The sequence below is a fragment of the Lampetra planeri genome, chromosome 3 (genome assembly GCF_965212315.1).
Source record: "Lampetra planeri chromosome 3, kcLamPlan1.2.h2, whole genome shotgun sequence".
Lineage (NCBI taxonomy): Eukaryota > Metazoa > Chordata > Hyperoartia > Petromyzontiformes > Petromyzontidae > Lampetra > Lampetra planeri.
In genome coordinates this window covers 28,410,898-28,468,788 of record NC_136109.1, presented here as the reverse complement: position 1 = coordinate 28,468,788, position 57,891 = coordinate 28,410,898, and the positions used below count along the sequence as shown (strand labels likewise).

The 57,891-nt window shown below is 56.2% G+C and overlaps 3 protein-coding genes and 1 non-coding gene across 5 annotated transcripts in view; 2 read left to right on the top strand and 2 right to left on the bottom strand.

Annotated features, from left to right (window-relative positions):
- Window positions 1–4,809: 4,809 nt before the first annotated feature.
- LOC144717203 (activating signal cointegrator 1-like) lies at window positions 4,810–24,961 on the top strand. 2 transcript variants are annotated; one of them, XM_078592566.1, is made up of 13 exons: window positions 4,810–5,042; window positions 6,679–6,842; window positions 11,243–11,391; window positions 13,980–14,213; window positions 15,521–15,599; window positions 16,321–16,423; window positions 16,665–16,877; window positions 18,812–18,941; window positions 19,659–19,873; window positions 20,695–20,816; window positions 21,752–21,849; window positions 22,980–23,076; window positions 24,218–24,961. In XM_078592566.1, the coding sequence occupies exons 1-13, from the start codon at window positions 4,963–4,965 to the stop codon at window positions 24,286–24,288; spliced, it is 1,755 nt and encodes a 584-aa protein (XP_078448692.1). In that variant the 5' UTR covers window positions 4,810–4,962; the 3' UTR covers window positions 24,289–24,961. The 2 variants fall into 2 exon arrangements, with proteins under 2 accessions (XP_078448692.1, XP_078448691.1); XM_078592565.1 differs by having other exon boundaries at window positions 4,811–5,042; window positions 6,679–6,854.
- Window positions 12,260–12,331, top strand: TRNAQ-UUG (transfer RNA glutamine (anticodon UUG)). The gene has a single exon. It is a non-coding gene; the product is annotated as a tRNA-Gln (tRNA).
- Window positions 24,962–42,779: 17,818 nt separating the features above from the next.
- On the bottom strand, window positions 42,780–49,904 carry LOC144717201 (uncharacterized). The gene is made up of 8 exons (XM_078592563.1): window positions 49,092–49,904; window positions 47,211–47,870; window positions 46,371–46,576; window positions 45,748–46,076; window positions 44,457–44,773; window positions 43,356–43,557; window positions 43,026–43,082; window positions 42,780–42,853 (listed from the first exon to the last, which is right to left on the bottom strand). Exons 1-7 carry the CDS (start codon window positions 49,824–49,826, stop codon window positions 43,027–43,029), a joined length of 2,505 nt encoding a protein of 834 aa, XP_078448689.1. The 5' UTR covers window positions 49,827–49,904; the 3' UTR covers window positions 42,780–42,853; window position 43,026.
- Window positions 49,905–50,231: 327 nt separating this feature from the next.
- LOC144717202 (uncharacterized) overlaps window positions 50,232–57,891 on the bottom strand; it is a 14,118-nt gene continuing 6,458 nt past the window's right edge. The window contains 5 exon segments of the mRNA XM_078592564.1: window positions 50,232–50,816; window positions 50,818–51,117; window positions 51,120–51,701; window positions 51,703–52,027; window positions 53,798–53,885. Coding sequence (XP_078448690.1) covers window positions 50,331–50,816; window positions 50,818–51,117; window positions 51,120–51,701; window positions 51,703–52,027; window positions 53,798–53,885 — 1,781 coding nt within the window. The 3' untranslated portion in view covers window positions 50,232–50,330.

Here is a 57,891-nt window from a genome sequence, read left to right as displayed (position 1 = left end):
CCTGGCAGCACTGTGTCGTCCTGGCATGCATGTGAAGCGGTGCAGAAAACCCAGCGTCATCTTCACGCCGCCTGTTTTTCTTGAGACTTTTTTTTATTTCACGCCGCGTAAAATATTCAAAGAGTCGGGCAGACCTTGCTCCAACCACCAGCTTCAGACTCGGGGGGTGGGGAGTCCCTCCCGGTCCCCCCCCCGGTCCCCGCCCCCCTCGGTTGCCCCCCCCCCCCCCCCCCCCAGAGATACGCACAGTCGTCGCCGTGCAACCTCGGGCTCGGTTTACGGCCGGTTCTAGAGCCAACTTCTTGTTCCCCCCCCTCCCAGTCTACTGCTGGTCTTAAATTGCTGATTCTTTATACGTTGGGGTCACCAGCACACTCAGGCTTGGTGGTACAAACGAACTCGATCCCGTGCCGAGCACTCGGGCAACTTTATTAGTTGAACTCTTGGTGCCGGCCTCGGGCTCCGGCTTTACCACGTGACCCCTCAGCCACTGTTTCCTTGAGGGGGAAGGGGGCAGAGCCCCCCCCCCCCCTCCCCACAGAATTGTAAAAGTTTCCGAGTGCCCGGCGCAGGTTGGAACGAGTTCATTTGCACCAAGTTGGAGTGGTGTTGGTGACCGCCGTATGAGAACCGGGTTTTAACGCGAGTACTAAAACCCAGTTGTTGCACTATGTTAGCAGTAGAGGCGTTGCAGGAGGATACTTTACTGTGGGCTGTCATTCACATTGCATTAATAAAGTTGAATTTTTTTAAAAAGAGAAATGCAAAAATGTCTAAGTTGAACACTTTAGAATGGTTGTATTCAGTAATTGCAGTACATCTGGCACGTCCGTTACATGTGTTAAAGGGGCGTGGCATTTAGAAGTTGCTTAACCAGTTAATTTTAACAACCCTAGTTTCTGGATAGTGAAGTTTTGTGCTGTGCATTTTGTGTCCGTAATATTTTTTTTAGTTTGTCATTTTAATAACATTTTGACCAAATACGTCGTGTAGATAAAAATGGGCAAATTGTCCCCGGCTGAAATGTCTTTGCTCACGGTGTAAAAAAAAAAAGGCTAAATTGACATGAGAATTATGATGTTCGGGTCGCATGAACGAGAAGTAACATTTAGAAAAAGCAGGAATAAAATAACAATTTAAACTGGCTGAACAAAAGGTACGTTACCAAGTTTATCTTTGATAAGTCCACGATACAAGAAACACGTTGAATGTATTTAAACATAACATTCTTCACACATCTTCCTTTACAAAAAGTGGCTGGCAACTTCAAGACAATGGGGGAAAGAAAACAATGGGATGGAAACGTCTCTGTGGGTCTCCACGCAGGGCAGCGTGGCGGCTGTTTGTGTTTGGTGGTGTGGGAGAGACTCATTGACATGGGAAGGGAGTTGGGGGGGGTGTAAGTGACTGCTGTTGAATCCCTGTATACAACGAACATCGTATGGAACTTGACTGCATGTTTAAGTTACATATGCTTATTGGCGGATCATTGTGTGTGTCGGTTGTGACGTACAAAGACAAAACCAAGGCTTTTCACCATCACTGTAGTTTTAAAAATGTAAATGATTTATTTTGGGTTTTCTTTCTTTCTCCTATTTTGGTTGGTTAATAGTCAGAGCACTCGGCCATCAAGCAAATCAGGGGGTGCGACATATTTCTGATTGTAGCCAAGAGACGGTAAGTTTGTTTTCTTGGTTTTATAATCGTTTGGAAACGTGTGTATATTGCGCTGCTATACTAAGATGTTGCATTATACTGTAGAATTGTTCCATTACATTAAAATCAATTAAAAAAAAAAGATGTTTACAATAAAACTACCTGTTCGTCCACATTGTACTTTAATCCGCACACCGTGTCATGTTCACACTTTATGCAGCGTGTCAACAGAATTCAGTTTTTGGTGTTAATTTACAACTTGAGTCAACTTGTACAAAACCAAGGGCTGTATGCAGTAACCATGATATTCAGTCCATTGTCAATCTGCTGCTTAATCAAGGTCTCATTCCATGTCGGTCGTTTGACCATGCCCTCGCCATACTGATTGGTGCTGCTTTGCTTTGGGGGGGGGGGGCAGGGCGGAACGAGTTCAGATGTTTCCTACTGACGTGAAGCCGAGGCTCGGGATCCAACCCAGGACGTGCTGGGTTCATTGCGCGGTGCTCCCAACAGCTGTTCGACCACTCCCCCTGGGTTTTACTTGTAGTGTATGCATGTTGAAACTTCTTTCGCATCGTACGTAGCCAACCGTGCTCATCGGAGGTGATATGAAGAGCAACAGGGTTTTAGTTCCTGTCAATGAGGGGGCAGACCTTAACAGTTTTGGCCGACTGTTTTCAAGGATCCTGTATATTGATGTGTACAGGGAGAACCTTAACTGCCTGAACATCTGGATGTGGACAGTTGGGTGGTGATGGTGTGTTAAAAACGACTCAATCCTGCCAGTCCCGTGAGCACCTTGGAAACACATTCGAAGGTAACGTGCATTTTTTCAATAAACTTTAAAAGAAAATTCAATCATACCAGAAAAGCCTTTCATCCATAAACCTGCACATACATTTTTTTTTATTAATCCAAACTAAATGTTGCTCTATATCACCACTGGTGAACATTGGTTATCGCACTGCCCTATGAATCCAGGGACCTGAGTGTGTCAACTAACATCAGTGGCGAGTGAGACCTGAACTGGCGTCCCATCGCCAACCCAGCATTGACCGGCGAAGGGAAGTATGGTCAAGCAACCAGTATGACTGACGTGGCTTGGGGAGGCTTTCATCCACCTGGGTGACTTGACAAAGGAAGAGAGTAATACATTTAGTACCAGCAGTTAAGTCGTATGACGTTCAAGCTATTTAAATCGGAAATCCAACATTTTCAGACAGAGGCCATGTCCCTAAATTAAATTGTCTAAACAACTGTCAAAGAACACGCTTCACTTTAATTGAAATTGCAGAATCTACAAACTGCAACTGAAGGCACGTTTTTTTTTAAATTAGAAGTGTCCTATTTCAACAAATAAAATTGTAAAAATGTTTGTCGGATGGATCGTTCTCTTCCCTCGTCAACCTACTGTGCAAGTTATGTTTTAAAACGTAACAAGATCGTGGGGGTAATACGTTTTCAGAAAAAAGGCGTGAGAACATGAACCCAGGACTGATTGTTGCCTCCACCACCCAGGGCAGTAACACATTCCTGCGGAGGAAGCTTGTAGTAACGTTGGGTTGCTCTTGTCAATGGCCAGGGTCAACGGCGGCGTGGTGTATTCCGCAAATATGCCCGACTGTGAGGGCGGGCACAAGCCGGCGTGAGTAGACGTTGAGTTTTATAAGGGCACCACGGGGTGCCAGCCCCTCCCCACCCAGCCCCTCCCTGCACGACGGACGGACGGACACAATAATCACCTGTGGGCTGGTGTAACCAGGAGGTTTCTACCAGTATTAAAGTTATCTTAGGCCCCAGGGCTTCAATGACAACTGCTCCCCCATGTTACTGCTACCGCCGCTGTCACTCGCTCGTGTCACGCGTATGACAATGACCGTCTTGCACTGCTCTCCGTTGAGAATGAGATTGTGCGGAAAAGCACCATTTGAAGATGTCATTGCAAATTTTGCAATGAAAAAAATCTCGAAAAGTTCATCTCCGGTGTTATTTTCTCTCACGTTATGGGAAAAAAGATTAAAATTGACATGACTGATTAGCACGTCGGCTTTCGCGACCAATATTCTGTTCTGTTTACGTGACAACCATTACTAGTTGACTGTCGGGTGGTGGCCGGTTTTAACGACACATTTATATATTTTCGCGATCTAACCCAAAAACCTCTTATGGTTGACATGACTGCTTCTTTTGTATATACAATGTGCATATCCTTGTTATATAAATATATTCAAGAATATGTTGGCGAAACATTTTTTTCGTAGGCTCCTTGGCAGTGCCAACTGTGGCCTGTTGGATAATACGGCCCTGGTGGGTGAGTGGTTGGATGAGTTGGTCTTGGACACAGTGCCCGATTGGATAACACGGCCCTGCCGCCGCCACCACCATCGCACCGCGCCCACGCGTTCTGCGCTCCGCCAGATCCCGCAGCTGCTCACAGCAGACGCTGAAGCGACCTCCGACAAACTCCCAATGATTTGGATACGTGACAAGATCATATTACAGGGACATGGTGGTAGGAAGAGGGCGACTCAAGATCAACTGGATGACAAATGAGATCACCTGGGACTGATGTCCCGGTAAAGCACGTGACGAAAGGCTGCGAAGGACGGGCAAGAAAGTGGTGGAGCAAGGAGGTAACCGAGACACCCAATGGTGCCCCTATGATCTATGGTGTTGACATTATTTAGCAGTGGTGCAACACACACATGAAGCCTTACATTTTTAAAATAAAGGCAACGGGCAATGGTCCTTAACAGCATATACTCTACTGGTATATTTTATTTTAAGGCAGTGTTATTGACGAATGTGTTGCGTTTGTTGCGGCTTCGGGAAAGACAAGTACACAATAATTTCCATCAGAGTAACATGGCTCACGAAAGCAACGCAACAATTGGTGCAATGGCTGTTTTTTGGGGTCATTTGTTTACGCGATACCGGTGGCACGCTTTTGTCTGCACGCGAGGTGCAGTAAATGCAATTGTCAACATTGGACCAAGCTGAATTCCCGAAAGCCCACGAGTACCGTAATGTACCCGAAGCTGCCGTGCAACAAATACGCTCAAGCGCGTTACCACGTGCGCGAGCCGGCCGGCGTGCCCACGTGTTCCGGTCTGGAGGCCCCTCCCCCCCCACCACGGGGTGTGGGGTCAAAAGTCACCACTCAACCACTTCCGGGGTCGCAGCTGAGGCCTCCTAAAGGCGTCGCCTGACTCGAGCGGCCGTTTCGCATTCGTTGTTGTTGTTTGTGTTGTTGTTTTTGTTGTTGTTTGTTCCGTCACAGTTGTAAACTCGCGCGCATTGGTCGCGATGGACGCCGCGTTGATGCAGTTCTGCCAGGAGCAGCTGCTGAATGAGTTCGGCATTGAGACCGGCACGGAAGACCTGAGGTGAATGGCCCCTTTAAACCACCACCAGCAGCAGCAGCAGCCGCGATATATCCACTGCTGGATGAAGGCCTCCGAAAGCCGGGCCTTGTCACCGTCTCGCGGCCTTGCCACCGAGCATTCCGTCCCTAGCTGCTGCACGCACGAGCCGATTTCACCGCTCCGTCTCTCGGGCGTGTTCCCTCGGGGTGCACCTAGCCTGGCACAAGCACCCACGATGACATCAACGTCTGCCTCGAGCATCCGTCATCGTCATTTCTAGGGACGTGTCCTCGGGTCGTCTTCAATGGAGACTCGTGCAATTGTAATCCCATTAACGGAACCCTTGTAACTGTGGCCTTTGTGACACTTTTAACAAATTTAATACTGGTAGGAACCTCCTGGTTACACCAGCCCACAGGGGATTATTGTGTCCGGCCGTCCGTCGTGCATCCTAAAAATGGGAGGGGTGGGGCTGGGTGGGGAGGGGCTGGGTGGGGAGGGGTTGGTCACCCCGTGGTGCCCTTATAAAACTAAACTTTTAACCTACTCACGCCGGCTTGTGCCCGCCCTCACAGTCGGGCATATTTGCGGAATACACCACGCCGCCGTTGACTCTGGCCATTGACCGAGCAACCCAACGTTCCTAACAGCTCCCTCCGCAGGAATGTGTTATTTGAACATCCCCCCCCCCCCCCCCCCATGAACACAAACACATCTCTATAGTCATCATCAGCCGCGATCTATCCACTGCTAGATGAAGGCCTCCTCAAGCCGGTCTTGCTACCTCTTGCGGTGCCGCGACGTGAACGATCCAGCTCGGCGCACGACGCTTCATTTCATCGCTCCATCTCCCTATGCGGAGGCGACGGGGGGAGATGTTAACAACCTCGCCTGGTATACAGGAGGTCGTGGGTTCGATCCCGACCCTGACGCCTGCTGCTGTATATTTTGAGTCTGCCTCTCTCTCATCGTCACCACGGTGGCTATGAGATGTTAACTCCCTCGTCTGGTATGCAGGAGGTCGTGGGTCTGATCCTGACGCCTGCTGTATATTTGGAGTTGCATGTCTCTCTCCCCGTTGTCGCGTGGATTTTTCTCCGGTGCCTCTGGTTTTTCCCTCCAAATTTTGAAACTGCTTTACATTTCGTTGAGCTATCATTTGTGGCCAGGTCGCTTCTGAAAACGAGTTCGAGAGCTCAGTGGGCCTTACCTGGTAAAATTAAATTAGTAAATAGTAAAATAAAGTGGTGTGCAACGCTAGAGTTGGCAAATAGCCTTGTTAACTCTCAATCCGAATATCCCATACCCGGATAATCAAGAGTCAGCACCTGTAATTACAACGGGCCTGATGGCACAGTGCTAGAGGGAACGGCTCGCAAATCGAAAGTTTGCGATTCAAATATTAGTTGGGGGTTAACTCAACTCATCATCCTGTTCGGGTCAATCAAATTAGCACCGCTTTGTGGCAATGTCCTATGGAGAGACCCCCACCACAGGAATGTGTAATTTCCACTACTGGCTCAGGACTGCATGAAGGAGATTGAGCACCGCGTCAATAAGGAAAAATCGCTTTGATTCTTGAGCTGCGATTACATTTTGAGGAGCCGTTTACAGCCGTCCACGCCGTGAGCCTCCGCTGCGGGTTGGTGGCGTCCAGGTACATTCTCTCGATCGAGAGGGACGAGGAGCTGGAGGAGTACCTGCAGGACCTCCTGTGTGGCGACGCCGAGAAGAAGCGGCGCTTCATCCGCGCCGTGCTTGCCCGCAGGCGCCCAAGCAGGCCCGACCCCAGCGGCGTCGCCACCGTCGCCACCGTCTACCGTAAGAGTGACGGTACGTGCGGCGCTGTTCAACTGAACTAAAACTCTTTTTTATTTTACCAGGGTAAGGCCCACTGAGCTGTGTAGCTCTTTTTCAGAAGCGACCTGGCTGTCACATGATAGCTCAACGAAGTGGCTTATCATCACGTGGACGGTATTGCAGCCAAATACCCTAAACGCGTGGTCTGCCCACATGGCAAAGGCACGCTGAATGCTTTTATAAATCATCTCAACTTGCTAAACCTATCCATTCACTTCTCCATGGAAGTGGAAGCTGACATAACTCTACCATTTCTGGATATTCTGCTCGGATGGGGTCGAAATGGAAAAATAACACAGTGTTTACCCAAAGAAAACTTATACTGATGCCTATCTGAATGCAGAGTCACACCATCACCCCGCACAGAAATCCTCTCTCATCAAGACGCTCATTCATCGAGCTAAGAAAGTGTCAGATGGTGACAGTCTGAGAAGTGAAATTCATCACGTTAAAGAAGCGCTGCAAATGAACGGTTACAATGATGCACAAATCAACAGGGCATTGAATGCCAAAAACAAATCAAATAACAAGAGCATTGAAACTGCCCAAGTAATTAAAACGATCAAATAACTGTACATTGCGGGAGTAACTGATAAACTAGCCAGATGTTTGGAAAAACAAAACATCCGAGTTAGATTTGGCACGGTACATAAAATCAGAAATTAATATCTGGTACAAAAGATGTATTTCCGAAGCTATCAACAGAAGGGTGTACAGGATGAACTGCACTTGTGGTAAATGTTATGTTGGGCAAACAGGACAAATGATCAGCACGAGACTAAAAGAACATCAGAGAAATATTAAATTATCTCAAATACATCTGTCAGCAGTAGCAGAACACGCGTGCCAACAAGGACACTCAATTGATTTTGATAATGTTGAAGTTCTGTGCAATACGAGCTACTATTAGCCAAGACTAATTAGAGAATATCGAAATTGAAAGAAATAAAAATTATTTTAACCGTTCGGATAGCTACCGTCTTAGTGCTGCGTGGAAGCGAATCATCAAATAAAACATTCAAATGCATGCCTATATAGAGCAGCATACTTCAATGAGGATTACCGTTGGTACAGCTATTTTAATACACAATAGACAGGAAGGACAAGTTCAAGGGGCTCCATAATACACATGCATCATGTACGTTGTTGACTCAGTAATCCCCCCCCCCCACTTGGCGTAAGAGCGCAGAAGCGTGGTCACCACATCTATGCCTCTATATAAGGAATGAACATTAAGACTTCTCCACAAATCTGGGTAGTTATTCATTACTGGTGAAACGTCGTACTCAGATTGTAAATGTTGTGGCTTGGCTCTCCAACACACCGGTTAGTGCTGTACTAGTGACGAATTGGCCACGTTCTGTTTACGTGACAACCCTTACTAGTTGGCTGTGTCGGGTGGTGGCGGGTTTTCACGACACTTTTATATATTTACGCGATCTAACCCAAAAAAACCTCTTATGGATAAACACGTGATGTTGATTCTAAATGTGGAGGGGAAAACCGGAGGACCCGGAGAAAAATCCACACGACCACAGGAAGAACACGCAAACTCCAAATATACAGGCGCCTGGGTTGGGATCCAACCTACGACCTTTTTACCGGGTGAGGGAGTTAAAATCTCGCCACCATGGCGCCCCAAGTCTCAAGTAAATTTTTTTGAACCAGGTGAGGAGTTCTCAAGAGACCACAATATGCAAGAGTGGCTGACCTCGGGTCTGCTGTTAGGGTGCAATAATTACAGAATATAGCTCCAATTGAGTAATTTATGGGTCATTTTTGAAAGTGCCAAATGTGGACCTTGCAAATGACACCAGGGGATGTTTGACATCCACTGTGAAGGGGACTGCATGTATCAGCATCATTATTATTAATATAACACCTGCAATAATAGGTGTCTTGGGACAGATGCTGAGGGAGTACTGCTGAGATCCTTTGTTCATGTCTGAGCTTCAAACCTCAAACCAGGTTCTCAAGTGTAGTGAGTTGATGGACTCGTTTGCAGTACACAAAAAAAGATCACATTGAATTCAGGTATCCACTTAATTTGATTAAATTCCAGTTCTGAGACTTAAAACAATTATTTGATTGACGACATTCGCAGTCGGGCATGTAAAAGGTAAACTTGTATGGATTAAGTCGGCCAATTAAAGGTACATCAGAAATATTTGGATTTAAAGCTTTTGTGACTGCAGGGATTCATATTCTTGGTTTTTTCGGTAAAGTCACGTAGAAGGGAAACAATAAAATAATAAAAATATTGTGTTATATTTTTATTATTTTATTGGTTTATATTTTTATTATTTTAATATTTTATATTTTTATTATTTTATTGTTTCCCTTCTACGTGACTTTGCCGAAAGAACCAAGAATATACATCAGAAATAGTTATTTGATGTCACCTTCCAGGGGCATCCTCTGACACAGGGTGATGTACTGCTAGCTACAGATTTCCGAAAGGAAATGTCTTTTGTCACGTAACAACAAAAGCGAAGAACGTGAACATGTTGTTTGTAGGCAGCCGTTAACTCGATGTGGGGGGGGGAGACACGGCCACAAGTTGTCGGAGGTGACATGTCGGCGTGGCGGGCGCTCCGTCCACGCGTTTCTGCGTTCCACGCATTTCTGCGTTCCACGTGTGTGGTGATGGAGCGCTGAGCCCAGCTTGAATGGCACTCCGCCAGCTTTGCGAAGAGGTTGCGCCATGTGTCCTTGTTGGTGGTCTTCGTTGTGCCGCGTGCCTCTTGAGTAAAACCAGGCTTTCTCAAACTCTATTCCTTGCGACCCGCTGCAGCCCAGCTATCCATGTTCCAGGTTTTTTTTTTCTCGATTGAAATGCAAATGAAGTTGTTACGTGCGCCGCACATGGCTCCACGCCAGAAGATTGGCGAACGCGTCCTCGTGTGATGGAGAGAGTGCCGATTCTAGGTAAGGTACAATACGAGATACATTCGGCAATGACACTGCCTTAAATGGAAAAAATTAAAATAAGTGACATTTTTGGCAATGGCACCTCTTTATAGCACACATTCAATTTCTTAATTGGTCTGGGTTTGGCTTTTTAACACTGTTATTTTAATGTGGTACGTTCCTCCTTTTAATCTCATGCATTCCAGATAACAGTTGCAGTTGTTTTTTTATATTGTTAAGCACTTTGGGATGACTCACAATGTGTGCCATGTAAGAGTGCTTGGTTTATTAATTCAGGCAGCAGATACCCAGCCTAATAGTAAATTACCAGACACCCTTGTCGTGAGCAGTGTGGGTGGAGCAAATACGTAAAATCATGCCCCAAAGCCATGCCTGATAGATATCCCGTATTTAACCACGCCAGAACTCATTGAGATGCTTGAGTCCCGGGCAAAGGAGACTTGTTTTGGTTTTTTATAATTATGTTCGAGTTGAGTTATGTGAGTTATGAAATGCCAGTTGGCTGGCAGTTTAAGAGTATAGAAATGTGGACATAATTCAGAACACGATGTCCTGCCCTTGAAAATGACGTTGCAATAAGGTCTTCAACGTCCATTATACAAGCCAGCGACGAGCTGCATAATTGAATTAGCAGAACAGTGAAACTGAATGAAATGAAGATGAAAAATTCCGGGTGGATGTCTGCTCAAATGAGCATGGGGGGTGATGAGCATCTCCGTCGGCAGCTTTGAGCCAGTGGTGGAAATTCCACATTCCATTGGTGGGTACCTCTTATCTCCACGGGAAACCACTGTTGACGAAGTGGCACTGAAAAGTGAGAAATAGTGGTAATAGGCGTGGTGGAGATGTTTTTTCAATGCAGTGATTCAATTGGAGATTATTTAGAAACGGGATACAAATTAAAAAAACAGCTCTTATCTTGTAAATGCATACCTAACGCTGTGTGTTGTTACAGCCTTTCCAACACGGGTTTGAAGCTTCATAGATGAGGGAGAGAGATTACAAAAAGGTCACAGGAACACACTGTCTGCCACACATTAAAATAATAATATTCCACGGACATGGCAGCACGCGGTGCACGGTGGGAGCTCACACTGCAGCTCTCGCAGCGGGTTCTGGGGTAGAGCTGTTATTTGTGTTTACGGGAAATGTAACCCCGTCGCAGTGTCGTAGATAGACGTAGGTTTAATAAGCAAACAAAACTCTGACGAATCCGCGTTTGGGGTTGCGTCTTCCTTCGACGACTTGTCTACAAGGGTGATGATGCACGCGAGGGGTGCAATTGCAGATGGCAAGAGGCGCGGCTGTGATCGTTTGAGTGATTCATTATTATTTCCCTTAATAAGTTTCCAGAGTGCCATCGTGCTAATCGTACAGGAGAGTTGAATTTGACCAAAGTCTCGCATGTCACTGATGTCGGCACGGTGCAGAGATGCAGGAGCAGCCGCCAGGCAGGGAGCAGCAGCAGCAGCAGAAAAAGGGGAAGAAGAAGGGGAGGAACAAGGTGGAGCTGCATAGCCTGGTTCCCGAAGCGGTGACCCCAGAGAGCCAGGTCAAGACGCCCGCCGACTTGGCCAAGGTGAGCAGCATCCGGATATCACCGGTGGCTCGTGAGATGTTTACAAACGAATAGCGCGCCCGTGTGTCGGCCACTGCTGCACGAAGGCCTCCTCACCGCATTCAGAAACAGGGCAGTGTAGCAGAATAATTGTCTATGCTCCCCCCACCTTCAACCCGTACGGACCAGTGCAGTAAAGTATATTCAATTAACCCCCTGACTGTCATCCAGGAGTGGATTGACAAAAAAATGGCTGTACATGGGGGGATATCTGGGGGTGCAAACATTACAGCACTTTGTTCAATACCCAAAACAAATACATTTCAAAGTGATTTCGTTTTTAACACGTGTAACGACTGTTGGATAAATACGTATGCATCTTTTGACAATGTGTTTTGTTTTGTGTTTCTGTAAATATTTAACTCATAAAGTAGTTAAATCCAGAAGCATTTCGGATGCCCAAGCAAGCGGGGTTTAACAAGGTGCCAGGATTTGCTAACTCAGTGGCATCTATCCGTGTGAATATCACACAAAAAAACTCAATACGTTCGTCAATAACACTGTGGCCTCAAACAAAATATATATATAATGGCCGACGTTTCGGGTCATGGCCCTTCTGCGCAGCACGCGGAGAGGCCAAAGAGGTCGTGTCGAGTTTGTACCAAATGCTGAAAAGAAGGGTCATTGCATATAACGTTGCCTTACATATACGGTTTCTTTTTTAAAGCCACAGTGTTGACAAATGTGTTGAGTTTGTGGTGTAGTTGTGTGTGGAAGTGTCCGACCACGGCCGGTGCTGCAGCTTCACTAATTAAATAATAAAACGTCGCCAGTCGCGTGAGCGGCCTCGAGGTATTTTAGCCACGTAGCTCCCTGGCGCTTCCTGGGCGGTCCCATGGTGTAATGGTTAGCACTCTGGACTTTGAATCCAGCGATCCGAGTTCAAATCTCGGTGGGACCTCACTTTGACGCCGGTCATTTTGAAATCCACGTTTGAGATTTAATCCGGGGACGCGGAGTGTATCGCGTGATAAAAAATTATAAGTTGATTTTTTTTCTCCCCCAAACCCAGGCTGCCGTTCGCGGATCCGGCGCGTTCGATTGCCGTGCGTGGTCCGACGGGCGTCCCGCGAGTGCCCTCTGGTGGCCACGCGCGGGATATTATTGCACGTGGCCTCATAACTTTGACACCGTGGGGCATCTTCTTGGTTCTTTCGGTAAAGTCACGTAGAATGGAAATAATAAAATAAAAAAAAATAAAACATAATAAATTATTATTATTTCCATTCTACGTGACTTTACCGAAAGAACCAAGAAGATGAATCCCTGCAGTCACGAAAGCTTTAAATCGAAATTTGACCGTGGGGCATGCCACGCAGCCTTAAATATTCGTTTTTAACCTTGTTCCAAGTCGTTTTTTTTCTACGAAAGGAAGGCATTGGATAAGGAACGAGAAGGCATCCTCACGCCTTAGTTTCAGTAGAGGGATGTAAACACCTGCTGAGAGCCGGTGCAACACGTGGGATTTTTTCGCGACCAATATTATTCAACACGCCGGTGGGCTGAACTGGTAACTAATTGGCACGGTTTGTTCACGTGACAACCCTTACTGGTTGGCTGTATCGGGTGGTGGCGGGTTACGACGCATTTATAATTGCGCGATCTAACCCAGAAACCTTTGTTATGAATCTGCCGATAGTAACAAAACAAACCACAGCTTCTTTGTTGTATAATGTAAAAGGCGCAGCCTTGCAAGTGCCTGCCCACGCCACTGCTGGCAGAAGGGGTCTCCACTAGAGGGAGCTTCTAGACAGCCACTCCAGAGAGCGGGTGCTTGGCCTACTCTTCCACGCTAGCTACGCGGACCTTGCATACCTCCAGTGTTTGTTTAGACAAATATCAGGAGGGTCTGTAGGCGTACTGACTTGGCACACGAGTTAAAGGTTAAGCTGACCGAAGTAGCCGGTGCGTTCTAAAGGCAGTCGAATTTGACCTTTCATAAGTTGTCGATCTGCGACGGGACATTGGATTGCTCGTTGTGACGGCTGATTGGCTTCGGCTTACGCTTCTTCAGATCATCGATGGGATCTTTGCGAGTGTGACCCCTTTGCTTGAGTTACATTTTGCTTTTGCATTTTTCTCTTCTTTTGTTCGGTCATTGCCCTCGGGAATGTAGCAAGGAATGACGCGGACAATGATTTTTGTTGTTGTTCTCTTAATTATTTATTGTTGATTCATTTTCCAGAGTTCTTTCCTTCCCAAAAGTGCATCGAGACATTGGTTCTCATCTGCTTTTTACAGCCTGAAGGTGGTGGTGGAAATATTACATTTCTATGGTGGGGGCGAGTCTATCCAAAGGACGACCACTGTCAACTTTCAAAGCAGTACTCATTTCAACGAGCCCAGCCGCACGTTGGGCTGAGTCAGTGCCCGCCACCACGAGTTGAACTCCGACCGCGAGTTGCTCGCTCTGCCGCCTACAGCCACCCGGCCGGATATTGTTGAATAAGTTAAATAAAAAAGAACAAACGGCGTCATCGCCGATTGTGCGTGAAAATCCGTGAGTCGTCTTGTCGCCAAATTTAATTTTCATCGTTTGACGTGCGCAGCTGCAGCAGCAGCAACAGGAGGAGGCTGCGGCCACCGCCGGCAAGAAGAAATCGACAAAGTTCGTGTCCCTGTACACGAAGGCGGGCGAGGACCGCCTGGCCGTGCGCCTGCCCGGCCGCCACCCCTGCGACTGCCTGGCCCAGAAGCACGGCCTCGTCAACAACTGCCTGTCGTGCGGCCGCATCGTGTGCGAGCAGGAGGCCTCGGGGCCCTGCCTCTTCTGCGGGAAGCTGGTGAGTGTGAGCCATGGCGTGTGAGCCATGGCGTGTGAGGGTGCGAGCGAGTGAGTGTGAGCCATGGCGTGTGAGGGTGCGAGCGAGTGAGTGTGAGCCATGGCGTGTGAGGGTGCGAGCGTGTGAGTGTGAGCCATGGCGTGTGAGGGTGCGAGCGTGTGAGTGTGAGCCATGGCGTGTGAGGGTGTGAGCGAGTGAGTGTGAGTCATGGCGTGTGAGGGTGCGAGCGTGTGAGTGAGCCATGGCGTGTGCGGGTGCGAGTGAGTGAGCGAGCAAGTGGGTCAACGACGGAGATTCTTGGGAGAGAGTTCCCGTCGGTGTTGTTGAGGAAGGGGTAGAGGTTGGGATTAGTGTTTGATTATAGTTGCTGTTAGGATTAGGGTTGGGGGTTAGAGTTAATGGTGTTATGGTGTAAATCATGGCTAAGGTTCGAGCTACGGTTAGGGTAACCGTGAGGGTTTATGTTACAATTGGGATTAGGGGTAAGTGATCTAGTTATGGTTGTTGGCGGTATCGTAAAATTACAATTAGAGTTCGTGTCATGGTTAAAATTTTGGTTAAGGTGAGAGTTATGGTAAGGCTCAACGTGCCGGTTACGATGAGTGCTGGAGTTAGGATGAGAGCTACTGTTCGGGTTCTTGTTGGGTTTTGGTTGTCGGGGTTCTGAATAAGGCTTGGGTTTGACTTACAGTTAGCAATGTGATTAAGGTTTAGTCTTAAAATACGATTGCTATGGTTGTTAAGGTGAGCACACATATGTTTAACAGCAGCTATTGCTGCTGCCACTTATGTTTGACCGTGTAGAGCATGTGAAGTGATGTGGACTGTTCTGTTGGATTGCCAGTTAGTAGCAGAAGGAATCCATCACGACCACAAAGATGATAACCGGGCCGCCAGGGCCAACTGATTTCACGTGCAGTGTAAACATCATAAAATAATCCACCGTGAGCTTATTTCACGGAGTAATGCTTCAGAGTTGCACTTGTACAGACAGCCCTTTATGCCAATCCATTGCCGGACGAGGGCCTCCCCACGCCATGCAGGTGGTAAGGGGTTATTTTACCGTACTTCACCACTCCGGTCATTCCGAGTGGGGGTAGGTGGAAAGCGCCGTGTACGTGGGAGAAAAGTACAGCGCAACAACGAATTTGGCCGTACGGAGGTCCCCTGCTGCTGCCGCCGCCCGCGTCATCGGCGTCGCTTTGAAGTTGCCGCTTTACCAAACATCCTGAAGGCGCGCGCGACATTCAGAAGGCTCCGCTAAGCTGTCCCTCTGTCCGTCCGCTCTGTGCGGCCGCCGCCGCCAGGTGTGCACGAAAGAGGAGCAAGAGGTGCTGTCGCGGAACTCCAACAAGAGCGACAAGCTCCTCAAGAAGCTGATGACCGGTACCGCTTGCTTACTGAACGCAACGCTTTTACAAAACGCGCCGTTTCTCTACCCCCGTCGACGAAAGCGAAATGCGAGATAGGCTGCCACTGCTGCCACTGCTGCTGCTGCCACTGCTGCTGCTGCTGCTGCCACCGCCGCTGCTATTACTGCTGCCAATGCTGTCACTAGCACTGCTGCTGCCACTGCTGCTGCCACTGCTGCTGCCACTGCTGCTGCCACTGCCGCCCCTGCTGCTGCTGCCACCAGCCGGTTTATAACGTAGACCAGAGTGTCTCGAAACGGCAAAAGAACTTGAGGAATTGTGGCACAGGCGAAGTTAGCGGGGTGGTCACGTGTCTCGGAAGGGGTGCCTGCCTCTTGTCAGAACGCTTAACATAGCATGGCAGGCGCCTGGGCAGCCTGTTTGTGCGTGGGGGTCACCCATCCCAAGCGCTGCTTAGCTCCCGAGATCTGAGTAGATCGGCCTCACTCTGGGTAGTTTGGTTCGAGGCAAGGCATTGGTTATCGTAATAATATCAACCTTACACAGTGCTCGACGACCTTACAGAGCAGCTACGTACACAACTCACGTGCTTTAGAAAAACAAAGGATTTGAAAAAAAACATTATTGTTAACCTGTAGTTATTGCAAACTGGTAAGAACCCAAACCCCTCCCTGACCAATTGGCCGTGGGTCGTGCATGACGCGCGACCTCTCCGCGGCCGGGCGTCCCGGCAGACCACGGGCGAGAGCTGCTACCACGCCAGGAAGCGCGCTGCCGGGAGGGCCTGGAGCAGGCGCAGCAGCACCGCGACAAGCTGCTGGAGTACGACAAGAACAGGTGGGCAGCACTCGCACCACCACCACCCGCCCCACCACCACAACCCGCACCACTCGCACCACCACAACCCGCACCACCACCACCCGCCCCACCACAACACGCACCACCACCACCCGCACCGCCACCACCCGCACCACCCGCACCACCACCACCCGCCCCACCACCACCCGCCCCACCACCACCTGCCCCACCTTCCGCCTTGCCACCTGATATCGGGCGTCGTTTGTCCCGCGCGTGGCAGCGTGCGCCGCACGCAGGTGATCGACGACGAGTCCGACTACTTCGCCACGGACTCGAACCAGTGGCTGAGCACGGAGGAGCGCGAGAAGCTGCGGCGGCGCGAAGAGGAGCTGCGGGAGGCGCGCCACGCGTCGCGCACGCAGCTCAAGGTGACGTTCGACTTTGCGGGGCGACGCATCACGGAGGACGACTCGCCCGTCAACGTCTATGACAGGTGCGGCTGCACGCACGCACGCACAAGCACGCACGCACCTACGTACGCACGCACCTACGTACGCACCTACGCACGCACCTACGTACGCACGCACGCACGCACCTACGTACACACCTACGTACGCACGCACCTACGTACGCACACACGCACAAGCACGTACACGATCTCAGCCACAGTGATGGATCCAAGGGGGGTGGCGATGGGCGGTCGATAGCCCCCTCACCTTGCGACCCTCAAACTTGTTGTGTTGTTGATGCTTAGTCGATGTATCTTTCATTCATTCTGTATTCACAAGGAGCCCTATGTTTTTTTATCTTGATGTTTCAGGACTGCAAACTCATGCAGGTTGGCCAACTTCCACAATTTCCCCAGCTCTGTGATACCCAATATATTGTTTCAGCCAATTAATGAGAGTTTATACAACCCGTGGGTGTGTTTGCACACTCGTGCTCATTGTTCAGCCCGTGCACACACAGACAAACGTGCACACGCACGATTTGTAGCCATTCCAATTGCTGCATGTTGAGCCAAATACCACTAGGTGTCACTCCAAGAACATCTATTTTTAAAACACTCAAAACTATTAAGCCTGGCCACCACCCTGTGCGTATATTGAAGAAAACGCAACACATTCGTCAATAACACTGTGGCCTTCAAAGGGAGAGTAGATGATCGGCAACGTTTCGGGAAATGACCCTTCTTCATACCAACTCGAGAGGCCAAAGAGACGGGGTGCATAAGAGGCGCGGAATGCAGTTTATGCCACAGGCCCTGGGGAGAATTAAACCATTAAAAACATTTCTGATAACCAATGTTTTAATTAGCTTTTGAATAGTTGCCCAATAGTAGCCACTGAGTCACAGACAACCCCTTACAATAAGTTATATTGCTGGCACGTTGCATTGTGGGAAGAGTTGTTTTTTGTGAGTGCCCGGCATGATCCACTCAGCGGCGCATTCCTGTGTGCAAACGATCCGATGGTTAAGTGAGTAGTGGGGCTTTGACAGGACGAGGGGACGATAGTCGGTGGTCTGGACTCGCCATCCAGTGACAGCCAAAGTAGGAAACACTAGAAGATGGAGCAATGAAATCAACTCGCATGCACAGAGGGTGATGAATGATGAGCGAATATTAAAGATCACTAATTTGTGTTTCTTACTCTTGTGAGGTTGCTTGCAAGTTCTGTTCCCTTGTATGGCTTAGCAAAGACAAACGCCATCAACCAGAGACCATTACTGCATTATGGGTTGGCTTTGAGTTCGTTATTGGCAAATTAGGGCAAGGTTCAACAAAGTTTAAATTCTAGCGAAAACAAAGTCTTGAACGCTCACGGTAGGACTTGGATGAAGTAACTCCAAGTGTAGCTTTTGGCCTTCGAATAGAGATTCATGTGCAGGATGCTCGGGGTGTAATGGCAGGATAGCACAGGCAGCTTGCACATTTGGCATAGAGCATGCCAGGAAGGTATATTAGGCATGACTGAAAAGCAGGTTGCGGTGGGTGGGGCATGTGTGAAGAATGGAGAAGGGCAGGGTTACCGAGACGGGTACAGGCATTGCACTTCACGATCATCGGCCACGATCCATCACTGCCAAACAGAAATTGCCGAGGAGTGGCACCCAGGAGTGGGTAACCGAGCGGAAGAGCTCAAGCCAGATGGCGGCGGTGACGAGTCCTCGGGTAGGACGGCGTCGACTCCGCAACAACGGAGGGCCCCGGAGGCAGGCGGCGGCGGTGACCGTTACTCGTGGGCCTTGCAGGAAGGATGGGCGTCGGCCGTGAAGCGGCTGCGGGATGTGGCAGACGGAAGGAAGCATCGGCGAGGTGCGGGCGGCGTTAACTGCGTTTTCCCCGATGACCTTGAGACGTTTGCCTTCGCCCCCCCGCCCCCTTCCCCGGCCGCCACCGCCGGCGTCGCGCCACCTCCCCCGCAGGGAGGACGCGGTGGTGCAGGAAGTCAGCCAGGGCCGAGCGGGGCGCGCCAAGGGGCAGACGGACGCCCTGCGCGACGACCCCCCGCTCGGAGAACTCGTCAACCCCAACATCTGCCAGCCGGCGCCCGTGGTGAGGCTGCTCGGACTGCTGCTGCTGCTGCTTCGTGGACCTCCATCCGCAACCGGCGTGGCCGCTCCCCCTCGCTCCCCTACATTTGCGTGCCTGTCGGAGTTGTCCATACTTCACCACTTTGGACAATGCTGCAGCAACCTCTGCTGATCCACCACGCAGCACAGTTCCGCAGCTGCCTTTGGCGACTCGGCATGTGTGGTGGTCACTCGGCCGTATCCAGGCCTTAATCCCTGCTTGGCTTACGAGTTATGGCGACGTTGGGTGCGTTCTGGGCGATTTGGAAGAGGGCCCGTGGTCTCGCTGGGGGGGGGGGGGGGGCGGCCGTCGCGTTGACCGCTGGGACTGAGACGAGCGAGCGAGTGGCCCCGAACGAAGGTAGCGCCACCGAGAGGACGTCCGGCGCAGAGGCGGAGTGATGAGATCCGCTCGTACGGCCGTCAAATAGTCGAACGGCACACGAAGCTGACGCCTTCCTTTCTTCAATATTACGTATCGTGTAATCTGAGATTAATCACAATGGAAAGTATCTCTCGTGATGCAGCGAACTCTCCTTGAACACGGATGACTTTGCCCCCCCTCCCCCCTTCCCTGTCTGACGAAGGACATCACCATCGACTGAGTGCTGAGCCAGCTTTGGCTGTCGTGTCCACGTTACATCCCCGAGATCCTCCTGTAACGCGAGCGCTCCCCTCCCCCCCCGCCCCCATTGCCCAGTGGGTGCAGGAGGATGAGAGGGGGGGAAGGGACGGCGGCAAAGCCCCCCGGAAGGGCCCGGTGGCGGCAGGCAGGCGTGCGCCTGGGACGCAGGCGGACCCGGAGCGGAGCCGGATCCGGATCCAGGATCGGGAGCTGATGGAAATGTCGGACTCGGGGATGTGCCTGAGCATGCACCAGCCCTGGGCCTCTCTGCTCGTCAAGGGCATCAAGAAGTGAGGGGCAGCTGAGAGCTGGGGGTCGGGGGTCAGGGTGGAGGGGGGTGGGGGCAGGGAACGGCAGGGCAGCTCCCCACCCCGTTCCCCCCCCCCAGCATCTCTGTGTGTGCACACGAATGCGGACGATGCTCTTTGATTTTTACGAGAAGTCGTAAAACGCTCCATCACGAACACTTACGGAGCACCGTCAAGTGCCGATGGCGTCTCGTGTCGTGAGCCCACGGCTCGCAGCCTCCGTGGTAATTCACAGCCCCTTTGTGATGCCACTGCTGGGTGGTGAAGGCCCCCCCTTGCCCTATCAGCGATGAGGGTTGGCGAAGGGTTGGGTGGCCCTGGCGGTAAACGGTTCATGTATCCCACAGCTCAGATGTTATCGCGGCCGGAAATTACGCTCCGGTTACATCGTTTGTTAGCGCAGTGCACTAACCGCAACCTTGTGCGGTGTGTAAATATCAGCACTGGGGAGAGACTAAGATGGCCAGGCTTGGTGTTGGGCCACACCAACCCCCCGGCCTACATAAAGTGCCCGCTGATGGCACGTGCACCAACAGCCTGTGTCTTGCGTGAGCGTTTAGGAGTGGTAGTGTATCGGTTAGGGCACTGCGCTACAAACCCGCCGACCCGAGTTAGATTTCTGCTCGTGGCCGTCCTGGGCCTCCCCTAGGTCGACTTCAAATGAGTACCTGGTGCGACATGTAATCACGCCAATGGCCACCCACCCCCTCGTGCGCCGTGCCAGCCTTCATAGGTGCGACTCTCTAATGGCGCTTGGCTCATCAATTCGTTACAGGCTACACGGGGGACCTTTGTCTTTGCAGGAGCGAGGGCCGCACGTGGTACACGTCGCACCGTGGCCGGCTCTGGATTGCCGCCGGCTCAAAGCAGCCGACGTCGCAGGAGGTCGCCGAGGTGGAGGAGACGCACCGCGCCCTCAAGCACGGTGCGAACACCGGCGCCGCCAACACCGCCAACACCGCCAATACCGCCAACACCGCCCATCGATCGTCACGGCACACAAACCTCGCCCTGTACAGTGGGCTCCCGCTTGCCGCTCGCTGGACTAAAGTGTGGCGGATGTCTGGATAGACTGGCCCCTGTGAAGGCACTGTGGAATATCCATTGTCGGTTCAGGGTCCCTAACAGCGGGGATGAGTCGATGAGTCCGCACCCCATTTGCTCGTTTGAGTCGGGAGACGGGTCGCAAGTCAAGAGGTCGCCCCGGCACGCGTTGTTGATGTCGTTGCTTTGGACTTTATTTTACCGTAAAGCAATTCACGACATAAACCGCGTGCATTGTGCTCGATTAAGGGTCACGAATTAAATTGACAATTTGGTTTTCTGCGTTGTTTTTAAAGACGATAGGTTTTAGACATTTAATTCAATCATCTTGTGAGCAATCACTGAAATGGCAATAGTTTGTTGCCAAGAAGCAGCTTTGAAGTGTCAGTCATCTAAACAATTTACTGCCCCTGTGAGCTCCGGTCGTCCTTCCGATTGCATCGCTCACAAGCACAGTGCACACGCCACACTCTCGTCGCATTGTCACCGCTCACGCCTTCTCATGCGCCCTGCCTCCCGTCCACACCTCCTCGCGTCTGTCTCTCCCCGTTCCCTCTTCCACCCTCTGCTCACCCACCCACCCACGCGTCATCCCGCCCACCCACCCACTCACGCACGCGCCATCCTGTGAATCCACCCACCCACCCGTCCGCGCGCCATCCCGCCCACCCACCCACACGCCGTCCCGTCAAACCACCCACCCACCCACGCGTCACCCCGCCCACCAGTCAACCCACTCGCGCGCCATCCTGCCCACCCCTGTTTGTCACCCCCCGCCCCTCCCAACCCACCCCCGTCTCCTGTCGCCCGCCCCAGGCGAGCGAGTGGAGTTCCCCGCCGATTACCCCACGGCCTGCCTCCTGGGCTGCGTGGACGTCATCGACTGCCTCCCGCAGGAGCAGTACCGAGAGCAGGTGGCGCTCGCTCGCTCGCTCGCTATGGGGGGGGGGTGGGGAGAGGGACTGTTGCATTGCCCGAGGCCGCGTTCCAGGAGATCGGGTTTCAGGTCTCGGCTCGAGCGCTTGTGGGGACGTGGGCGGGCGGGCGGGCAGACGGGCAGACGGGCAGGCGGTGCCTTCCCACGCGATAGGAAACGAGTCATTTAGCGCTTTAATCGACGTCCCTGTGGGTCGCGACCGGCGAGGCGTAGCGACGGCTCGCGGCCGTTTTAAAGTGTCCGCGTGCAGCGGTCTGTTGTGTTTTCAGCTCGACGGCAGAATGTTTTCGCGGTCTCGTGAGGATCGCCGCCAGGCTGTGGCACGCATAATGTCGTGAACGGCGGAGATTTTTTTTTCCCCTCCTTTTGCCGCCAGTGCCGGATAGGTTAGAAGTGAGCACCGTTGGTCTGGATTGCATTTGAGCTGAACGAGTGGCCTCGAGGCGACGCTTAAAAGCAACTCGCGCGGAACTGCCAGAGTGGCGTACAACCCGGTATTCCGGTCTCCACTGGAACGGAGCCCTTGTTGGTCCAGAGACATGGCTGCACACTCCCACGTCCCACACCGTTGGGTAGCTTCCCCCAAACAAACGTATGCAAAAGTAAACCGCGTGGTGCAATTTTTTAACAATGCGCTTCGGATTGATCGCGGCACGAATGCAAACAATAATACGCGCCTCGTTTGCTTACGAGTGACATTTAGAACGTCCGTGCTCGGCCCTTTAAGTTGATTCCCATTATAGCCAGGCACGAGCCCGCGCGAGGCAGAGGAGTCTCTTGCACGACTGCTCAGCGCCCTCGCGTGCTTTCGGGTCGCGTTGTCGCGCGTTGATCGGCACGGCGTCCGACGTTTCGCCCCGCGTGCCGGGGGGGGAGCTTCTTCGGGAACCCGATTCAAATTCATTTTGAGAAAAAGCTCCCGGGCGCGCGGGGCGAAACGTCGCCGAGCGTGCCGAACGTCGACCGCCACAACCGGAGACGACACAACGGAGAGCCGTGCAGCATCACCGCCAACACCACCGCAGCAGCGAGATTCCACATTTCCTTACTGCGCCCCCCCCCACCACTCCCACCCCCCCCCCCCTCCCCTACGATCGTAACTCCCAGTTTCCCGAGGGGGAGTCGGGGTCTCCGTTCGTCTTCGTGTGCGAGCGCCCGCAGGAGCTGCTCGTCAAGTTCCCTATCAAGGGGCGCCACAAAATCTGTGAGTCCGCCCCCCGACGACTCGCACCTCGGCGTTCCTCACAACTCCGTTAGCATGTTGTGAATTAGCCTGTCGTTGATGCCACAGTTATCCCCCTCAACGTTACATTTACCGTTAAAGACCGCACGTTTGCACATCTAACTGTATGTATTTTTCTGCGTGAGTGTGTCTCCGTGACTGTTGTGCGTTTATGTCACCGAGTCCCAGTGGCAGTGACCCCTCAGCCCTTGTGTGTTGACTGCATCTCGTCCCTGTGTCTATCTGTGTGTCTGCGTGGTGGTTATGCCTCAGAGTCTCATTGTCTCACTCTCTCAGCCCTTGTGTGTTGACTGCGTGCTCTCTGTATGAGACGTTTCGCTGACGGAGCACAGTCGGTGCGTTTTTCGAGCACTGTTGGCTTTGGGATCGCAGCCTCTTTAACTTTTCACAACCCAAGCTGCAGGTGTCGCAATGTTTAAAAATAAATGCGTTCATTTGGTTCCGGGGGTGGATATCGGGAACCATAGCAACAGTCAATCGGGACATCGGACTTTGTCAATCAGAGCAGTCATGTTTTGATTGACTGCCACGTTTTCTTTAACTTCCTAAGACATTTGATTTACTTGTAATCATATGTTGTGCAATGTGTTCCGTCACCTCTACCTTTCCCAATGTTATAATTCAACTTTTATTACTCTTTGGTTGTTTCGGTAAAGTCACGTAGGTAGAAAATAAAATAAATCGCGATGTTTCGGGCGCAACACAAGCGTCCATCATCGTGATTTATTTTATTTTCTACCCACGTGACTTTACCGAGAGAACCAAAGAGTATGGATTCCTGCAGTCACGAAAGCTTCAAATCAAGATACATTTTTTATTGATTAATACTTTTAAATAACACTTTTACGTTTTTACTCGCCCTTAATGGCATTGCGACCTTATTAATTCACCGTTCAATTTGGTCGACGCTTATTCAATTTGAAAACAAAAAAACGTGCGTGTTCTTATGTCGTCGGTTAATGTCACGCCCCACCCCCCATGAAGACGGGCCGAAGTGAACACGCGTGCAGATCCCGGCGGGACCGGCAACGTTTCGTCCCCCTGCCGCCGTGGTTTTTTCTCGCCGTGCGATGCTCACGGGCGTTTGAAATCTGTGTCGCAGGGAAACTGGAGACCCACATCCACCAGGGAGCCCAGAAGGGCCTCATGAGGCAAATGCAGAGGGACTACTGATGGGAGTCGGTGACCGCTCCGCTCCGCTCTGCTCGCTCGCCCGCCCGCCCACAGGGGACCACGCTTGTCCGATTTACCGCGCGGCTGCGGAAATCTCAGATGCCGTAGAGGGTAAAAAGGTAAAAGCGCAGCCCTGCAATTGCTTTGCTCGTGCTCCGTTAGAGGGAGCTCTTGGGAGAGACCCACCAATCAGGTGTTTTGCATTCCCTGCCAAGCTGGGCAGACGTCTTGGAAGAACCACAGTTATATATATATAATATAAAATAAACCTGTAATTCAATGAAGTTATTGGCTAAAGCTGACGCAATAAAATGCATTCACTTTCATTAGTTTTTATAGCGGAGAAAGATTATCGCAAAATCTGTCCAGCCCTACCAGCCACGAGCAGCTACGTCGTCAGAAGCAGAAGCGTCGTGTGGGCGGGTCACAACGGTGTGGTGTGGCTCGCAAAAGTATCTGCAAATTCTGCTGCAGGATTAAATCTGCAAATGGAAATGGCAATTGCCACTCGGAAAATCAAATATCGAGCCCTTTCACATTCTATGATTATGCAATAAAAAATATTCTGGTCACGCCATTAAAAACGGTTGGATCTGTAAGAAATGAAATGACATGGTTACGGACACCATCACACAGACGCCCGCTATTAAAATAAAATTGACTTGAGAATGCCGCTGGAAGCCGGTTTGTGTTGTGCTGGAAGTGTGGAAAATTGTTGGCGCCAGAAAGAAATTGTGTTTTTTGCTCTGGCTTGGAGGATCACAAACAAAAACAAAATCTAATATAGCGCCCAAGCATCCACGGGGGCAGGCTTCTCGTGAGCGCTGAGAAGCGGCTGCTCGCCGGATTAGGTCCCAGGCGAAGCGGGCGGCGTCTCACCGCTGGGCGGTGGGGAGACGGACAAGCGCCGGCGTGAAACCCGCTTCGCAGAGGTCGCAATCGGGTACCCGATACCCGTACCCTACCCGATACCCGGCTACCCGTACCCGGCCGGGTACGTGTATGGATACCCGTTTGCGACCCTGGTGCGGCCGGGTACGGGTACGGGTAGGCCGTGAGTCATTGGTGAGTCACCGTTTGTCACTCATTTCCCAGCGTCTTGTCTCTTCTCACAATTCAAGTTCCTAGAATCAACCCACCCACGCCTGCAACATGGCTTCATGCCAGAGGTCGCAATCGGGTACCCGTTTTCGACCCTGGTGCGGCCGGGTACGGGTAAGGAATCAAAACCCGTTTGCGACCTCTGCCGCTTCGTCCTGCAGCGGCCCATGTCCACAGACACAAAGGCAAAGTTCCCCCGTGCAAGCCTCTAACAGGCTGTCAGGGCACGTGCTGTCAGGGCAAGTGCTGTTGGCGAGCGGCGCCTACGAAGGCCGCCACGGCACACGAGGGGGTGGCGTGGCTAACACCACGCCGCCTTTGTCTCCAGTGGCGATGTTCACACACCGCACAAGGTACTCATTTGAGGCTGAGTCGACCTAGGGGAGGCCCAGGACCAGTTCAGATCATATTTACTGGTGTTGATGGGGACTGCGAGTGGGAATCAAACTCGGTTCTCTGCCCCGGGTTGGTTGCACAGCGCGCTAACCCACCACGCTTGCCCGCGCACACGCACGCCTTCTCATGCCCTCACGCTCGCCTGTCGTTTCCCCTCTGCGGAGACGTCGCGGTGTAGGAAGAGGAACCGCTCTGAACCGCGCTCGCTAGGCTGCGCGTGATTGGTGTTGGCGGGGAGAGCCGGTGTGGCGTATTCCGGCACGTTTCCACCGACTGCTTGTAAGCAACGATACCGGTCCCTCGATTTAAAACCGGCTCTTAAACTCGTGGTACGTGCGTGCATTGTGCATGTGAGAATCACATCGTCGTGTATGCAAATGATGTGCGAACAGCCTGATGTCTCATCGAGCAGATGAACCCCAATGGTCACGCAGACCCAGGGAAGTTCAGGGCAGACTAAGTGACCGCACTTCCTGGGCAGCCTCAATCGCATCAGCATATTCACTCCTGCATCCCATCCACTCACCCATCTACCCCACCTCACCTTGTAGCCACCCATGACATCTGCCAATCCACTCAATCATCAACCCTTCCATAACCCATCCACCGATCTACGCATGTTTCCATCCGTACATGTACACCTATCCACTCATTTCATAGATCTGTATACCCCCCCCCATCTACCCACGCACGCAGCCACCCATCTACTTACCCACACAATCATCTTCACATCCACTGACAAAACATCCACCCATTCACCCACCCATCCACCCAGCATCCATTGTTTCATTCCATCCATTATTTCATTCCATCCATTGTTTCCCTCCTGCGAACCCTTTCATCTGCTCATTCCTTTCATCCACGCATAATCCACCTCCCCCCTCGCCTCCAACCCTTCCCTCCCTCCCGTCCGTTTCCGTGCTGCTTGGATCTCATGCCTGATTTAATTTGAAACGAGCGCGATGTCGCGCGGTAATGGCTTTAAATTAGGTCTCGCGGCTGTCCGACATCAGCATCGCGAGCGCGCCGCGTGATGGAGCGGAGCTCTCATCATTAGCGGAGGGGGGGAGGGGTGGTGGTGGTGGAAGTTGGGGGGGTTGGAGGAGTATCCATTATTCAGAGCGAGGTAATTGGACCCCACGCCGCACACAACACGCGCGGAGGGTGGGGGCAGGGAAAGGAAGGGGTTAGCGTTGGGGTAAGGGGTCAGGGTTAGGGTCAGGGATGTGCAGTCGGGGTAGGGGTGGGGTTCAATGACTGGTGCGTGAAGTCCGGTAAGCGGAGCTATCGAGGGACGCAGGCGGTGCAACTGCACCCAGGGGGCCCCACGGATCGACGGTGCCTCCGCCGGGCCGCGAGTGTCGGATTCGTGAAAGATCGCGGCGGCTGCTGCTGCTGCTGCGTGGTGAAGATTTGAGGGTTGCAGGGGTGAGCGTCGGTTCGGGGTTTCGGCTGCGTGAGTGGTGCGGCTCGTTGTGGCACGCCACGCTGTGAAGGTGCACCTCAACGTAACTTATAAGAGGCCGTTTGTCCATTAACAAAAAGCTTCGGTCCCACGTGGGGACAGGCGTGCAGCTTAACCGGATCCTTCGCCGACTGCGTGATGACGAATCAATGAACAGAGCGGAAGCGACAACAGGGTACAAGCTGCTCGGGTGGCGTTTTACAATTGGTGGAGCCTGAAACACCTTCACCCCCCCCCCCACCTCCATCCCCCCCACCCACCTCCACCCCCCACCTCCATCCCCCCCCCCACCTCCATCCCCCCCACCTCCATCCCCCCCACCTCCATCCCCCCCACCTCCATCCCCCCCCCACCTCCATCCCCCCCACCTCCATCCCATCCTAACCGCATTGTCTCATTGATGTCCACCGCATATCAAAACCGGCCACGAGAGCGACGATTACGACTCCGCGTGTATCTTAATGGCCTTTTAATTGCCGTCGGACACAGCGCGGGAGGTAATTGAGGTGGTCCGCCACGACCCCCACCCCCTCCAACATGGCCCACCCCCTTGGACCCCTCCCCCAGCATTGCCCCCCCCCCGCTCCCCACCACCGCAGTCACACGCGTGGCCGGTGCGCGTTGAGGGATGGCAGCAATATGTTGAGTGGGTCGATGAGCGAGCACGGCTCCAACGAGAAGACTAGCCAAGATCAACGGCTCCCTCTCTCGCGCGCACGCTCTCTTTCACGCTCTCTCGCATCCCCCACCCCTCCTACTCCGTGTCTCTCACACGCACAATCTCTCACACACCCTATCTCTCCGTCTCACACACTCTCGTTCTCTGTCTCATTCTCCCTGTCTCTCACACGCCATCTCCCTGTCTCTTACACCCTATATCTCTCTCACTCTCTCCCCGTCTCACTCTCTCCCCGTCTCTCACACGCACAATCTCTCTCACACCCTATCTCTCTCTCATTCTCTCCCCGTCTCACTCTCTCCCCGTCTCTCACACGCACAATCTCTCTCACACCCTATCTCTCTCATTCTCTCCCCGTCTCACTCTCTCCCCGTCTCTCACACGCACAATCTCTCTCTCACTCTCTCTCTCTCTCCCCGTCTCACTCTCCTGCATTCCCGGGACCTGGCAGACCTACCGGACACAACACGGAGAGACCATTTCTCCCCCCTCATTGCGGCCGCCCCCCAATGGAAACAAATCTAAAAGTCTCCCGTAGCCAAACGGTGCGGTGACCTCCAGTGGAGGTTGGCACACTGCACATTGCCATCGGCCGTGTGGCTCAGCCGAATCTCGCCAGGGGTAACAGACTTGTACATTTCCTGTGGTGCCAGGGAGGATCTGCCCCACCAGTACTTACACCGCCAGCGGCTCAAACCGATGTTCCGCCTTTTGGGGGACATCTTCAGGAAACTGCGGGTGCCCTTCTACAACAACAGCTTCGTATATGGGGTGCCTTACCTGGCTAACAAGCGCCATGACCTTGCCAACTTCGCCTGTGCTCAGACGAAGATGGCGGTGTACAGAACGAGGAAAAACATGCTGGAGGGTGACACTGACGGCTGCTCTGTGATGCTTCCAGTGTTCAGGGGCCTGCTCAAGGCGCGGCTCCGGCTGGAGCACGCGTACCACACACACATGTCGGTGATGTGCACGTCTTCTTCGAACGCTGGGGAGCAGGACAAGCCCCTCTCTGTACCAGCGAGGACGGCACCCTCGTGTTCACCTTCTGAAGCGCTCGCTCGTCACCGTGGCGCGCGCGACGACCACCACCACATGCCTTTTCTTTTGTGTTGTGCGCAGCGCATTTAGCGTCACAGCGTCTGTGGTGTTTATTGTGTTTTTTGCTGCTGGTGACTGAGTATTTCGAATCGGAATCGCCTACAGTGCTGTTGCTGCTGACGGCAATAAAAGTTGTTTAAAAGTCAAAGTCTCACACGCTCTCTCACACACACACACTCTCTATCTCTGACACCCTCTCTCCCCTCTCATGCTCTCCATGTCTCTCACATGTTCTCTGCCTGTACCTCGCAGGCTCTATCACTCCCACGCTCTCTCTCTCTCACACTTCTTTCCCCCTCTCTCACTAATATACTCACGGAGAGCTCTCTCGCCGATGCCAGCTCTCTCACGCTCTTGCTCACTCTTTCACACTCTTGCGAATCCACGCTTCGCTATAATTCTCACTCACACTCTCCCACCGTGTTGGCTGGAGGTGTGGGGGGTGGTGGCGGCTGTGATGGTGATCACAGTGGTGGTGATGGCTGATTGCGATGGTGGTGGTTGTGGTGATGGTGGCCACTACGATGCCGATCGTGGTGGTGATGGTTACGATGATGCGTGTGGGTCACAGCGGTCATGGTGGTGATGATACCTCCAATTAGCACGGTTGGCTACGTACGGTGAGAAAAAAGTTCAACACACATACTAGCTGTGATGTTGAATTGTCGTTGTGGTAAATGTGGCAAAAATTATGCTGGTGATGCTGGTCACGATGGTGGTGATGATGGTTGTGATGATGGTAGTGATGTTTGTCCGGCAAAAACAACCCCCTACCTTCTCGTGGTGCCGGACGTCAACCCTCTGGTGGGCAGTGCCGTGGGGGGAGGGCCAATTTACATTGGCCCTTTCCCCTCATGGTGCTTGTAAGCACCACAGCGGCTAAATGGGAGCTCTGGATGGGTGCGAGGGGCTGGTAACCCCTCCACCTTCAATTAATTACCACAAAACCACGTAAAAAAATAACTAATTAATCAGGTTGTGCCGGAGGCCATGGGGGGACGGGGGTCTATGACGTCTCCTGGCAAAACCCCATTTGTCGGAGCAAGGAGATTAAGTCTTTACCCTCGGGGCTCCTCCAGAAACAACAAAAAGCCACTACGGATGGCCATGTGGAATGTTCGAATGCTCACTGCGGAGGAGAGGTTGCCACTCCTCTGTCAGGAGCTGGACCGGTACCGCCTGGATCTCTGGTATTCAGGGCTCTCGCTCCTGCCACCATGAGGGGTGGACAGTCCTCTCCTCGGGGCAGGAGACTACCAAATAACAGGAAGTGGATCTTCTTCTGAACAAAAGAATGAAGGGGGCGTGGGAGCGTGGCGGTGAGGTGTGGGAAGCAGTAAGCCCCAGACTACTTTGGGCTCGCCTTCCCATCAACCGGAGGCGAGGAGTGGTGGTCGTGGTTATATATGGCCTCACCAAAGACGAACATCCGTGGAGGGATGCAGGCAAGGCCGATGAGTCAGATGCCCTCTATGACCTGTTACAGGTGCTGGCTAAAGTGGCCCCTCTGGATAGAGTCGTCCTGTTGGGCGACTTCAATGCCCGAGTTGGTCATGATGCTGGCACCTGGTCTAGAGTGATTGGAAGGCATGGGCCAGATCAGCTCATTAACAACGGTAGGAGGCTGCTAGATTTTCGTGCAGCCCATGGGCTTGTAATTACCAACACGCTGTTCCGGCATCGGCGCATCCACACAACATCATGGATGCATGCCGGGTCCAAGCAAGAACATCTGCTGGACTACGTAGTGACAGAATAGCGGATGCGGGCCCATGTCCTTGACACCAGGACCTACCGTGGAGCTGATCTGCCATCTGACCATCGACTTGTCATCTGTAAGATGCGCCTGCCATTCTTCCACTCCGGTGGTGGGTGTACACCCAGGGCCATCAGCCACATCAAAACGAAGCACCCGCCTGGGTATTTTGTACCATCGGGCACTCCACCCCCACAACTCCCAATCGATGATGGGGCAGTTGTGGAGAGTTTCCCATACCTGGGCAGTGTGCTCATGACTGGCTCCGGTTTGACAGCAGAGGTCTCACTCAGAATCAGTCGAGCGGCATTATCTTTTCATCGGTTGCATAACGCTGTGGAAGCTACCTGGTCTGTCGCTCCCCACGAAGCTTCAGGTCTTCTCTCTGCCACGGTCATTCCCTCCCTTATCTATGCTTGCAAAACGTGGACCCCCCTAATGGAGCATCTTCGCCGGTTCGAAACATTTAGGTTGGCCTGCCTACAATCCATCCTGGGTTTAACCAGGCTGGATTGTGTGAGGAGCCCACATCCTTGAAAGATCTGGGCAAAGTCCCATCGGTGAGATCCTCCGGCAGGCAAGGCTGTGTTGGCTGGGTCATGTAGCCCGCATGCCCAGCCACCGCATGCCTAAACAGCTTTTGTTCGGCCGAATAGAGGGGGCTAATCGGGCGCGGCACGGGCTAGAGAAGAGATGGAGTGATGTGGTACACGAGGATGTGGAGCTGAGTGGACATGCCGATGACTGGTACCAGCGGTGTCAATATAGGCCTCTGCGGAAGAGGCTCGTGAAAGATGCTGCTGGGCAGTTGGAGGCAGTCGCGCTCCAACAACAACGGAGGAGCAATGCTCACAACAACGAGTGGAGCGCCGGGTGGCTAAAGCACAGCAAGTTGGCACAGTAGGGGGCACAGGTAGTGCATCAGCCAGTCATCTCAGTCATGTCAGTCAGTCGACCCGTGGCACCGCTTGGTCTGCCCCGTGACCTCCTGCCAGAGGGCTTTCGACACTTCACGTGGCCTCAAGGTGCACATAGCCTGGCACAAGCGTCGTGGTTATGTCACTGCCACTTGGCAAATGGCGTTTGTTGTTGATGTTTGTGGTGTCGGTGCAGGATACTGATAGTGAGGGTGACTATAATTATGCTGATGGTGGTGCTGGTAATGATGATGGTGGTGGTGATGATGTTGGTGGTGATAGTCGTGGTGGTGATGGTCGTGGTGATGAATGATGGTGGTGGTGACTGATGGTCGTGGAGGTGACGATAGTGATGATGATGGTGGTGATGATGGTGATGGTGTTGGTGATATCTGGGGAGCAGTATTTGAGGGGGTGTGACTCGGGTTGACACCGCGTGGTTCCGCGGATAGAGGCTCGTGTCCCCGCTGCTCGGGGGTTTAATAAGGGGTGACCTATGATGACCTTTGATGACCTATGATGACCTTTCCCGGCGAAATCCTATTGCGAGAGCAAGGCGCGGATCACAGACATGCCCAGCTTCTCCCTCTCTCCACCCCCTCCCTCCCCTCTCCCTCCCTCGATCTCATTCCTCTCTGCTGCCTTACACACTCCCCCACTTGTATCTCTCTCCAAACCTCCCTTTATCTCCCTTCGGCATCTCTCTCGTGATGGTCTCTACATCTGTCCGAATGGCTCCGTCCAACTGCCCGTGGGAGCGCCCCGCCCGTCGTATCTCTGACACTCCTCCACTCACCACCTCGTCCTCGCTCTAACCATCACTCCATCTCACCTTGTCCCCCCCCCCCATCTCTCTGCCACACTCTCTCTCCAGTCATCTCCAGCCATCTCCACTCTCGCGACGAGCCACCACGACACGTCACGCGCTATCCCCTTCTTTTTTCCCGCACCGGTTCCCACCATCAATCCTCCGCCATTCCCTTCCCACATCACTCCATCTCTCTCTCAGTACAAATGTCCTTATCTTTGCCTCCTCCCTCACCCTTTCCCACCCTATTACCATCACTCCTCTTTCTATCTCTCTCTCATCGGGTCTCTCACCGACTCTCTCTCTCTCTCCTCCATCTTGCACTCTCCTTGCCCTCCCCACGACAAACTCCCAGCGTGCCCCTCCCCCACCACTCTCCTCCCTCCCCCACCACTCTTCCCCCTCCCCCACCACTCTCCCCCTCCCCCACCACTCTCCCCCTCCCCCACCACTCTCCCCCTCCCCCACCACTCTCCCCCTCCCCCACCACTCTCCCCTCCACCACCACTTCTCCCTCCCTCCCTCCCCCACCACTTCCACCTCCCCCCTCGTCCTCACCGCCTCCTCCTCGCTCCGCTCGTTTGGTCTCGCAAACCGCAGAGCGCGACGCGAGGAATTCGTTCAATGCGCATCCCATAATGACTCTGCGCCTAATTGATTGGAGGGAGGGAGGGGGGGGAAGTGGAGGTGGGAGTGGGGCCAGGATCTCAGATCCTGCAGAGGGAAGGGGAGGCGAGGAGGGAGGGAGGGGGAGGGGTTGTGGAGGGGGTGGGATCGGCGCGGTGGGGGTCGTGATGTATCGTCTCTGAGATGTTATGCCAACTATTTTTACATCCTTTATATTAACTTTGTTTTTACGGGTTTACTTGTTACTGTCCATTTGTTTCCGCTGACCCGCTGAGTCTGAGAGAGAGGTGGGGGTGGGTGGGGGGTGCTGACTGGGTGCGTGTGGGGAGCCGCCGTGCTACGAACCCGGCGAGCCGAGTTCGATTCCCGCTTAACGGCCAACACCGGTTGACGATTTGCCTGAACCGGTCCTGGGCCTCCCCTAAGGTGGACTCAGCCTCAAATGAGTACCTGGCGCGGTGTGTAAACATCGCCACTGGGGAGACAAAGGCGGTCGGGCGTGGTGCTGGCCACCCTTTCCCTCATAGATGTTACTCGCTAACAGCACTTGCCCCAACAGTCTGTTGAGGCTATACGGGGGTTCTTTGTCCGTGCCGTGGTTAGAAGCACTTCACCCCGAGTTCTATTCTCGCTCCTGACCTATAACAGTTGTGAATATTTGAACCGGTCCTGGACCTCTCCTAGGTCGAATAGGTGCTCGCAAACAGCACTTGCCCCAACAGTCTGCCAAAGGCTACGACGGATCTTTTGTCTTTGTATATATGCGCTTGTGTGTGCGTGTCTTTGTGTGTGCGTGTGTTTTTGTGTGTGTTTGTGTGTGTGTGTGCGTGTGCGTGTGTCTTTGTGTGTGCGTGTGTCTTTGTGTGTGTGTATGTGTGCGTGTGTGCGTGTCTTTGTGTGTGCGTGTCTTTGTGTATGTGTGTGTCTTTGTGTGTGCGTGTGTCTTTGTGTATGTGTGTCTTTGTGTGTGCGTGTCTTTGTGTATGAGTGTGTCTTTGTGTGTGCGTGTGTCTTTGTGTGTGTGTCTTTGTGTGTTTGTGTGTATGTCTTTGTGTGTGTATGTGTGTGTGTGTATGTATGTGTGTGTGTATGTATGTCTTTGTGTGTGTATGTGTATGTGTGTGTTTGAGATGAAGGGCAGCGCACCAACACGGCTCTCGCGCAGGAAAGAAAATGGATTCTGTCCAAACCAATCGGAAAAGCAGCCGAGCGAATTCACAGCCGCGCGTGGAGCGAACGCGGTGGGGAGAGGGGCCAAGGCGTCTTCTGTGCCCCCCTCTACCCCCCTCGATCCCTCCACCACCACCAACACCACACACACCACACACAACAACCATTGCTGGCCACGACAAACGAGCGCTGATCGTTTAATCCTCGCAATAGGCGGCCACGTGTCCATGGTGAATAATTCCGCTCGCAGTGACCCGCGTGGCGAGGGCCTTCAGCCTAATCGGGCATTTGTGGCTCGGTGGGTAGGTGGCTGTATGTGGGGGAGTGGGTCGGTGAGTGGGTGAGTGAGTGGGGTGAGTAGGTCGACTCAGCCTCAGATCAGTACCTGGGGCGGTGTGTAAACATCGCCGTGCTGGCCACCCACCCCCTCTTGTGCCGGTGCCGACCTTCATAGCCTTCATAGGTGCTCGTCAACAGCTTAACAGCGTGTTAAGGGGCCGTCCATAAATGACGTCACGCGATTTTGGACGATTTTTGACCCCCCACCCCTGTCGTCACACATCGTCACAAATATCTGACCCCCCCCCCCTTGGTGCGTGACGTAATTTATGGACGGCCCCTAGGGCTATACGGGGGATCTTTGTGTGGATGTGTGGGTGGATGGGCGAGTGAATGGGAGGATGGGTGAGTGAGTGAATGTGTTGCGGGTAAGTGGGAGGGTGAGCGACTTGGGTGAAGAGGTGAGTGGACAACTGGGTGGGGGGGGGGTAGACGATTGAGTCGATGGGTAGATGAGAGGGTGCCTGAGTCGATGGGTAGCTACGGGGAGCGCGCATGTAAATGAAATAGGTGGAGATTTAGATGTAGGGATGGGTCGACAGGGAGATGGGGTAAATGGATGAGTAAGTAGATGGGCGTGTGGGATTGTGGAAGGATTGATGATTGAGGAGTTCTGTAGATGAGATGGCACCAGATAGGTAGGTGGGGGTGAGGGTGGATGGGTAAGTGAATGGATCGTGAGACTGAGGCTGTCCCTGGAAAGCAGGAACGATGATGTCCTGTGGGGACACTGCCCCTTCACCATTGCAATGACGTCCACAAGGCGTTGTTCGCCAAGTGGGTGGACGAGCGAGTGGAGTGGCTGGTGGCGAGCCGCGGCTGGTGAGTTTGGGTGGTGGTGGGGGGTTGTGGGTTCACGGGTGAGCGTGCGAGTGACGGAGCGAGTCGGTGGTGGACACGGACATTGACGGCTCTCCGGAGTGCCATCAGTCGACGCAGGCGCGGAATTGCTGCCGCCTTGTAAACACGCAGACACCGCGACTCCCGCCACGCCGCCACGGGGGGTGGCTGACGAGGAGGGAGGGAGACGGGGAGGGGGGCTGAGTGGAGGCGGCCGTGATGGTGGGAGAGTGGCTGAGTGGGAGAGTGGCCAAGTGGGAGAGATGGTGGGATAGTGGCCGAGTGGGAGAGTGGGCGAGAGCACGTGGGAGAGATGGTGGGAGAGTGGCCGAGAGCACGTGGGAGAGAGGGGGGGGGGGACGTGGAATTAGAGAGGGAAGAGGGCAAGATGCTGGCGAGAGGAGGTGGAGGGAGAAGCAGACGGGAGATCAGAGGAGGCTAAGAGTGCAGCATGCACTCACTAAATATACAACAGCCCCTCAGATGAACGTCACTCGTAGGAGGCTTTCGAGACCGATTTTATTCGTCGTAAAGTTTTCGGTTGGGGTTAGATCGCATAAAAGTGTCGTAAACCACGTGTCTGGGTGGAGGTGGGTTTGCGACACATTTATATTTAAGCGATCTAACCAACAAAACATCCATCAGACTGTCGGGGCAAGGGCTGTTAGCGAGCACCTATTGAGGGGGTGGGTAGCCAGCACCACGCCCGACCGCCTTTGTCTCCCCAGTGGGAATGTCTTTACACACCGCTCCACCAGGTACTCACCTGAGGCTGAGTCGACCTAGGGGAGACCCAGGACCGGTCCAGATAATCGTCATCTGTGTTGGTGGTCGTGAGTGGGAATCCAACTCGGCTCTCAACCGCGACACGACCGCTGCAAATACAGAGATCCCCCATGTAGCCTGCGCAGACTTGTGGGGCAAGTGCACGCATTCAAACGCATGCACGCATGCGATATGCACCACACAGATACACAAGACAAAGGACCCCCGTGTAGCCCACGCGGTGCCTCGGGGGGAGGGATGAGGAGGGGGGGACGAGACGGGCCGTCTGGGAGCCACGCTGAGAGTCGAATGTCTCTGCATGACAAATACCCCCCCTCCACCCCCCCTCCACCCCCCCCCCTCTCCACCCCTCCCCCCCCTCTCCACCCCCCCCTCCACCCCACCCCCTCTCCACCCCTCCCCCCCTCTCCACCCCCCCTTCCACCCCCCCTCTCCACCCCTCTCCCCCCCCTCTCCACCCCCCCTCCCCACCCCCCTCTCCACCACACTCCCCCCTCTCCACCCTCCTTCATAGTCTCGAGACTGAGTGAGGTTTTCCTGGTAAATGGGAAAGGAGCATCATCAACATCATCAACATCATTATTATTCTGTTGTTATTATTATTATCATTCTGTTGGTGCCCGCGGCTGCTGTGTTTAGCGCGATGTCCGACGTTTCGGTTTCTGAAGCTCGCAGCTCGGTTACGACCCGGAAACGGGTCGTAACGTGTCACAGAGCACCCCAATGACACCAAAGACAAAGACCCCCGTGTAGCCTTAACAGATTGTCGGGACAAGTGCTGTTAGCGAGCACCTATGAAGGCGGGAACGGGACACGAGGGGGTGGATGGCCAGCACCACGCCCGGCCGCCTTTGTCTCTCCAATGGCTATGTCTACATACCGCACCAGGTACTCATTTGAGGCTGAGTCGACCTAGGGGAGGCCCGGTACCGGTTCGGATAATCGTTCACTGGTGTTAGTCGTGAGTGCGAATCGAACTCGGGTCCCAGGGGTTCGTAGCGCAGCTTAGCGCTAACCGCTACCACCACCACCGCCGCCACCACCACCGCCACCACCACCGCATTCCCCGTTGTTTTCTCAGCGCCCCCTTTTGTTTTGACGAAGTCTGGCGACTGCCGGGGAGCCGAGGTCACGGCGAGGTCACGGCGAGGTCAGGAAGTTGGAGCCGCCTCTGCCAAGGAGCGGGAGGGCCACGTGACGCGTTATTTAATCGGCGCCCGCCACCCTTGAGCCAGGATGTCCTTAACACGTGGCACATTTTTAAAAATAAAATGTAAGAACGTAGAAATATTTTCATGGCTAGGGCTGTATTGATTGAATGGGCGATGGCTTTGATGTTTTAAATATATAAAGTACCCAGGGATGTTCTGCACGCTGAACACAAAATATACATATCATGTTTTGTAAGGATATCCGGCTCAGATTAGTTTGGTCGTGTCGGGGTTATCCAATGCCAAACATCCTAATCCCGGACCCTCCTCGCAGTCCTAAGACTCGCTGAGTCGAGGATATCCTGAACAAATAAACGACCGATTATAATAATTACATTTACTAACTCCAACTGACTAAACATTATTTATTTGACCGGGTAAGGCCCACTGAACTATGCAGCTCTTTTCGGGAAGCGACCTGGCGAACAAATGATAGCTCAACGAAGTGACTCATCATCATAGCAGCCAAAGACTCTACACGCGTGATGTTGATTCTAAATGTGGAGGGAAAAGCTGGAGGACCCGCAGAGAAATCCACGCGACCACGGAGAGGGAGACACGGCAAACTCCAAATATGCTGACGTCAGGGTTGGGATCGAACCCATTGAACTCTTGTATACCAGGCGAGGTAGTTAACATCTCACCACCGCGGTGCCCGCACACATTGATATTTGCTGAGCAGACACATCGAGTCGTCTACTTCAGGCCGTCGCCTACACAGACCTGCAGATGCCTCCGATGAATCTGTGATAATCGCAGGAAATGTGTAACGTGAAGATTTCACATCTCGGGAGGAGTGCACGATCACAGGCGTTTTGGAGCTCGCCGAAGATCCGCGGACGCGACGATGCGCGACCCGGGGAGAGGGAAAGGGTGATGGGGGGGGGATGTCAATAAGAACAAGTAAACCCGTAAAAACAAAGTTGTTCACTATAAATCCTTTATATGCGTGGCGGCTCGAGTCCTCTCGTCCTCTGGCTTGAGATGGCTGCCACCTATGGGTCAGATGATTGTCTGCCACCATTAAGCAATTGGTAATTAAATATTTAATTTGTTTTCCCTAAACAGTGTAAAATTTTGGAATTTTTTTTTCACGAAAATTAATTGTCACACACAACGAGTCTGTGTGGAAAATGTCAGCTTGATTGGATCACGGGAAGTGGGATAAAAAACGAGCGAAAGATTTGCACGGTCCTAAGCAAGCAAGCGAACTTAATATGAAGAATTTAAAAATGTATTCGCCTGTGGAGGACGCGGGGATCGATCCCGCGACCTTTGGCATGGGAAGCGAGGGCGCTACCAACTGCGCTACTCCGCCACGGCCTGTGGAGGGGTTACGCTCTGGGCTCTTACACTGTGACGTTCAGCCAAAGCCATGAATGAGTTCTATTTGAATATATGTAAAATAAAAAAATTTTGCCTAAAAAGTGTAAAATTTTGGGAATTTTTTTTCACGAACATTGTCTCGCACAACGAGTCTGTGTGGAAAATGTCAGCTCGATTGGATCACGGGAAGTGGGTTAAAAAACGACCGAAAGATTTGCACGGTCGTAAGCAAGCAAGCAAGCACGCAAACAAGCAAGCACGCAAGCAAGCAAGCAAGCGAACTTAATATAAAGGATTTAAAAAAATCAAGAGAGAGAGAAGAGATAGAGAGAGAGATTACGAGGTGAGAGAAGAAAGGAGGGAAGTGGCAGAGAGAGAGAGAGCAAACGGTGAGATGAAAGTACCGAGAGAGAAAGAGAAGCCGATAGAGATGAGAGAGCAGGGAGAGATGATAGCAAGAGAGCTGGAAAGGAGAGAGACTAGAACGAGAAGACACGGAGAATAAAGAGGAGAGAGAGTGACCAGCTGAGCAGAGTGGAGCCACGAGGGGAGAGCCACGCGTGAACTCCGCGTGCCCCCCGGGGTCCGACACCCGCGGACTTTCCTGGCCGTCTCCCTCCCTCCTTCCCTCCGTGCGAGGTCAGGGGGCAGACGGGAGCGGGCAGGGGGAGTCTGCGGGAGCCCTGGGGAAGAGGTCTCTGGGGGTAAGGAGCCTGGCGGAGGAAGGAGATTGGAGCGTGGGGTCTGAAGATAACGTGACGGCATCTTGAATCTGGACATGAGTGGTCATCATCATTATTGTTGTGGGTGACCGATAGCCACACCCATTGAAACGGAACTCTTCGGTTTCATCTGGAGACCTGGGTGAGCTCCACTCGTGGCGAGATGTTAACAACCTCGCCTGGTATACAGGAGGTCGTGGGTTCAATCCCGACCCTGACGATGCCTGCTGTATATCTGGAGTTTGCGTGTCTCCCTGCCCATGGCCGTGTTGATTTTTATCCGGGTCCTCCGGTTTTTCCCTTCCACATTTAGAATCAACGTCACGCGTTTCAAGTATTTGGCTGCTATAAATGTCCACGTGATGAGCCACTTCGTTGAGCTGTCATTTGTGGCCAGGTCGCTTCTGAAAAAGAGCTACATAGCTCAGTGGGGCCTAACATGGTAATATAAATATTTCTTAAAATAATTTAGAACGATGTTAGCGAGCACCTATTATTGCCAGCATGATGTTCTAACACCATCGCTACAACTTCTGCCACCATCGGCGCCGCCACTCTTGGCACCGCCACTTTACTCCACCAGCATCGGCGTCCTCATCATCACCACCATCATCACCACCATCATCATCACCACCACCATCATCATCACTACCACCATCACCACCACCATCATCACCACCACCTTCATCATCACCACCACCTTCATCATCACCACCATCACCACCACCATCACCACCACCACCACCACCATCATAATCACCACCATCACCACCACCATCATCACCACCACCGCTTTCAACACCACTCACACCAGCATCGTCATCATTACCACCACCATCACCACTGCCACACTAACCCAGTGGTATCGATTTCACCGTTTTGTTGCAGAGGTTCACGGTCGAATCCAGCAGTTGCCCCGATCAATACCGCGTTATTAAACGTGTAAGATCGCGTGCCGTAATTCGCGAGAATTTGGCAAATTATCAAAAATGGCACTGATCATCGCGCCCTACCGCGCGAACACCTGGCAGGACCCTCCTGAAACAGAGTGACGAGACTCGGCGAGGCTTTCCCGGGTAAACGAGCGGAGTGATCATCGTCGTCGGTATAACCGCGAGCGCATCGGCGCAACCGCGACGGCCGTCGCCACCGCCACCACCGATGCCAATCGTCACACGGCACTGTGGGCTAAACATCTGTCGTGAAATATTCAGACTTATATTTGAGGAATAAACACGGAGCAGAGCGTAGCTGATGCGGACACGTGCCAAACAAACTACGTGTGTACCCCGTATTGAAGAGGAAGACGTACAGCTGACCTGCTGATGGCGTTCGTCAAAAAAAATCCGCCATAAAACGAGGAAGAAAAATCTACCGGAAATTGCAAAATGGAATTTGCGCGCGAGGACATCGCCTGGCGCACAGAGAATGAAACATGTTCCGGTTGCACTTCAAGGCGTGCGCATGTTTAATAACCTGCGTCGTCATCGAAGCGTTACGTTTTTCCGACGGCCACGTAATTCCTTTCTCTTCCCCCGCCTCCCGCCACACCGAACGTCTAAATAAGCAAAGCGAGAGTTTTGGGACCGCAGCTTCACTCACGGACGTGCCTCGCGAGCCGTACAAAAGTCACATTTTTTATTATTTTGTTTCCTAAATATACAAGGCAAGTCGTATAAAATCTTTCAACACGTATTATTTTACAAAGAAAGGAATGGCGTAGGCACACTGACATTTTACAAACGCAAACACAGGTGGCCCGGTGCCTGGTGAAGATGGGCGCGTGTGTGTGTGTGGTTGTGGTTTCGAACGGTGGTGGTGGTTGTTGGAGGCGGTTGTGTGTGTGTGTGCGTGTGTGAGCGTGAGTATGTGGCGGTGCGTCGGGTGACGGCATGAATTAGGGAGGTCTGGCAGGAGGGGAGTGACGAATCTGAGGGGGGGGGGGGTAATCCGAATCTTGATGCCAGATAATGGCTTGAAATTATTTTTTGGGGAGGGGGGGGGCTTGGGGGGTAGCGGGTGGATTTTGGGGGGTGGGGTGGTCGGTAAGGCGAAGGTTTGAGGAGCGAGCGGCTGCCTCCGGGCGTGGGAACGCGGCGATGTGGGGCTCGTGTCCCACACCGTCCATTATAAACAACAACAACAATGACGACGACGACGACAACGGTGGGCCGGGAGATTTGTAGCTCGGGAGTTCGGAGGTGGACAACGGCAGGAGGAGGAGTCGACCGGCGACGTCGCCACGCGACCGCCGCGGCCCCAACCGCGGCACCTCCGCTCGCCCCCTCACCCGCAAACCCCCCCTCCCCCCGCTCCTTTGTTCCGCGACGTCTTCGCCCCCAGTGAGTGTTCCGTCGCCGGATTCTCATCGCTGTCATCGTCGTCGAGTTTAAGTTCTTTTAGCGTTTTCGCTTTCAACGAAAGTCAGTAAAATACATTTCGCCGAGTACATCGATTAAAAACGCCGCTCGCGAGCAACTGCAGTCCCGCTGGTGGCGGCGGCGGCGCTCCCAACCCGCCGTGCGGAGGAGCCGGAGTCGCTATGTACAGCCGGCCGGCACGCTGGGGGAGGGGGGGGGGGGGTTTCTGGGCCGCGGCGCTTGGGGTGGGGGCCGAGGAGGAGGTTGTCCTCGCACGCCGGGGTGCACGGTGCCCAGCAGCAGGTGCGGTTGGGTCACCGCGGTCGAGCAGGGCGCGCCGATCGAGCGCTTGGCTGGACCGGGTGGCGGACGCAGGGAGGTGGGGGGCGAAGGAGGCTTTGCAGAGGGGGTGGGGGGTGTGGGGGGAGCCGCCGGCAGGGCGTCCGCGGCGCTAACCGCACGAGTGTCGCGGCAGGCGCCGCACTGCGCAGGTTCCACAGCGGCATTCCACCTTCGCGTTGCCGTGTTCAGCGTCAGCGCGGGGACGTTCCACCGCCACCCCTCCCCGCCCCCGCCGGCCACCTCCCCCACATCCTCCAATTCCTTCCTCCGAGCGGCCGAATGGATTGTACCCAGAGCGGTGGCGCGCCTCACGCGTCTCAGCAACGTGAAGACGCGGCCGCGTGAGCGCGCGTCGTATTGCCGCCGATGCCGTTGATGCTGGAGTTGTTGTTGTTGAAGCTGTCGTTGTTTGCTGTTATTTCGCTCCGGGCGATGGGTTTCACGTTCCCACTCGATCTGCCGCTAGAGCGGCCGCAGCGCGCGGTGCCGGCGCCGCTCCGGGTGCCGTCGGGGCGGGTCGCGCGTCAGCGGCAGCCGAGCGCGGCGGAGCGTCCCGGGAACCGTGAAGTCGCGAGTCCGTCGGTGCTGCCCATACCCTCCGCGTGCGTTCCACGCCGGCCTTTAAAAATAAAAAATTAAGTTAAAATAATTCTAACCAACAACTCCGACATGAGGACACGTAAAATGAAAAAAATATTACGAACAAAACCGCGTACGAAATCGAGCCGGCCCGGATTCGAGCCGGCTGTGGTTTTCTGAATGGTGGCGATGGTGGCGGCATTTACCGTCACCTCAAGACGGTGGGAACACGGCGGACGCTGAGGCTTGCGCCGTGGCGGTGGGGAGTCCTGAACCAAACGCACGCACACACACAAGCACACGCGCATGTACATACACGTATAAAGACAAAGATCCCCCGTATAGCCTTAACAGACTGTTGGAGCAAGTGCTGGTAGCGAGCACCTATGCAGGCCGGCACGGCACACGAGGGGGTGGGTGGTCAACACCACGCCCGGTCGCCTTTGTCTCGCCAGTACCCATTCAGATAATCGTCACCGGTGTCGGCCGTGAGCGGGAATCGAACTCTGGGGAAGGGGGGGGGAGGAGATGCGGCTCCGTACCGGTGTAGCGGTCGTACTGCGCCGACAGCAGCTGGTACCCCATGCCCACGTGGGCGTGGTGGTGCGTGTGCACGTGCCGCTGCGATGGCGGCGGCGACGCTGCGCACCGCTCCGCCTCCTTGTCTCTCTCGCCGGCGCCGCCGGCGCCGCCGCTGGAACCGCCGCCGCCCTTGTCCGCGTCGTGCACGCACTTGTCGCTCATCTGCCGGCGAGCGGGAGAGAACGATCGGCGCGACGATCGGCGGCGGCCGAGCGCACAGCTCTCGTTGCTCGCGGGAACGCGATCTAACCGGAGTAGGTGGCGGCACCCGCCCGGCAGTCCCGGGGAGAGGTACACTGGACGTGGTGGGCCGTGCGCAGGAGTTTTGGATTGCCGGTGGATTGGAGCAGGTACGCGACTAGCGCGCGCACGTCGTGTGGGCGCTCGTCGCGTGTCTTTGCGTGTGCCCACCTGCGTGCGTTTGCGCGTCAACGTGCGCGCGCACGGGAGCGTGGGTGTGTGTGTGCATGCGTGCGACGCGGCCGCTCCGGCGAGCCAGAGCAAGGCCGGGCGGAAGCTCCATCCATCACTCAATTAGCCGCGCCGGCACGTGCGGCTAATTTTGCCAAATCACAATCGAGCAAAAAAAAAGAAAAACGTCCCCCAGGGCAGACGCGCGGTCGACGCCGTCCGTCATTCATCGCCGCCGTCTCCGAGGCCGCGCGTCAACGCCGCAATCGCGCGTCTGCCCGTCCGTCCTTCTGTCCATCTGTCCTCCCTTCTGTCCGTCCATCCGCGTGGTCCACTCATCCATCTGTCCAATCAGTCAGTCCGTCCATCTGCGCGTCAGCCCGTCCGTTTGTCAGTTCATCCATCCCAATGTTATGTTCCGTCTGTCTGTCCGCTGTTCTGTTTGCCTACCTGTCCGCCTGCCTGTCCGATGGTCTGTCCATTGATCACTTGTGCGTCCATCTGCATTCATCAGTCTATCCGATTATTCGTGGTTCCTTTCGTCCATCCACCCATCCGCCCACCCGCCCCTCTGTCTACCCATCTGTCCCCCTCTCGCCTTTCTCCGCCCGTGCGCCCGTCGGTCCGTGCGTGTGTCCGCGCCTGCTCACCACGCGAGGGCTGAGCGACGGCGAGCGGTTGCGGTAGTGCTTGGCGTGATGCTGCAACAGCTCCAGCGCCTTCGTCTCCCCGCCAGGCACCGCGACGCCGACGCCGCCGACGCCGCCGGCACCGCCCCCGCCGCCGGTGGCGGGCCTTCCCAGCCCGACCGGCGAGCCGCTGGGGCTGAGCGACGACGTCACCTTGTCGGGGTCCTCCCGCGAAATCCCGCCGCCGCCCCCGCCGGCCGCGGCTGCGGCCGCCACGGCGGCGCTCGCGGTGAGCTTCCCGTAGCCCTGGTAGGGGAACCCCGGGGGGTAGTAGGCGCCTGCAGGGAGCGGGGCGGGAGGAGACGAGGCGGAGGGGAGAGCAGCAGAGGGATTGGTAACGAGGCGGGCGCATCGGGGCCGCGGGCGGGGACGGTCGTTGCGAGCTGGAGGCGGGCGACGGGCGCCTTTGATTTAAAAAAACGCGCCGTACAAATAAATAATGATAGGAACTGAAATAAACCATCCCACGCTTTAATTAACGTGGCAGAAAGGCACGCGTGCGGGGGCAGAGAGCGTCTCGGAAGCACCCTCTCCCACCCTCTCCCTCTCTCCTTCTCCCTCTCGTCGGTGGGAACGCAACGCCGGCGGCGGCGCCGCCCGGGTCACCGCGACCACGATTATCGGTGGCAGTAACGGAACGCTCGTGGGGGTTGAGCGCGGCGGTGCCGCTGGCGCCGGGAGCATCGGCTATGTGCAGAGGAGCCGGCGAGGTCGCAGCGACTGCCGGCACCGTCGGGAGCGCTGCGTCGACCGCGTGAGCGCCGAACAACGCGCGGCGCAACACATCTGAGAGCATTCTAATAATTGATTCTGTATTTCATTGTGTTATTTATATTAGCAATAATTTTTTTTAAAGCAATTGCGATGCGCACGTGCGCGGACCTCTCCTAAGTAGGCTCGGCCTTAAATGCGTACCTTGTGTGAAGGGTGGCGGGGATATCGCCATTGGGGAGACAAAGGCGGCCAGGAGTGCTGCTGGCTACCCACCCCCTCGTGTGCCGTGCCGGCCTTCATAGGTGCTACTCGCTAAGGGCACTCGCCCCTACAGTCTGTTGCGGCCGTACGGGGGATCTTTGTGTGTAATCGCCCGCCTGGGTTCGATCGCAGGCTTCCTCATGCAGTGCCAGTTCGGGGCCGTGACCATCTTCTAACCCCGATGTCACGGAGCCAACTACGTCCCCTCCACCCCCCACCCCGCGCCGCCCCACCTCCCGACGTAAAACCCCCGGGTGACCGCGGCCTCGACGCTCACCCTGGAAGCCGTGCAGCAGCATGGGCGTGGCGGAGAGGCCCCGGTAGGCCGGGTGTCCCGCGTCGTACACCTGCGCGTAGCCGTACGGCGACACGTACTGCAGGTACGCCGCGTGCTGCGCCGCCGCCGCCGCCGCCGCCACCGCCGCCGCCTCGGAGCCCACGAGGACGCTGGGGCGGCCGTCGGCGGCCCTGGCCGGCGGCGGCTCCCGCCCGTCGCGGCCGTCGCGGCTCGTGCGGCCGTCGCGCCCGCCCGCCGCCGGCCCCGCCGCCGGCGTGGAGCGGGGATTGTCGGACGGGGTCGGGCACGAACCGGGCCTCCTCACCTCCCTGGAAGGGGCGGGGGGGAGGGGTAGTGGGGAAGAAGGGGGGGACGCGTCCCGTCCGTGCGTCAGTCGGGGAGGCGGTCGCTCGTCGTTCGCCCCCGGGAGCGCGACGCTTCGCCCGACGCGCCGACAGAAACCGCGCGGCGGTTCCCTTTCCTCGCTCGCGGCTCTCCGCTCGTCCCAAGCGCTGCGCTCTCCTTCGCCGCCGCGCCCGCACGAGTCGCTCTCGAGCGCGACCGCCACGCTCCCCCGCGGCCGTCTGCGCTCGCGCGCGACCCCTCCGCTCCGCTCCACCGACCTGCCGACGTCGTCGCGGGCGGCGTTGATGACGGTGGCGCAGGGCGGCTTCGCGGGGCTGCCCTCTCGCCGGGGCGGCTGGCCGGGCGGTCCCGGGTCCCGGTCGCGCCGGTCCTCGCGCTCCTCGTGCTGCCGCGGGCCGTACGGGAACGACGACGCCGACGGCGCCGCGGACGCCGGCGCCCACGCCTTGCCCGCCGCGCCGATCTGCTCGGCAACGCGCGCGGGACCGCGATTGGAACACATTGCCCCGGTCGTATGGGCCCCGTACTCTAGCCTGCGTCAATCCAGTGCCGTCAGAGTGTAATTCACCACACCCTGGGTCGGTGAAGGGTGAGTGCAGGGTCAGCTCAGATGTCACTCGCCACCGGTGCTGGCTACGGCAGAGTCGCCGAGTCAGTAGCGCCGTGTGCTAACGGCCGCACCAACGCTCGTCCCACGCTCACAACACCGAGACGCACGCGCACAGATACTCGCGTACACTCACACACGCACAACAACAACAGGCGCTTGTGCCAGACTAGGTGCACTTCGAGGCCACGTGAAATGTCAAATGCTCATTGTCAGGGGGTCAGAGCAAAGGTGCACTCTGCTAGCCGCCCGAGTACGGCTCGTTGGTGAGCATCACTCCTGCACCTTACCCACGCCACGCACACACCAACTCACACACACACACATACCAACTCACACACACAATCACACACACACACACACCAACTCACACACACGCCCACACACGCACACACACACACCAACTCACACACACGCCCACACACGCACACACACACACCAACTCACACACACACACCAACTCACACACACAATCACACACACCCAATACCTGCTTGTGGTGCTCCATTCCACCGTGCTTCCCGCTGTCCGCTCCGGGTTTAACCTCCTTGCGAGCACCGTCAACCGGCCTGCCTTGAAACTCCTCATTGTGAAAGTCCATCTGCTGCTGATGCTGCTGCTGCTGATGCTGCTGCTGCTGCTGCAGCTGCTGCTGGCTTTGCTGCTGATGTTGTTGATGATGATGCTGATGCTGACTATGCTGCTGATGCAACTGCTGCTGCTGATGCAGGTGCTGCTGTATCTGCTGCTGCTGAAGCTGCTGCTGATGCTGCTGCTGATGCTGCTGCTGCTGCTGCATGGATGCAGCTGTGTCCAGCACTCTGCTCGGCACTCCGGACTGCGCCATCTTCCCCATGTCCCGCTCCCCATCCTTGTCCTTCAGTTTCAAGTTCCCGGCACAAACGCCGCCGCCGCCACCGCCGCCGCCCGGGCCAGGGCTGGGGGTGGGCGAGCGGCTGTGCATCGTGGGGGTCGGCGTGCGGCCCACGGCAGCCGAGGGGACGGGCGGCTGGGACGGCGCCCGGGAGACGGTGGCCGAGGCGGGGGCCTTGTGGCGAGCGGATAGGCCCGGGTCGCGGTCTCCGTCCAGGCCGCCGCCGCCACCGGCCTCCAGCCTCCTCTCCCGCTCCAGCTCGCCGGGGCTCAGTTGCTGCGGGGGTGGGGGCCGCGTCGTCGCGTGGCCGGCAGGGAGGGGGTGGGGGGAGGGGTGGTGGTGGCGGTGATGAGGTCAGGGCTAGCGGCAAGGTGGTTTGACAGCATCATCTACTCGCTGCACTTGAGACACCCGTTTAGTCACGTTCCATGACCTGGATTTCAAGCCAGCGCAGACCTCGTCGCTCGACGATTCCTTTACTCGCTGAGTAAAACACCCCTCACCTCACAAACAGAGACCCCCCCCCCACCTGACCAAAAGAGATCCCCCCCCCCCCTCTGCCCAGCAGAGACCCCCTCACCTGACCAACAGAGCCCCCCCCTTCACCTGGCCAGCAGAGACCTCCTCACCTGCCCAGCAGAGACCTCCTCACCTGGCCAACAGAGACCCCCCTCACCTGCCCAGCAGAGACCCCCTCACCTGACCAACAGAGCCCCCCCCTTCACCTGGCCAGCAGAGACCTCCTCACCTGGCCAACAGAGACCCCCCTCACCTGACCAACAGAGACCCCCCCCCTCACCTGACCAACAGAGACCCCCCCCTCACCTGGCCAACAGAGACCCCCCTCACCTGACCAACAGAGACCCCCCCCCTCACCTGACCAACAGAGACCCCCCCCCTCACCTGACCAACAGAGACCCCCCCCCTCACCTGACCAACAGAGACCCCCCCCCTCACCTGACCAACAGAGACCCCCCCCCCTCACCTGACCAACAGAGACCCCCCCCCCTCACCTGCCCAGCAGAGACCCCCTCACCTGACCAACAGAGACCCCCCCCCTCACCTGACCAACAGAGACCCCCCCCCCTCACCTGACCAACAGAGACCCCCCCCCCCTCACCTGACCAACAGAGACCCCCCCCTCACCTGACCAACAGAGACCCCCCCCCCCTCATCTGACCAACAAAGACCCCCCCCCCTCACCTGCCCAGCAGAGACCCCCTCACCTGACCAACAAAGACCCCCCCCCCTCATCTGACCAACAAAGACCCCCCCCCTCACCTGACCAACAGAGACCCCCCCCCTCACCTGACCAACAGAGACCCCCCCCCTCACCTGACCAACAGAGACCCCCCCCCCTCACCTGACCAACAGAGACCCCCCCCCCTCACCTGACCAACAGAGACCCCCCCCTCACCTGACCAACAGAGACCCCCCCCCTCACCTGCCCAGCAGAGACCCCCTCACCTGGCCAACAGTGACCCCCCCCCCCCTCACCTGGTAGGTGATGCCCCTTTCGGATGCCGCGGCAGCGGCGGCCGCGGCCGCCAGCCGGTGCTGCTCCTGGTAGAATCGTTCGTAGTGGCGGTAGTTGGCGGAGTTGCCCAGCAGCTGCTGGTAGCCCTGCTCCACGTAGCCCAGGCCCGGGATGTAGGCGTAGTGCCCGTAGTACAGCGCCTGCGACGACCGCTGCTGCTGTTGCTGCTGCTGAATCACCGACTGCTGTTGCTGCTGCTGCTGCTGCAAGTGCTGTTGGTGCTGCTGCTGCAAATGCTGCTGCTGCAAGTGGTGCTGCAGCTGCTGCTGCTGTTGCTGCTGCTGCTGCTGCAGGTGCTGGTGGTGAAGGTGCTGCTGCAGGTGCTGCTGCAGCTGCTGATGCTGGTGGTGGCAGAACGTGAGGTCCGGCGCGCGTTTAGTCGCCTTCGCCTCCGCCGCGCTCTTCAGCGTCTCTTCCTCCTCGGGCTCCAGCTTCACCCGCACGGGGTGCGGACCCGCGACGACCTTGGGGTCCGGCGCCGCCGCCGGCGCCGTTCCTCCGCCGTTGCCGCCGTTGCCGCCCCCGGCCTTGCCGTAACCGCCGCCGTCGCCGTAGAGCTGCCCGTACGTCGGGGCGGCGTCCGCGTCCTTCTTCAGCTGGGGCGGCGGGCGGTCGCGCGTCTCGGCGCCGCCGCCGCCGCCCACCGTCTGCTCGCACGGCTGCCCCGCGCCGGCGGCGGCTGCGGCGGCGGCCATGCCGGCGGGGCAGCCGGCGGAGGGTCCCGGAGGCGGCGGCGCCGTCCCCCGGACGACCGCCGTCCCCGGCGCCGCCGTCCGAGCCCACGTCCGAAATGTCCGAGTAGGCGGCGGGGCTGGCGGTGGTGGGCGCCGACTGCCTGTCCGCGTCCGCCTTCACCATCACCGGCGGTAGCGGCGGCGCGCACCGGTGCTCGCCGGGGCAACGCTGGGCGCCGGCAGGCGAGTCCTGCCCGGGGCCGGCCCCTCGGCTGTTCGCCGGTGACGCGATCGTGCCGACGAGGCCGATGCCGGCCGACGGCTGTTGCTGCTGCTGCTGCTGGGGATGAGGCTGCTGGTGCCGGTTGCTGCGGGGCGACACGGCCGTCTTGACAGGCGCGCCGGCGCAGCAAGCGGTGGCGCCGATTGACGGGCTGGGCGCGTTGTCCGAGAAACTGTACACCTTGGCCGCCTCGGCCTTGATGCTCGCGAGCCGGTTGACCTCGTGGGCCTCCCCCAGGCCGTTCACGAGGCCCTCCACCTTGGCCAGGTACTCTCCAGGGCACGCGGGGCCCGGCGGGCCGGCTTCCCCGAGGGTTGGCGCGGGCCCCGCCGCCGCCGTCGCCGCCCACCGGCGCCAGCGGCGACGGCGTTGCCGCGGCCGCGACCGCGGTGGCCGCCACCGCCGCGTCCGACGTCTTGGGACCTTCCGGCTCCTTGTCCCTGTCCTTCTTCTTCTTGTCTTTTCTTCTTCTTGTCCTTGGACGACGAAGACGACGAAGACGACGGCGCCGGCTGCTGCCCGAGCGCGTCGAGGGGCTTGGGCTGGATGGGTTTGAGCGGGGGTCCCGCCGCGGGTGGCAGCGACGCGGGCGACAGGGAGGGCGGGAGCCCCGCCGGGCCGCCGCCCACGGGCGACTCGGGCGCCGTCGCGGGCAGCGGGGCGGCCGCCGCCGCGGACAGCGGCACGAGTTGGGGCGGCGGCAGCGCCGGCGCGATCGTCCGGACCCGCCTTGGGCTTCGGCGAGGATTTGTCGTTCCGGCCGCCGCCGCCGCCGCCCTGCTTCTTTCCCCTGTCCCCCGGCTCGGCGGCTTTGCCGGCGGCGCAGTTGGGCCGCCCCTCCATCTCCAGCTTGGGCATCTCGTGGCTCGTGTCGCCATCCAGCGACGCCTCCAGCGCCGCCGCGATGTTCGCGATCGCCGGGATCCTCGTCGTTCTCCTCCGGCTCCTCCTTCCGCCTCGCAGACGCCTTGCCGTGGCCCGCCCGGCCCGCCGGCGTCGCGGGGCCCTCCGGGCGGCCTCGCGACGCTTCCCTGCGCCTCCGCCCTTGGACGGAGACGAGAGTCGGAGCGGCCCCCTTGGAAGCGGCGCCCGGGGGCCGCTCCTCGCCGTCCGACGCCTTCTCCTCGCTGTCGGCCTCGTCCTCGGCCCGGCTCTCGGGGTCGGAATGCGCGTGCGTCTGGTGGTAGCGCAGGCCGTTGGCGTTGCGGTAGCGCTTGTTGCATCTGGGGTGGGGGCAGTCGAGGAGGGCGGGGGACTGCGGCGGCCCCAGCGGGGTGCCGGGGCCCGCACCCTGCGGCGACGTCACCGGGGTGCTGCCCCCGGCCGCTTGCGACGCCGCCCCCCCCAAAGCCGCCGCCGCCGCCACCAACGCCCGCTCCACCCTGAGCCGAGTTGGACCGCGACCGCTTGGCGCCGTTGCGGCCGTCCTCGGCGCCGGTCGACAGCTCCAGCTCGTTGGGCGGCTTCGCCTTCCTCTTGCTGGCGCCGCCGGCGCCGGCGCTGCCGGTGCCCGTCACCAGGCCGGCCTTGACGTCCTCGCCGGCGCTCTGGGGCGGCGTCCTGCGCCCGTTGGCCGTGCCGTTGACGGTCGCCTTGCGCCGGCTGCCGCTCGATCCGCCCGCACCTCCGTTGGAGCCTCCGCCGTTGCCCCCGGCGCCGCTGCCCCCCGGTGCCGTTTCCCCCGCCGTTGCCGCCATTGCCGCCGGCGCCTCCATTTCCTCCGGCGCCGCCCCCCGCGCCCCCGTTCCCTCCCCCGCCGCCCCCTCCGCCGGCGCCGGTGCCACCTTTGCCCTTGCCGCCGTTAGCGGCGCCGCTCCGGCAGGCGCCGTCCGCGGCGACGGCGCTCTCGTTCACCGGCGTGCTGGAGACGGAGCGGCCGCGCTTGGAGCGGCTGCGGTTGACGCGCACGTCCAGGTCGCTTGTGGGCGACTCGCAGAACCTGGGGCCCGGACGCGGGGGAGAGCGACGGGTCAGTCGGCGTGTTTCGGTCAATCGTACGCGGTCGCCCGCTGTCTAACTTGGTGCCTTGTGCTTTATTTAAACCGGGTGGCGGTCCCATTGGCAGTTTAACACGACGTTGTCATTTCTGGCAAAATCGCCCGATGAAGCCGTATGTAATTACCAGCAAAACGTGACAGTACTCAAATGGTAAATGTTGTGGGTTTATCCTCCAACACGCCGGTGTGCTGAAGTAGTAACTAGTTGGCATGTTTTGTTTACGAGACAAACCTTACTAATTGGCTGTGTCGGGTGGCGGTGGGTTAAGGACACATTTATTATGGACAGTGGCGTTGTTAACTCTGCTTGTGCACCCACTGCCATCACAGCAGCAGCAGCACCGAGTCATTAAATGTTGCAAGAGAGGCCTGTGAGGTTCAGTTCTATACGTATAGTTATTTCTGAGCAGGAAAAGTGTTCGTCAGTGTGTGTGTGCGTGTGTATATTTTTATGTACCGGGTCAACATTGCAAAAGACGCTCATGTCGTCTCAACGTCGCCTTGCTGCGCGGAAAAGTTCAGTGAAAATGTTACAATCCCTGAATTGAGAGCGCGCCACCATTGCTGCCAACGCGAACCGCGACCACCATCCCTGCAGAGCGTTACCGACGACGACGATGACTTTGCAAAACGCCTCGCGCGGTAACCAACGCGCCGAGTGTCGCGAGCTAAATCATTAAACCCCCCCCCCCCCTCACCGGTCCAAGTCTAATTCAACTCGGAGTCTCGGTGTCAATGCCCCCCGACGAGTTTAAGTAACATGGGGCACATTGCGATGTTTAAACGGCGAAATGAAAGACGGGCGGGCAGAGGAAGCCATGTCGCCACGCTCACGGATTGCGGCGCTTCCTGCCGATGCTTTTATTCCTCGTCGCGCCGCGCCGACGTCTTTAATGAGATCAAAGCTCGCTCCGGGTTTCTCGTCTTCGCCGTAAATTGCAGCTCCACATTCATCGTGCACTGTCAGCAGTAACCTTTGAAGCGGCCCCCGTTAATTCATTTTTTTTGGAGTTCCTTCAATTTTTTTTTTATCTTCCGCGCGCACGGTTTTCCGGCGACGGGAGCGGTGATGTGGGGGGTAAGAGGTGGGGGGGGGGCAATGATGGTGGTGGGGACGCTGGTGGCATTGTATCGACCGCGCGGGGGTTTGGGGATGCGGGGAGGGGGAAGTCAGCGACGGCGTTGTCATCTCGCGCCCGCCGGCGTGATGTCTCCTACAGTGGAGCACCGTCGTTCGCAAGTGCCCCGATGCAAGCGACTCATGGGGTGGAGGCGGGCGTCACCCTCTGTCTAATTACCCCGTCCCCTGGGTAGCCTGGGCGTCGGTGCAGCTGCACAGCCTCGTGCCCTCGATGGCTCGGCCATTTATTTGGCATCCCCCAAAGCCGGAGCGACCGAATCCGTCGTTCAGGCTGAGGAGCAAAAAGAAGGTTTTGTCCCCCCGGCAAAAATTTGTTTTGGTAGCCGGTGTCGGCGTTCGCTGGGACCCGTCTAAGGTCTAACGTGAGCGCAACGTCCCGTGGCCCGGAGGCGACGGCTGAACGTTCGGTGTCGAACAAGTCCAGTGGACGGCGACACCGGCGATCAATCGACAAGGCGGCCGCGCGGGCCCAGCTCGGCGACAGTTTCTTCCGTCGCTCTGCAAACCCGTGTCGCCGTTTCACGCCTCGGTGCGGCCGATCAAACCGTGGGTGCTGGGAGTGCGGCCTCACCGGGGCGGTGCCCAGTCGTGCCGCGTGCAGTCCAGCAGCGTCCCCACGTACGTCTTGTTCCTCCACGTCACGTTCACCACCAGGATGCCTGCGCGGCAATGGTGGGGCGGGCACACGCACACAAGCACACACACGCAAACACGCGCGCGCGTTCACACGTGCGCACGTACGAGCGTGCGCGCGGTCGACTCGGCCCACCGTCGTCCCTCCGCGGTCGGTGGGAATAATTTCACGAACCTACAGAACTTCCCTGTGGGCTGCGGCATGCGGTGCAGAGACGGATTTTTTCGGGGAGGCGGAGACCAATACTAGGCAGCCAATCCCAACGGTTACGTGTGGCGCAAAACGCGGCAACGTGGAGCCAGCCGGAGCACTCGTCAAGGAATCGCGCGTCGAGCCAGGTGAGGGAGCTGCGTGCTTGGCGCGGCTTGCTCCGTGGCAGAAGTGAAACAAAGGGGCGGTGCACACATCCCACATTGAAATTTCTTTAAAAAAAAAGAAAATCTCCCCCTACCTCCCACCCGTCATAACAACGGGGTGCACCACTTTGAGAACAACGCTGCTGCTGCTGCTGCAAATTCCAGACGGTGGCAGGAAACTGGAGACAACAATAAAAAAAACGGCGACCCAAAGAAAACAACTCCCCCACCACCCCCCACCGACATCTCCCCGTGACAATCCCAGCCGCTTTGTGAACCAACACCTCAAAACACAAAGAGCGCCTCTCATAAAAACACACACGAGCGCTATCACAGAGGGATTTATGCGCGGGCGGGGGGGGGGGAATCCCTTTTGGATGATGAGAGATGGCACAGGCGAGAGAGAGAGCGTGAGAGAGCGAGTAAGGGAGGGCGAGCGAGTGAAACAGCAGCGAGAGGGAGAGCGTGAGAGAGAGAGTAAGGGAGGGCGAGCGAGTGAAACAGCAGCGAGAGGGAGAGCGTGAGAGAGAGTAAGGGAGAGCGAGCGAGTGAAACAGCAGCGAGAGAGAGAGCGTGAGAGAGAGAGTAAGGGAGGGCGAGCGAGTGAAACAGCAGCGAGAGAGAGAGCGTGAGAGAGAGAGTAAGGGAGAGCGAGCGAGTGAAACAGCAGCGAGAGGGAGAGCGTGAGAGAGAGAGTAAGGGAGAGCGAGCGAGTGAAACAGCAGCGAGAGGGAGAGCGTGAGAGAGAGAGTAAGGGAGAGCGAGCGAGTGAAACAGCAGCGAGAGGGAGAGCGTGAGAGAGAGAGTAAGGGAGGGCGAGCGAGTGAAACAGCAGCGAGAGAGAGAGCGTGAGAGAGCGAGTAAGGGAGGGCGAGCGAGTGAAACAGCAGCGAGAGAGGGAGTGTGAGAGAGAGAGAGATGAGGTACACAAAACGGAAAGATCCGGCGAAAGAATAAGAGAGCGAGCGAGCGAGTCAACTAAACAATTTTTTTTTTATCAGGTAAGGCGCCACTGAGCTGTGTAACTCTTTTCCAGAAGCGACCTGGCCATCAGAAATGAGAGGTCAACGAAGTGGCTCATCATCACGTGGAGATGTACAGCAGCGAACTGCTCTGAATCCGCGTCGATTCTAAATGTGGAGGGAAAAACCGGAGGGCCCGAGGAAAAATCCACTCCAAAAACACAGACATCGTCAGGGTCGGAATCAAACCCACGATCTCCTGTAGTATACTAGGCGAACCTCTCGCCACCGTGGCGGTGAGCGAATGAGAGAGAGAGCGCGAGTGAGTGAGTGGGAGAACGGGCGGGCGAGCGAGCGGGCGCAAGGAGGCGTCGCGGCTGAATTTCTCGGCGGCGCAGCAATAACACGAGGAAATGGTTTCCCTGCCGTGACCTGCCCAGGTTCTGTTTGTTATTAATGCGTAATGAGTGCTTCTTGGCCGCCTGCCAGCGGGTCTACTACGGGCTGAGCGCCAGCCACCACATCACCTCCCCACCTCCCCCGTGCCTCTCCTCTCCAGTTCGCCGCCACCTCCATCACTGCTACCCGCTCACTCCCTCGCTCCCTCCCTCCCTCTCCCCCATCCACCACCTTGCAGGCCGCCGCCGCCGCCGCCAATCTCGGCTCCCTCCACCCCCTCCACGCCCCCCCCCTCCCCCCGCTCGTCGTCGTCTCAAGGGGCGAGCGCCGCGGATGAGAGGAGGGCGACCCCGCACCCCCTCCCCCCACTCCCCACCCCCGCCCCGTGCGTTCCGGAGCGCGACCCCAACGCGCGCGGTGGATTCCTCCTCTCATCTAAGCTGCTGCGTCCAAATTCTCCCGTCGCTCGTCACGGCTCGTGGCCTTACGAGCGGGCGGGCGGGAGAGCGAGCGCGAACAAACGCGCACACACGTGTCCGCGTGTCCGTAGGGGTGTAATGTGATGGGTCGCCTTTAAGTGCACCTAACCTGGCACAAGCGCCGTGGTGACTATCACTGTGAACGGCGGTTGTTGTTGTTGTAATGGGGAGCGGTGGCGTAGCAGTTAGCGCACCGCGCTACGACCCCCGTGACCTGAGTTCAACAAATAAAAGTGGAGGATATTTGAACAAGTCCTGACCCTCTGCCTCGGTCAGCTCAGCATCAAATGAATATCTGTTGCGGTGTGTAAACGTCACCAGTAGGGAGACAAAGGCCGAGCGTGGTGCGGGACACCCACCCCCTCGTGTGCCACGTCGGCCTTCTTAGGTGCTCACGAACAGCACTTGCCCCAAAAGCCTGCGAAAGACTATGGGGGGGAATATTTGTCTTTGTAATGCTTTGTGCGCACAAGACAAAGATCTCACGTGTAGCCTGTTGGGGAAAGTGCTGTTAGCGAGCACCTATGAAGGCCGGCAGGGCACACGAGGGGGTGGGTGGCCAACACCACGCCCGGCCGCCTTTGCCTCCCAAGTGGCGATGTTTACACACTGCACCAGGTACTCATTTGAGGATGAGTCGACCTGGCGGGAAGGTCAGGACAGCTTTGAATAATCGTCACCGGTGTTAGCCGTTTGCGGGAATCAAACTCGGTTCGCCGGGTTCGTAGAGCAGCGTGCTAACCACTGTGCCACCGCTCCCCACAGGCGCAAACACGTGCACACGCACGTGCGTGGAAACGAGCACTCTCGTGGGAGCAGAGAGGGAGGCATTGTTTCGATGGGCGGGCGGGTGAGTGGGCGAGCGAATTTGCGGGTGAGAGGGCGAGCGGCATTGTCTGAGAGATGGGGCCACATCTGGAGAAGCGGTCGTTGGTAATTTTTTATTTTAATTTCACAACGGGGCGGAGCGCCGTGGTCGAGGGCTGCGGCAGCTGTGCAGCTCCGCTGTCCGACGCGGACAGCAGTGAAAGAAAACACGGCCGTTGCGAAACACAAACGCGCGCGCGCACGGTGGCGCGCACGGTGGCGCGCACGGTGGCACGCACGGTGGCGCGCGTCACGAGATGGGGACGAGCGGTGGTCGACGGGCAAGACGAACGACGGCGTGGCGGAGGAAGGACGGAACGCCGCGGAGACGGAGCTACGAAGTCGGCTCGAGTGCAGGTGCCGGGTGGATTTGAATATCCGGGGATGGAGATGACGACGGCTTGGGGGCAGGCTTTCATCCAGCATTGCGTGGATTTTGTCCGATAATGATGATGTTGATGATGATTTGCACAAAGACGAAGATCCCCCCCCGTATAGCCTTCCCGGCTGTTTGGAGTAAGCAAGTGCTGTTAGCGAGCACCTATTTAGGACTGGCACGACCCACAAGAGGGTGGTTGGCTAGAACCGCATCTGGCTGCATTTGTCTCCCCGCTTATGCTCACACAATGCGCCAGGCAGGTGCTAGTTTGAGGCCGAGTTGACCTAAGGGTGGCCCAAGACAGGTTCAGATTTTATATTATCACTTGCCAATGGTGTTTTCCGTGGTGGGGAATCAAACTCCGGTTGCCCGGCTTGAAGCACAGTGCGCTAACCGCTGCGCCACCGCCCTCCCCCCCCAAAAGATATGCGTAACGCACACAACACCAACAGGCACGTGACATCACAACAGCGCTTGCGCCAGGCTAGGTGCCCTTTGAGGCCGTCAAGCCAAGTGTCGAAGGCTCGCTGACGGCAGGAGGTCACGGGACAGACCCAAGTGCCGTGGGTTGACTGAGCGAGATGACTTG

Coding starts and splice junctions, on each gene's coding strand:
- LOC144717201 (XM_078592563.1), bottom strand. CDS start 49,826: ATGGCCGCCGCCGCAGCCGCCGCCGGCGCGGGGCAGCCGTGCGAGCAG. Junction 47,871..49,091: donor AAAGGGGCATCACCTACCAG/GTGAGGGGGGGG, acceptor CCACCCCCGCAG/CAACTGAGCCCCGGCGAGCT. Junction 43,558..44,456: donor CGTCGCTCAGCCCTCGCGTG/GTGAGCAGGCGC, acceptor GCTCGCCGGCAG/ATGAGCGACAAGTGCGTGCA.
- LOC144717203 (XM_078592565.1), top strand. CDS start 4,963: ATGGACGCCGCGTTGATGCAGTTCTGCCAGGAGCAGCTGCTGAATGAG. Junction 11,392..13,979: donor CGCCCGCCGACTTGGCCAAG/GTGAGCAGCATC, acceptor TGACGTGCGCAG/CTGCAGCAGCAGCAACAGGA. Junction 16,424..16,664: donor CTGGAGTACGACAAGAACAG/GTGGGCAGCACT, acceptor CGCGCGTGGCAG/CGTGCGCCGCACGCAGGTGA.